Genomic DNA, 60,948 nt, shown 5'->3' on the forward strand with positions numbered 1-60,948 from the left:
GGGGGGCTTCAAAGGCTGATGATGGAGGAAGTACATTAGCATCCCCGCTCCCTACTAGAAAAGGTCCATGCAATGCCACAACAACATATATATTATTGCATTTTTAACACAATGTACCCAAAAGGTACTAACCTAAATTTAATGGAATTAACCCTAATTCAACAAGGTCTGTTCCAGATATTATCCATCTCTGACAAATGTATCCATATTTGATTATTTTTTTCAATATGTTCTTTTGATATTTTTCTTCTTTTTTTGTTTTTCCTCTTTTTTTCCCCGTCTTTTTTCTTTGCCCACTTGTTGTTGAAAATTCCTTCCCCAGCCATTGCTTTAAAAAAAATCCAAATCAGGCAAAGAAAGAAAGCAATTTTTTTTTAAAAACAAGAATCACTTTAAAATAATTTTATCAATTTATTTCTCCATTTTCTGACCAGCCTTCTGCTGCCCACAAAATCATAGAAAAATAGGGCTAGAAGAGCTCTCCAGAGGTCATCTAGGCCATCGGGCTGGACCAAGCATACCTAGACCATTCCTGCCAGATGTTTGTCTAACTTGTTCTTAAAAGCCTCCAATGATGCAGATTCCACAACCTCTGTAGGCAACCTGTTCCAATACTTAATTACTCATAGAGTTAGGTTACATATTAGAAAAAAACGTTCTAAATCTCCCCAACCGAATGTCAGAATGACAAACAGAGACATTTGTCACTCGCCCTCAGGCACACACACACTTTTCCTTGGTTGGTGCTATTGCCATCCTCCGGGCCATGGAGGCCCATGCTGGATCTGTGCTGTAGGAAGAGTTAGTCTCCCTGGAATGACACACAGTGACCTTTTGCCTCCACGCCTCGTGTCCTGAGATGGATTAAAAGGTATCCTTTAATGAACTAAAACCCAAAGCACGGATTTTAATCTACACCATCACTTGATCCCAGAAATCAATTTGCCCAAAGGAAGGAAGGTGTAAATGCACTTAGTGACAACTGTCTCCAATTCAAAATTGGTTGTTGAGTTCTTATTGTGTATATGTAAAGTGGAAGACAAGCAGGGACACCTGTCCCCTCCCCACACACACATCTTACCACCTGTGCTGGTGCCACCCACCAGGTTCTGGAGGTGGTGGTGAGGTGGCACTGAAGCTAGCATCCTCCACCTGAAAGTGCTACTGCTGCTGCTTTCTCTGGGGCCTGGGGCGAATGGCTTTCTAAGCCTGCAGCAGAGCCCCCTGCTGGAAAGGAGGAATGAGGGGTTGCTACTGAGCACAGAAGGACACCAAAGTATCCTATTTTAAGTCTCCAAATTTCCAGGAAAGACTGTTGGAAAAATAGGACCTAATAAAATATTACAAACAAATATCCAGCAACCAGGTGAATGCTGCCCAGCAATCCGAGCAGAGTGGACAAGGACTGAAAGGGCACAGGGGCTAAACCTCTCCTACAGCCCTGCTGATCAGAAGTGAGGCAGGTTGGCAAGGGACAGTGTGGGGAAGCTTGCATTACCCCTGTCCAGGCTGTACCTTGCCTGTAGATTAACATGGGACCTGAATCTCCAGGTCTGTTAAGCAAGCAGCACTGAATTAAAACAACTTTTATTTTAAAACCATTACATTAGCCTGTGTGTCTCGCCATTTTTTGCTACCCTCCAGCCGCGTTCTTCTGTCCATTTAAGAAATAGTAATCTAACCCCACCGCAGATGGTACTAGAAACTGCTTCACCGAAGAAGCACAGACGCATATGTTACATTGGTGCTCTAATAAAGCACTTTATTGTCTAATACCATTGTACTGCACAGACCAAGGCCCATGGAGGCAGCTCATGCATACGTATTAGGCACAGTCTTTGGCTGACTAGCATCCTAAATATATTCACTGTAGAATTAGACTCCATGCCACTATTTGTAGCCTTAGAAATGTGAATATTTCTTTAAACACAGTGAGGATGTGAGGGGGAGAAAAGTTAAAAAAACGTTTCCCAACAACATTTGTAATCGTACCACTCCTCCCATCAGTCATCAGGCTAATATTAAACTGGCAGCACGCTTCCTGTTTCAGTGTAGTGACTTTTCAGAGGCAAAGTGCACTATTGTTTTCCTGGCATTGATAAACAGGCTGTGGGTTTTCTCAGTCTTACTGCTGATTACTTACTCTCACAATTTTAGACATGAGGAAAAACGAATACTACCTTCTAGTTCATCACTTTTTAACTAGAGCTTATATAGTACGTATAGGAAAGCCCTAAAAACAAAAAGCTCATAGTAAAGGAAACTGATCTGTTCCAAGATACATTACATTTTCTTCTATTGACAGTACTAGTCACAACGGAATCAAAGCTGGGAAGCAGAGGTGTTTTACACTCTTTTAAAACTTTTTGGGGTTGTAGTTGAAAAATATTAAAGGTCATAAATAAAATGATAACCACTTAGGGGAAAAGATCAAGATGTCATTGTAGGCAGCTCGGAAAATATCTCCTCAATATGCAACCAAAAAAGCAAATAAAATTTATGTTTGTTTATTTACACACACACTCTCTCTCTCTCTCTCTCTCTTTTGGACTGTTGCTGGGGATTGAATTGAATGAACTATAGAATAATTCTGAATATTGTAATGTCAGTTGTACACCCTCATCACATGGAATACCATATTAAGTTCTGGTCACTACCTTGTAAAATAATTTGGGGGAAGTCAGAGTCCAAAGACAGGCAATGAAAATTATTCTTGACATGGAGAGACTTTGTGTGAGGAGAGACCGAAATGATCAGGACTGCTTAATTTAGAAGAGAGACATGACAGACGTATATAAAATACTGACTGGTCTAGAGACGGTCAAATGGAAGGTCCTTATTTACTCTCAAACTCAATGAAATTGAAAAGCATGCATATAAAATTGGTACAAAGAAATGCGTGTGTGGGTTGGGTTTTTTTTAACACAACACGTAATTAGCCTGTAAAACTCATTGCCACTAGGCCTGATTGAATTTAGTTGGATTCAGAAAAGGACTAGACTCTTGAATACATAATGAGAGCATACACAGTTAGGCTAAAATATATAAAGGATATAAACATTTATGCTTCGGGGCATAAGCCACTAACCACTTGGGGTTAGGAAGAAATATTCTCTATGATCACCTACTGTGCAATTGCCCATTATGGGGGCTTACACCTTTCTCTGAAGCATCTGGTATTGATAATTCTGAGACTGGATACTGGAGTGGATGGACAACTGCTCTGATTGAGTATTTCAGTGTAAATAATGTACGTAGTTAACTACACAGCAGTAGATTTTAGAGTGTTATATTGGTGGCGGTTTGTGTTCAGAACAGTCTGTGGCTATGAAATTTAAGCCCTCACAATCAGAGTGAGAAAGAAGTGCCTGAGAAGCAACCAGTCCAGACTTTCCAATCCCCTCTCCCAAATTCATATTTATTCTGGGAAGTCTATACCTGCTTATACTTTTCATAACTATCTTAAACTTGTGTGTTTCTGGCAGATGCTGAGCTTGTTTCTAAATACTGCAGGAAAAGCGTTTATTTAAAACATATCACTATGAGTCTGATACTGCATTTCTCAGGTGCAAAATGTGTGATTTTTTTACCTTTGTGTCTGCACGGAGAGAGGAGAAGATGCTACACATCAAAGTAAGAAATTGTTCGCCACTGCTTTGTATCTTTCTCGTTCTGGCTTATTTGACAAATGGTGCTAGTGCAAATTTGACAGTGATTTTTTCTGATCAGATGCAATACAGAGAATGAGTGACACAAGATATTTTACACTACATTTTTTTTTAACCAAGAAGTAACTCTTTCAGGCCAAGTCTACACAAGGCAATTTTAGCAAAAGTGCTGTCATCAGGTTAGCCATATTGATGGGATCCTTAGTGTAGCGAAGGCTCTGGCAGCAACCAGTGTTTAAAATATCATAAGCAGATTTAATTCACCCAGTGGTGAAAACACAGGAAGCCACTGGGGTCTTGTCTATATAAGCATAGGTGCAGACTCAATGGGTGCTCCAGGGCTGGCTCCTCCGCGCCCCTCCAGGACCTCCCATCTGCCAGTGGCCCCATTGATCCTCCCCCTCCCTCCCAATGCCCCCCGCCCACAGTGATTAGGGTGACCAGACATCCCAATTTTATAGAGTTGTCTCTATATGTACCTATTACCCCCCATCCCATCCCAATTTTTCACACATGCTGTCTGATCACCCTAGCCATGATGATCTGGTGTTTCGCAGCTTGCAGGAGATGCTGAGAGGGGCAGAGAGAGGAATAGGGATGGGGTGCACTTGGAGGAGGGGACGGAACTGGGCGGGAAGAGAGGAGGCAGAGGTGGAGCAGGGGTTGAACACCCCCAGGGCCTGGAGGAAGCTGGCACCTGTGAACATTAGGGCTCCCACCAATAGCAGCAAAGCTGGGAATATTTTGCTAAAATTCCCCTGTTGTAGCTAAGACCACAGTGACCTGGAGGGTGTAAACAGGGAGCTTGATCCGTCAATGGAAGTTTTGCTATCATTTTCAGTGGGAGCAGAGTCAGGCCCATGACTTGTCTGCCCACACAATGTGGCTAATGCTTAATTGGTAACAATGCTTACCAATCAGCCTTGTTGGTGGCCTGGACTGGCCCTCTTGTTTTTGTTTGTTTGGGTTTTTGTTTTGTTTTGATTTTTTGTATTTTAGAGAGTAGCCCGTAAACAAACATAGCTGAGTAACCATTCTGGCTGCTGCTCCTTCCTTCTAGCTCTGGGCAGGAGGAGAGCCCTGGGTGCATTGCCTGACTTGCAGCTGGTCCTATTCTGTGTGCATGACCCCTGGACACTCTAGCTCCTGCTGAAGCACTATGGGGCCACTGCCCAGATTTCCCCAGCCTGCACTGATACAAACATGCTTAGCCACAGTGGTAGATGCAGACACACACACACGATTGTGTTGTGGAGCAAAAAATGCTGATGTGTGAACATGACTCAGCCACATTTGTTCTAACCAGGTCAGATAGTAAACAAGTTATAAAACCACTGCTGGCCCACAGGGCCTTAAGATTCAAGTGTGGTGGACTTTAAAAGTGCTGATTGTTACTTTACAGCTTGGAGTTGAAAGAGAAAATGATGGTCTGGAGTTCACCTTATCAGAGACTATCATGCACACTCAGGAATGCTGTAGCTCAATTGCCTTGCTTAGCCAAAAGCTAAATAGTTTCAAAAGTTTATTTCCTGGCTTTATGGCAACTCTGTCTTTTTATTTATTTTCACTATATGTGTGGTGCGCTAAAAATAGTTTTGGAAGCAGTTACTGTTGCATAGTGTGTAACAATTACAAGCTTCAATCCTATCAGTTTGGAATTGAATGGTGCCTCTCTGGCCAGATCACTTTTTATGCTCTTCCAATTTTTTTTTTCTTTTTCTCTTTTTGTGCTGAAGTGTTTCTAACAGTTCAGGAGAGTTGACAGTTCACGTTGTTACCTTGAAAGGGCAGCTATCACAGTTAATCCACCCTCCAAGGTTTTTCCTCAGGATAATTATTGTTTCGGTGATTCATCTTGCAGTCCCTGCCCTTCCTTATTCGCACAAAATATCCTCCTCCCTGCAATATTTCTGGGTCAGGCTTGTGCCATGCATGTGATTTCCTCTTGGGCATGCAAACAAAAAAAGAGTGAGTGGGTTAAAGGTCAGACTTGGCCTACCTAACTGCAGCACATAGGTCATTCCAAGTGTTGCTAGTGGGATATTCTCAGATCGGTGAATATTTGCAGGTTTGCAGTAGAGTATCTTGCTTTGAGCAGGCGGTTGGACTAGATGACCTTCTGAGGTCTATTCCAACCCTAATTTCTGTGATTCTATGATTTGTGTGAGGTGGAGTTCATTTTTTGTCTTGCTGGGAGGTAGGGGAAATAGTGCTTCTGTTGTTGTGCTGGAAAATTTCACTGCTTCTGTCCTCAGTGGAAAACAGTTATCACCAGCACATCCTGACATGTAATTTGCCTCATTAATTACTGTCTAACATTGGCTTAGTGCTTATGGTGCATTTCTAAGGTACTTTAACAGGGATGTGGTTCTTTAAGGAAACATAATTCACAGATGGAAAACAAAACCCAAAACCTGGAAGTTTCTGGCACAAATTGAGTCAAGTTTTACAGTATATGAAAAAATACAATCTGAATGGGGTGTAAAACCAGTTTGAAAGTGCCCATTGGTGAGGCAGTGCTTCCAGCAGGTAGAACAGAGGATTGCAAGTCAGGAGCTCTGGGGTTTGTTGCGGTCTCTGATTCACTTTGTGCCATCTCTCTTCTGCAGTGTAATGTGCATTATCTTTGGATGGCAAGTTCTGCATGTTGGCAAATACAACATACTGCAATATAGTTTTGTAGAGTGTACAATGGATATTTCTTCATAGGATAAAGTGTCAGCAGAAACTTGGTGACTCAGTCAAGGAAGCAATTCTGCTCACTTAGGAAACTGACAAAGCCTTGGGGCTTGCCTAGATGTCACGTTACTGTGTTCCAAGCTAGGGTGTGACTCTACAGTACACCCCCTTGCCTTGCAGTCACATCCCGTATGGACCCTGCTACAACGCAGTAAGGTTGCTGCGCTGGAGATTCACACCCTGGCTTGTAGCACAGTAACTTGCCATATAGACAAGCTGTAGACTTTAAGAAACCCAGCCTTTTGAAAGTCTATCTGATAACCCAAGACAGAGAACTCTGAACTCCACCCATATAGTAAATTAGAAGAATTCAATGAGCTTGTTACCCTTTTCATACATGACATCACAAAATCCACCAGACTATATTATGTATGGAAAACAATATATTTTTGTTCAAAGAACAGGAAGCACAGAGTTAACAAAACTAACCAGCAAAGGTTTTGTATTAGTCAGGTATCATGAAAATCTAATTTATTTAAATATTTATTGCAGCAATCAACCCTTCTGCTGAAAAGAGAGAACTTGTGTGGTTTATTTTCTCTCCTGCAAACTGCAGAGGTTAAAAGAACAAGTTTAGAGCCTGTGTTTTAGCAAAGATGTCTCAACTGGACATTAAATTTAGAAGTTTTATTCCAGCTAAGTCCTTATATGTGAATCTCTTTTGTGCTGGTTAAACTTACTCTTTGCAGGTGTGCATAACTAGCACAAGATGTATGGCAGGTGGGTGGAGACACAGGGCTACCTGCTTCTTTTTTCCTTCTCGGTGTATGTTCAGTCTCTCTTCATGGTTTGTTCTGGTCCTCATGTATTTTCAGACAATTCCACATTTGGATTTGGTCACTGGAACCAGCAGGAATCCATGGACAACAGTCAGGTGTCCAAATAATCCTCTTGGGGTGCAGAGATGCCTTCTTCTCCACCAAAAGGGTAATTCTACCTCTCTAATGGACTGATTTACCAGCTCTCAGCTCTTGCTAACTAGACTTTAGGAGGAATTTGTGTTTCCTAGACTAGGTTTTTTCACTTTGCATTTACCTGTTTAGTTAAGTACAATCTAATTTTGCTGGGCCATTGGGCTGCAGCTTTCCCTTCACCTCCCATCTTCACTTTCACAGTTTCTCTTCTTCTTTTCTCCCTCTGCCAGAGTCCTGTTTCTGCTGCTTTCTGATCTGCTTTATCTTAATTCTTTACCCTTTCTTGAACCTGAGACCTCCTTTAAGCTGCTTTCTTCTTAAAAAACAAAGAAAAACCCAAGTCCCCCAAAATCCTGTAGCTAATGAATGCATAAATGATAAGGTCTCTTTTTCTTTCTCTTCTATGGGAAGTTTCAGTAAATAGCCTTGTTATTTCATATAGAGGATTCTTCTAGTCACATCTAAGAGTCCTCATTTAATATACTCCTTATTCTGTCAAAAACAGACTGCCCTTTACTCCCTACTTTGTCCAGGTATGAATTAATTTCAGCTAAAATCACATTAAAACTGATTTCACCAGTTTTAAAGACATGATCCTACAGCAAAAAGTATTTCCCTCCCCCATCAAACCAATACTCCCATCGCTACCTTGTGTGTGTGTGTGTGTGTGTGTGTATCAAGCAATGGGCTCTTACACTTACTTACCTAACTTTTTCTCTAGGTTTCCACCATGCTCGCTTTCTTCTTTCACACAGTCTAGCTGTAGATCACAGTAAAACTTGTAGAAAAGCATTAAGGCAAAACTGCAGCCTAAACCCATAGAAACTTTGCCCCCAGACTTTTAACCTTCCCTCACCATAAAGACCCTTCCTCTAGCTATCCTAACTCTTCTTGCTAGGCTCCTATCATATGTCATGGTCCCGTCTCTAGAAGAAACAATCCTTCTCTGGTGCTTTTAGATGAGACAGCACCAAGGTCATGACCAAGGATGGTCATTAATTGTTCCATGGCACTTTCAGTAAGAGGGCAAGGATGTCTTTAATCTCTTTGTCCTATTTCAACTTACATAACTGCATTCTGGCTATAAATAGTCCCCCTGCCATTTCAGCCATATCAAGCGTTCATAGGGTGACCAGACAGCAAGTGTGAAAAATCAGGACGGGGGTATGTATGTGTAATAGGAGCCTATATAAGAAAAAGCCCCAAATATCGGGACTTCACTATAAAATCAGGACATCTGGTCACCCTAAGCCTTCACTTTCACTGCTTACCCTAAGTAGAAATGTGAGGTTATTGTATGGTAGTCAAGCTGCCATGTGCCACTGTAGAAGTAGCTGCATCTCAACACTGGGTGATCCAATCTGCTCTTACACCTAAGGGTAAGAGGATGGGGCCTTGACACAGGGAGGGGGGCTGGGGGCTTAGAAAGAGGATTACAAATGGGCACAGAAGACAAGCTTCAAACAAAGTATTTAGTCCTGTCCTGAGCAGATTGTCCCCGCCACCGGAGCGCTCTATTACACGTTAGCAGCCCTTGTGCAAGGAGCTGGCCGTGCCAATGAAGTACCCTGGCCGGCAGGGGCCAGGCGCGCCGAGCCTAGGGGAAGGGGCTGCGGCGGTGTGATCAGCACGGCCAACTGACTGCCACCCGCGCTAGCTCCGCCTCTGAGCAGCCGCTGTAGCTGAAGCAGGAAACCGGGTCCGGAAGCAGAAAGACGCGAGGCGCAGGCGTGGAAGCGGCCGGGCTCTTCCCGGCGAGGTGAGGGCTGGAGATGAGCTGCGAGCTGCTCACGCTAGACTGCCTCGTCCACGTCTTCTCTTACCTGGAGGCACCGGATCTGCTCCGCGCCGCGCGGGTGAACCAGGTACCCAGCCGGGGCTGGCCACCCCTGGGGCACGGGGGGCGCCTCGCCTCGGCTCCGCTCCAGCGCCCGCAGCCGCGTGTGTAGCGCAGGGGGATGAGGGCTCGCGTCGGTCGCACCCCGTTGGTAGGACACGGATGGCGTCTGCCCAGCTCTGCGGGCCGCCTTGGGGACCGCTGCACAGCCCGGGCCCCTGGGGTGGGGGCTTCTCCCTTTCCCCAGACACACTGCACCAGGCTGGGCGTGCCCTGGCGCTGGAGGAATGAACGGGCTTTTGCAACCCTATTTCCTAGAGCTGCTTTAGCGCTTCTCGCCACTCCCTGCCGGGGGTGCCTTTCCCCACTGAAATAACACAGGTTCGTGCCCCACCCAAGGGAATTCCCTGCCACTGCCCCTGAGCACACCCCGCTGTGCTGTAGGGAGAGCCTGCTTCACAAATTAACTCCCCGCCTGGCCCTGAGCCTGTGTGTTTTGCCTTGACGTTTAGAAACTCCCGCAGAGCGGTCCTGGCACGAGCTGTCTGAGCTGTGAAATTGACAGCAGGCTGGAGCAGGGGTGCTGTAACCCTGTATCTAATGGAAACCACTTCAAGCCAGGGGGTGCAGCAGCACCCCCTGCACCCCCATTCTAGCACCTGCGGGCTGGAGGAGCGCACACAGGTCTGGAGACAACCATCAGGCCTGCAATAAGCGTTCCCTTACACCCTTTAAGACCACTAGTAATGAGCCTCTCCCTTGAGCCTTTCTTTCATCTCCATTATCACCCCTACTCTGATCCATGTTCGGTGCTGCAGCCTCAGCCCCTCTAAGAGCTCACACACCCACCAACCTGCAGGTATTCTCTTCTCTAGTCTCTGCCATGGCAGAAGAATTGTGTATAGCACGCTATTGCATCCAAACTCCCCATATTCCCTGTGCTTGCATCCAAGCCATCATGGGGGAGGCAACTGTGGCCAGAGGGGTGGGAGGGTGAGGATAGAGAATGAGGCAGGGGAGGATAAAAAATGGAGGGCAGTGACAGAGTCTGCTGCAGGATCTAACCTCTCCTAGCAAACACCATCCTGTTTCTGCAATGTGGAAGCACATAGTGTCTGTTCTAGCCCCATACCTGCTCCTACTGTGTGGGGATGAGCAGACCTTGAAGTGGGAAATAGGAACTTGTTCTTAGGATATGTCTACACTATGAAATTAGGTCGAATTTATAGAAGTCGTTTTTTTAGAAATCATTTTTATGCAGTTGTGTGTGTCCCCACACAAAATGTTCTAAGTGCATTAGGTTGGCGGATTGCGTCCACAGTACCGAGGCTACCGTCGACTTCCGGAGCGTGGCACTGTGGGTAGCTGTGAGTAACTATCCCACAGTTGCCACAGTCTCCGCCGCCCCTTGAGATTCTGGGTTGTGATCCCAATACCTGATGGGACAAAAACAGTGTCATGGGTAGTTCTGGGTACATGTCATCAGGCTCCCATCTCCCTCCCTCCAAGCAATGACAGACAATCGTTTCGTGCCTTTTTTCCTGGGTTACCTGTGCAGACGTCATACCATGGCAAGCATGGAGCCTGCTCAGCTCACCATCACCGTATTTCTCCTGGGTGCTGGCAGATGTGGGACTGCATTGCTACATAGCAGCAGCTCATTGCCTTTTGGCAGCAGACGGTGCATTACGATTGGTAGCCATCGTTGTCGTATTCCTGAGTGCTCTTTTAGCCGACCGCAGTGAGATTGGTCAGGGGCACCTGGGCAGACATGGGGGTGACTCAACCAGGTCATACTGCACTGTCTGCTACCAGCCTAAGATGTTAAAGATAGATGGATACCTCATATATCAAACTTATATATTTGAGGCCTCCGAGAGGAACCTGACACACATCTCTTGAGAATCCAGTTGCCATGTTTTAGGTTTGACTTGAGATCAAAACTTTGCTTTGGTTGGCCCCAGTGTGGAATACTCATTACACAATACATAAGGGTAGGTGAGTTGGTTTGGTTTTTCCCCAGAGGCATGTGTTTATTATGGCCACGACTGGCCCCATAGTTTATAATCTTTGTTCCTCTATTTTTGCCCTTGTGTTATAGCTCCTCATTCTGTTCTTTTCATCTGCAGGTGGCAATAACCCATTTTAACATTACAATATTAACCTGCTTTTCTGTTTTAGATTGCTTTTATTGTGCTACTGGACTCAGCACCTTAAGTAAATAGATGGTGCAGGGTGGCTGTCTTTAAATAGTTAGCTTTTAGTATGGAGAAGTAAACACACATACAGATAAAGCGTGTGTACACAAACACTGACGGAAATGTCAACAAAATACAATCTTGAACAGTTATCTAGCACATTTCTGAATCAGTAGTAATACTCTATATTACTGTTTTGTATGACTTTAATATCCTACACTGAATGTGCAGTGGGTGGTATAAACTGATTGAATTGTTAACAATCCTTTAAGATCTATAAATTATATATATCTGATCACATACATTCAGCTTAATGGAACTTGTAAAAATGAGGTTTTACTCTCCATCTGATGTTATTTCCGCTAGTAGCAAGTTAGTTGGGCGTTCTAAGCGTAGATGTTTATTGATCTTTCCTGTCACAATGATTATTTTCAAATTTTGTGATTGAGCCTGAACTACTTAACTAAAAAGCTTGCTAGGCCAGTCCTTGTATGTATGTCCAAATTTACAAAACTTTGTTCATGATTTTAACCACATAATTCCTATAAAAATCAATGTAAAACTATAACCAATTGATTTTTCAAAATTCCCCCTTAGTGTGTTGTGCTAAACATTCATACAAAATGTAAACTTAAAAAGAGTGATGATTCAAAGAAATTGGGGTGCAGCACAGACCTAGAAAGATTTTCTGGTCCCCTTCCCTCTTCATTGACTGGTGTTATCTTCTCTTTTCTGTTGCTCACAGTAACTCTGATAAGTTTGAAACCCAGCTTTCTTCATTCTAAAATGTCTCATCTTTCTCCCTCCCCTTGGTAATAGGCATGGAACGAAGCCGCAGGCACAACTTCCCTATGGCGGTGAGTGCTTCTTTCAGTGTTTCAGGGAGTCCAGGCTAGGTATTGTTGACAAGCTGCAAGGTGATCTTTTTGGGGTAGAGTGGGCACTCTCTGGGTTTCCCTGCTCAGTGTCCCTCACTGGCATTCTTTTATAGACACTTCCATGGTACTTTTCTTTACCTTTTTTAGTAGCCCTTGGTTCCCATTTTGGCACCTCCTTTCTTCAGAGGGTAGTCATTGGTGTTCCTGTGGGTGGGCTCTTTCAGGGGCTTCACGGCTACCAAGTACCAGTCCTGCAAGGTGCTGAACATCAACCTGGGTGCCCTCACCCCCACTGACTCTGATGGAGACTGAGACAACCCTGTCTCTCTTGGGGCATCCACAGAATGAGAACCTGGAAATACTTGTGAACCAGGAATTTTAACTACATAAAGTCAAAGAGCATACAAGATGGTGGACAAAGGGCTCACAGGGTTGATTGTAAGGCATGTATATGTGTGTGCACACACTGTTCTTCACCTCACCTTAGTGTTTGGAATCCATTCCCTTTGGCTGATATGAAACAATAGCCGCATCATACAAATACCACCTTATTTAAGTAACTTAGATTGTTACTGCTCTGCATTAAGGGCACCCCTCCAGTGCTCTGGGCACCCTGGATAATCTTTTAAAAATACAGTAATGAATAAGGCAGATCCATCTGTTACCCCAGGAGCAACACAGTTAACTTATAACTGAACTGGCATCCTTGTTAGCACAGCCTCAGTGTAGCCTATGGCCTCACTGCTATCTTCTAACTCTTATAGAGGTTTTCTTTCTATGTGAAGTACATGGGCATGGTGGGGAAAAGGGTGACCAGATAGCAGGTGTGACAAATCGAGACAGGGATGTGGAGTAATCAGCACCTATATAAGAAAAAGCCCCAAATATCAGAACCGTCTCCTACAATGTCAGGACATCTGGTCACCCTAGTGGGGAAGCTTCTGCTGCCACCAAGTGGGCTATATCTATTCAGCAGACAAGTACAGGCCTTTGGTCTGCAGGCTGGCACCATTTATTAGCACATTTATTTTTAAATAAATTAAAAGAAAATGAATAAATTCCAGGACTAGGAAAGAACAGATCAGTTCAGGTTCCAGGAGAGTTTACCACTACTGGTTGGGAGCACTGCTGGGTGTGTGTTTACTATCACAGGGACATTTTAATTTTAGGTGGGCCATATTTTGAACTTACAAACCTTGTTTTTGTACAGTCAGATTCTTCAAAGGCCAGGCACTCCCTTGTAGAGGTGGGTGATATCTTAGAGGAAAAACTGATTCTGAGTCACATCTTTCCATAAGTGCCTTTATGGGGAGTAGAAATTGTGCTTTCTGGGCCTGATCTTCTGCCTAATAAAGTCAGTAGAAAAACACACATTGACTCAAGTGCTGCTGAATCACACTCACTCTGGGGATTGCTGTAAGTCTCTCACGGATTGTCTGTACTTCAGGAAGTTACACTTTCACTCAAACAGTTCTAGAATGCTTTCTTTAATGCATTATATGCAATCAGGCTTCAGAAAAAAAAACCAAAACATTTTCAGCATGTTGCAGTGAGCAGAATAGTGGAGGCAGACAAATTGATGTTTGTACTCTCATTCCATGATGGCGGTTCCTTATTTCCATCTCTTCGTATTTCATGATGGTGACTGCAGTGTCTTATTTTGTGACTGGGGAGGAATTCCCTTTCTTTCTCTACTGACGCATCTTAAATTCCTCAATTAAAAATAACAAAATCATGCTTTTATCCATGACAAATCTTTGGATGTACATGACATCCACCAAATGTGAATATTTAAGAAAAGTGTTGCAGAATGACCATCCTCTACTTTTAACTGAATAGTGTCACCTTTATGCTTCATAGAAGGCTGTGCCTAGATCGATGGACCTTTTGCAATATTTCCAACCTGACTCCAGGTATGCAGACATGGAAACAGTACTATCTCCACCGCTCCAAACTTGAGCATGAAATGGCATCAGGTCGGCCATCAGCTGATTATAAATGTTGCCCCATGAGAGGACATAAAGGTATGTGAGAAAACGATAAAAAGAATGGTTACTTCTGTTGTAAGGTGTTTTGTACAAATGGATCCAATCCCTCATGGGATCTAGGCAGACAAATGCTTTATACGTTAGCAATAAACACTTCAGCAGCCTGCAAAATTGTTGTTCCTAATTTGAACATGCATTTTTTTTACATGCAAATTCCACAAATCCAAAAGCTGGAAAGCTTTACTGGTACAAAACCATGAGGAAAATCTTCAGATTCAGTTGAAGAACCTTGGAAAATTGGCCTTATGGTATGATGGAGTGTGTACATTCTCAGAACAGGGCCCTGAACGTTTTTAAATTACCAGCTTCATCCCATAACATTTTGCAGAAAATGTCTTCTTCAAAGATGGTGACATAAAACTAAATAAGAATCTCATCTGTTATTCCAGGCTGGTTAAATAAATTCTCTCTCTCACTGATAACTATGGCCAGATATTTAAAGGGACTTAGGTGCCTATCTTTAACTTTAGATACATATATACCTGTAATAATCTGGCCCTATATTTTCTGAGTTGCATGTCATCTTCAGTAAAGTCCAAATTAAATAGCACCCACACAGAAAAATTTAAGACTGGACTCTGAATTCCACACATAAATAAAAGTAGACTCTAATTTACTATATTCTCTTCAGATAGCAAGAAATTAAAGGGTAAATTGCACTAACTCAAGCCATGAAGGCTATGTTCATGCATCATATAGTAAAACCAACTAGAATGCAAGTTTTGGAATATATCATATTTTCATTCAAACAGTAAGACTGTCAACAGTTAACAGCTTTAACTAAGGCAATTTTTATTGCTACCCAGGTATTATGCGGAAGAGTTATTTTCTGAAATAAAGGTTGTTTAATCACCTTGTCAGTATAGGGGATAATTTGTGATTTATTTTCCCTCCTGCAGACACTTTTTTCTGTTTTTGCATGAAAAGTTTTTTGTTTTTGTTTTTTTTGGCTGAACATGTTTTGGATAAAGCAGCAAAGAATCCTGTGGCACCTTATAGACTAACAGACGTTTTGAAGCATAAGCTTTCGTGGGTGAATACCCACTTCTTCAGATGCATGTTTTGGATAATAGCTTGGGCTACACTAATAAGTGAGTCATCACACTCATGAAAAATGGAACACTGTATCTACCATTACTCTATCAGGAATAAACGACTAGGCTGTGTTTAAACGTGCAGAATGATAATGTGCCAGGAAGCAATCCAGACCTCCCCAGATTTGTATCCCCATTCTGCTTAATGCCATTAGTCTTCTATTTAATGCTTTGCTGATAGGGGCCTTACTGTTCCTGGTGAGCATGAAATCAGTTGATGGTCATAGTGATATTTTTGTTGTATTTTATTATTGTAGGTAAAATAGTTGGTATGGCTTATCTCTCAGACAACGAGCACGTGTTTGGTGGTGGAAAGCTGAGATCTGTGGTTTGCACTGCATCTACTGATGGCACTATCCGAGCATGGCAGGTCCAAGAGGTGGGATGCATGCTCTTTACAAGTCCAGTGTCACCATCAAGAATATTTATACCATCATTTAAAAAACAATGATGTGTCCTACTCCTCTTACATGATTTGTTGTTCTAGAATAGCTCTAAATCATCAGAAGGCAGTAGTTAAAATACAGGCCAAACATTGCCCATGCTTTTTAATTCAAACTGAGTGAACTGTTCCAAAAGTACAGATGCCATAAGATGGCTAGTATGTAAATAAGGACGGGGGACTACAGATAACTCAGTTTTTGTTCCTAGTGTCATCTCTCTAAAGTTATGCAGGGGGAAATTGTGGCATTTTTTAAAGTATAGAAGAGAACACCCACTAGTTTGTTTTTTGGGCCATACCTAGATCTTGAATCTTTTTCCCATCCACACTCCATAATGGCCCAACCTCATCCATCCTTTTTATTTATATAAAAAAATACCCCTCCTATTATTTAATTTCATTTCCTTGGCAAGAGCTAGTTCAGCTTGACTTTTAGCAATTCTCACTTTATTCCTCCATTTTTCTATCTCCTACAATATAGCTTTGTTTGCTGACCAGCCCCTTCTTCCATTTCCTATAAGCTCTCTGTTTCCTCCTATTAACCTTTTTTGAGGTGGCTATTCATCTGGAGCCTTTCCCTTCAAGTTCCGCAAACTTCAGATTGTTTTTGTATAGTTGATTTGAAGACGTTCCAAGCCTCTTTTGTATTTAAGTCCTTGAGCTCTTCTCTTCAACTGACTTTAACTAAATACCTTACTTTCCCAAAGTCATAGAATCATAGAATGTCAGGGTTGGAAGGGACCTCAGGAGGTCATCTAGTCCAACCCCCTGCTCACAGCAGGACCAGTCGCCAACTAAATTCCCAAATCACCCCTCAAAAATTGAACTCACAACCCTGGGTTTAGCAGGCCAATGCTCAAACCACAATTATGAGAGCCGGAGCATTGTAAACATGGTTGGGGAAATTAGTGCAGTAATATGGCAAACTTTTAAGTTAGCTGTTGCCAGTATTGGTAGCATTCCCCCCCTACAAACCTTTGGCATGCAGTATTACACACCTACATTTTGCATGCCTATTAAATTGTAAATCAATGGACAGGGATCCTTAACATCAATCATCTGACATGCACACCCATTTTTTGATTGATTTACAACACTGTTTGTCACTGTTGAGTTCAGCCCAGGACTTGAGAGCAAGCAGGTGCAACTCTGCTTGCGTCAGCTGACCTGAACAGAATCATGCCAAGGATGAACTGGGCCACGAGAATCAAATCTTGCAATAGATGACTTGTGGAAATGTGCTTGGTCTCAATTTAATTCTTGTGATCATTAGACCACTTCAGAAACCACCATCCATTTTGGCAGACTGAAATGCTATTGGCAGTTCCTGCTCAGGAGAGACCCAGCACTTGAGTAGTAAAGGGTATTGTGTTGTAGGTCCAAACTGAGATGAATTTGCATAGCAAGGCAGCAGATGTTTCTGTGTAGTCTGCCTGCATGTACATGTGGTTCTAAAATGTGCTTTTAATTCTCATTGCAGCCCAGTTTGTGATGGTACCCTAAAGATGGTAGGGACAATAAAAGAGAATAGGGGAGAAGGAAGATTTAAAAACTATTGCAGGTTCTTGCTATCAAACGGTGGTGAAGGAGTTGAATTTTCCAGTCCTGTGGTCTGCAGTGTCACTGGGTGTGGGGAGAAGTGAGATTTGTGGTGCAAAGGAAACATCCAATTATTTAAAATGTCATCTTTGGAAAGAGCTGCTTGGCTGCAATTTAGGATTTTTGAAATACAATCGAGTAAGCTGAGTCACTACTAGAATCCAGTGTGGGAGGAGACTTCCAACAAGGAGGAAAATAATGGCTATCTTGTTAAAGGAAAACTATTTCAACCCAAACACTGGAAAATACCAAGCAAAATGTTATTCAAATAGGTATTATCTTCAATGGTATATACATACAAAAACAAGCAATGGGGAAAAAGGGGATGCATTATTGATAGCAATTTAAATCTATTTAAAATGCACATAAGCTGGCCCCTAACTGCATATTTTTGTTCAGGGTACACAGATATGGTCAAGTCCATCCCAGGAAGTGCCGTTTATAAAGGTTATTACTGTCCCAGAGTACAAACTAGCAATCAGCACAGACGCCCGTGGAACCATCAAAGTCTGGCATGGAGAAAGTGGGGAAGAGCTTGCTGCATTCTCCACATCATCATCCTCGTCCACTTTGGTTACCTACTCAGTGAACAACAAGCCCTTCCTCACTGTAAGTAAACAAAGGCAACTGTAAATTAATGACCACTCATCTAACAAGATCACTTACACCTAGATATATGCTCACTTACAATAATGAGGAATATGCTTCTGATATGGTGCATTTTAAGCACTGGGAGATAGGAATTAAAGGTGCATAAAATTTATTTAGAGAGACATCAGGTGAAATCTCGGACCCATTGGAATCAATGGCAGAACTTCAAGTAACTTCACTGAGGCCAGGATTTCATCCTTGAACAGTCTGTGAAGAATGGATTATTCTGCACTGGATAATCTATGTTCTAGTGCTTCATCCAATCTCATTTCAAAAGTCTTCAGGAATGGAACTTTAACCACTACACTGTGTGGATGTGTCTCTTCCAAGGGCTTTAGTTCTCACAGCCTGGAGTTCTGATTTTTAGCTTAAAATTGATTATTTTACTAACTTCATTCTTTTTCTGTTGATTATAGCACAGTCATGCTCCCTTGTGTTTATACCCTTTTGGAGACTAAGAGATCCCCTTTGAGTTGCTCCTTATCACATTCTATTTAGTTCTTCTGATCTTCCCTCCAGGCCCTTTAATCATTTTTGGTTTCTCCTTGGACTCCTTTGAGTTTGTCTACATGTTTTTGTAACAAAGTATCTAGAACATAGGAAAATGCCACATGCTAAGTGTTTATACAAATGGTTGTAATGTACATCTTCTGCCTTGCTATTACAATGGAGCAAGTACAGGCATGTGTTGTGGAAGTATGTCAGAGCAGGACAATAGAATTTGTGCTTATTTTGGCTAGAAATAGAAAAAGGCTTTAACTGTAGTTGTCTTTGTGGGGTTTGTTTGGGAAGTGACTGTTTCAGCCCTCTGTGGAGTTATCCCCTCGCTAGCAGCACTGAGTACTGCACAGTCTTGTATTCGTCATAACTGCGGGCAGTAGGGTTAATAAGACTGAATGTGTATTATAGTAGTTCAAAGCTACAGCATAGTGGCATTGTGCTACTGCAGCAGCACTTGATGGGAGACTGGAATCAAAGACGCTGAATCATTAGGAAATATCTCTCCACTGCCTTTTGCTTCTGCTGCTCCTGATACACAATACATGGAAGGTGTCTGATTCACCAAACTACATATAATGAGGTGGTTTACCTCCACAGGGTTGTGTTTATCCTGTATGCCAACTGCTGTAAGAGTGTCAGGAGAGCAGCTGTGATGACCCCTAAAAATGGACTCAGTTTTTTTGTTTTTTTTTTTTTTTTTAAAGCTCAGTCAACAGTAGGAAGTTTCCTTTTCTTTTGAATGGACCATGTAGGAGACTCTGTGCTATGCGAACCTTGATGTGAGATACACTTTAGCCTTCAGGCAGGTGCTGATAGTATCACTCAAAGTTTAAATTCAAATGAGACAAAAATGCTTGATGCCATGAGCACTAAACCTTCGGATTCATATAATTTTAACAGAAGCTGGGATGTTGTAACCATGTTTCTTTCTTACTCATCTTTTCTTTATTGTAGGCAGCCACTGCAGGAGGTGTTATCTATACGCTAGAAGTTCCTAATCTAAATCAGGTTTCATGTATTACAGCATTTCAAAACTCTAGCATTGATTTATTACTTTGTTCACCAGACGAGCAATGGCTAGTTGCTGGTTCTACTGAGAATGCAGATACATCTTCAAAGGTACAGTATGCTGTTAAACCCTCATATAAAACTGGAAGCTGCATTTAAATATAGGGTCTCTACGTTTTAATATAGTCTCTCGCCTTCCTCTTGATCTATTGGCACATCTTACTGAGTGACTAATGGACTCAGCTGCATTTATGTAGAACAATCTCTACCTCAAAGTAGGTAAACATTTATTCTTCCTTTGTTACAACATTTTCCTAATTAACAAAGAATTTGCCCTTCCTCAACGAAGTGCCCAATTTATTTTATCCCATAAATCTTAATAACATTACACATAATTTATAATACAGCTTGCTGTTATGAAACACTCTGCTTGTAATGCAACAGCCTGAATTTGAATATCTAAAATGTTGCATTTTATATTTTTTGTGGTGCAAGTAGAGCAGTGGTCCCTAACCTTTTCGTCTGGTGGGCGCCAGATGAAGGACCACTGCAGCGGTGGAGCACCTGCAAAAATGCTGCCGAAATTCAGCGGCATTTCGGCGGCGAAGCCTCTTGATGATGCCACTTGCCATCGACAAACAATGTCATCGAGAGGCGTCTCCCCTGAAATTCGGGAGTGACACCTCTCGATGTCATTTGTTGGTGACAGGCGTCATCGAGAGGGGTCCCCGCCGAAATACCGCTGAAATTCGGTGACATTTCAGCAGGTGCTCTCCTGGGGCCCAGGACGCAGGTGCATTAAGATGCACCCACGGGCGCCGCGTTGGGGACCACTGAAGTAGAGCCATCAATGTAGCAATTTTCCATATCTGCTAATAACTAATGTGAAAATTAGAAAAATTTAAATACCATAGAAACTTTGCTGGAAGAGTAAACAAATAACTTGTTCTCAGTGCTGGGCATCTGATGCACCTAGTGGTTATCATCAAGCTCCTCACCTTTACAGAATGAGAAACCTTACAACTGAATTTCCTTGCTAATGGCTAGGTTCAACTAAATTCCAGGAAGACACTTTTTCATCCAAATTTCTTGATTGGTCAAAACCTAAATGGTTTTTTTTGGAAAGGGGTAGACTTTGACAAACTTACATTGGACTCCTGCCTGGTTTTCTGCCAGCTTGCCTATGTCAACTTCCCTGGATTCAGGACCCCATATCTTCCAGGCCAGTTACTTCCCTCCGTTGCCCAACTTCTGAGAGTCCTGGCTGCGACAGGAGCTTGAGAGTCAGTGCTCCCAGTCAGTTTGCCAGGTAGGCTACAGAGGACCCAGGGTGCATCTGGCAGATGCAGATTTACTGACCATTCTTTTTCAGTTTCACTGCTGCCCATCACTAACTAGCAGCAGTGAAACTGACAAGGTGCTTAACTTGACCAGTCTGGTCAATTTCACAACTGCTATTCAGTGATGGGCAGCAGTGAGACAATCATTACTTTTATTAGCAGCTGTCAGGGTTTCCAGTGTCCTCATCTCCACTGCAGCCTACCAGACGGGCAGCCAGGGATCACATTTCATTTTGGAAACACGATGTTTCAGTGTTTCTGAAACAAAATAATGTGGGATTTCAGTTCTGTGAAAACTTGAGGTTTTGGCATTTCTGTCCTAAGTCGAGATACATTTTTTTTCCCCAGAAATACATTTTGACAGAAAATGTTTCCCAATCAGCTTTGAACTCATCCTAGATTCATATTTGCTTAAGCGATATTCTACCATAAATTAGATAACTTGAGCAACAAATTTTCCACCATCCTTGACAGGTTAGATTGTTTTAGAATGGACACTGAAAAGTTTACTAGAAACACCTCACAAAATAATAAACCAAGCCACAAGTCATTTGTGATCCTTCTTTGTGCAAAAAGTGCCACTTTCAGCAGTACTCTGCTAGTGTCCTTCTAGTCAACACCCCATACACACTTTCTACATGCACATTTTAGCACAGCTGCCTGCTGGACAAAAGGAAAGTGGACTGGAATAGCAGAGAATGCTGTCATTAAACATTCAGATACACTGGCAGAGCTGTGTAAGGAATGGGCAGGTCTACACTGCCGGGCTAAATGGACCTAAGTTATGCAACTCTGACTATGTGACTCAGTCTTAGGTCAACTTAATGCGGTGCCTATACTGGGCTGGGTCGATGGGAGAGACTCATCGACTTACCTTACACTTCTTGTTCCAGTGGGGTACCAGACTCGAGAGGAGAGCAAGCAGGGGTCAATTTAGCAGCTCTTCACTAGACCCACTAAATCGACCCCCCCCCCCTCCAAGTGGAGACAAGCTCTATGGCTCAGCTATGCCAGGTCCTATGCCATACTTTCAAACTCTCACTTTTCATTAAGACAGTGTCAACTTTCATTGAAAGATAAACTTCAATAAATCTGATTCAGCAAAAAGCTTTTCTTAATGGAAAAAATCCTTAGCAAGAATTATGAAGTCTAAGGTTTTCCATAGGTGGCACTGGAATCTGAATAGTATATTTGTCTTTATTTTTCCCTACACCAGATATTTTATACAGATTGCTTGATTAACCCAGCAGATGAATCACCTGCATCTGGTTCGCTGCCTGTCAACAATTGTGATGTAGGCTGCTGGTTACCAAAAGCACCAGCAAGAATAGCAGTAATGCACCAAGATCACATGTCAGTTCAAAGGAACATCACAGTGTTTGATCTAGCGGTCAAAAAGTCTAAATATAAAATGGAAGTTCTAGGTATGTTTTTTGCCTATTAACACTTCATAGCAGAGAAATAATTTTATTCTATTTGTGGGTTTTTGGTAGTAATCACAGGTGTCTACTATTATAGTTCAGGATACAAAATATTTTATTTTAGGGATTAAATTTTCTATAGTTGGTCTCACCCAAAGGTGATTTTTTTTTAAAATGTAGGTAAAATCCAGTTACTTGTTTATAGGAGACTGGAAAAAGCAGTTGCATGTGTTGCAGCTGTTCTTCAGGAACTATGCTAGCTTCCTATTGGCTTCTGGTTGCAGTTTGAGGTGTTTGAAATTGATCTGTAAAGCTGTACAACATAGCTTGTGTCCTTACTGAAGCCAACAATTTCCCCATCTACTGTCCCAGCATTCAAGCTCAGCTAGGGCACACGGACATGTATTTGTTTCCAGAGTTGAGTACCTCTGGACAATCACTACCCCTGCACCAACAGAACCCGTTGACCATTAGGGTATAGTAGCAGCCCCCCTCCCTTTGTTCTCAAGAAGTTACTTAAGGGATAGGGAGAGTTCCCCCCCCCCTTGTAGTCATTATGCAGAATGCAAAAGGATAAGAGGCTACATTAAAATATACACATGGTCCCTGGTGGGCAGAAAGTGATTTCAAAAGTAAAGGGACCCTCATGCAGAACACAGCCTGCAGCCCCTTCTGTAAAAACAGGGCTCCTGTCAACTGCTTTTCCTGACTAACAATGTAGCACTATCACAAAGGGGGAGAGAGAGACTCATCATGGGATGTTGTAGGTCTATCTCACCATCTTTGATATCTCTTCCCCGCTTCCGCCTGCCCCCCGCCCCCAAAAAAAAAGTACCAGAGAAGAAGTTTCTTTATACTCTTTATTGCAGATTTTGGTAGAAGTGATTTTAGAGTTGAAATATAATCTTTGAAGTATTTTCTTTATAAAAGCTCAACAGGTTGCAAGTTTCACACTACCAGGAAGAACTTGGACCACACCAATTCTCATGAAAGGACATGGAACAGAAACAATTCTTCTAGGCTGTGGATCAAATCTGGAACTATATTCAATTTTTGGGACTCAGTTGGAAGCTTTCCAGCATCACAACAATACAATCACTTCAATCTGGGTGGTATGTCTCTCAACTGTTTAGTGTTGTTGTTTTTTTTGCATTGTTTACTTACTCTAACTACAGTATTTTATTTTAAATTGGAAGGATGCTTTTCGTGTTATCACATCATCTTTGGATCTCTCACTCCGTGTGTACACATGGAAAAAAGTCAACAAAATCTCTTCACTGACAAGTCGCTATTACTTACTAGGGGGAACCCACAGATGGTCAAGGTAAGACAGCTCAGGTGGTAACTAGATAAAGCTAGCAAGCTGTGATAAATCAAACCTTTATGATGATTAACTTGCTTCCATTTACAAAAAGATGAGGATAACTCAGTACATTGAAAGTTTAAGTGACACTGTCACTACTGCTTTCTATTGCCAATCTGCCCTGTCTCCAATGGGAGGGTCAAATGTAAGTGAACTTTTTTGGATACTTTTTCTGTGCATCCAAAGAACTGAGCTGTAACCCAGGAAAGCTTATGCTGAAATAAATTTGTTAGTTTCTAAGGTGCCACAAGTACTCCTGTTTTTTTGGGAACAGATTACCCTACTGTTCAAACAACTGTAGAAGATAAATGGCTGAAGGGCATGTCAGCCTTCCTTTTATATGTAAAATATTTCTAGCGAACTGAGCATGTGGTTCTTGTATTTTAATAGTATTTTTGTATAAAGTCAATTTCTGCTGTAAGCCATCCTTCAAAAAAAAGTCATACCTTTAGTCTTGATGCTGTGTTTAACTATGTGTGAGAAGCTGCAGCGTAGTGTAGTTTAAACTCCAGAAGGACCTTATGCAACATGCAGCAAAGGCAATGTTCAGGCTCTCCTCCCCCCAGACTCAAAGTTTAGGGTGCCTGTCTGGACTTTTTGACAGATTAGGCCACGGGAGGGGGGTTCTGCTTAGGTGCATCTGGCTGCTAGATTACAATATGGATCTAATATATGTGTTTAAACTTTTAAATTGTAAAAGATCCTAACTAAAAGGAGACATGACTACAACTAGCTGCCAGTTAACAGGTTTTCAGTTTAACATTTTGTTCACAATTTTTTCACAACAGGGGCTTTATGGATGTGGCGTGTGACAACATCAGCATTGTAGGTGTGGTGGCTGAAAGTGATGGAACAAGTATTTTAAGAGCATATTCCTTTAACCTGTAAACAGTTTTGGGTGTTTGCTTAGCAAAGCTTTCTTCTTTTAAGTACAGGGCACTATGTAGGGAAAACATAACATACTGCTAGTTCACCATAAAGCCTTTAAGGATGAACAAAGCTGTTCCCTTGGAGCACCCCCATTTTAATAGAAGAGATGCTGAGGAGCACCATGAAGCTAGGTCCCCTCAGTTGTGGTGGTGAAGTAAAAGTCTGTAGTGGCCATAAAAAAATGCTACCACCTCTCTGGCATATAAACTTCAGTATATCAACCACAATGTTTACTAGAGGTCATACCTACGCTGTATTTTATCTAGTCTAATTATGGAATTAAAATATTCCTTTAAAAAACACTTTAATTTCAGTAATGCCATCACTATTTATATTGTAGCCTTTAGAATGCAGTACCTCAATAAGTAAGCCTCGCTTTCCATTATGAAAACTGAGGTGCTCTTATCCTAAATAAAGAGTCATACAACAGTTTAAAATTTATTGGATCTGCAACAAGTACATGGAAAATACTCAAAAAAAAATGAGGAAACAATTCTTGAACCTGGTTCTGTCAACATAGTGTGGTTCAGTGCAACATCTCCTGACATGGTGTTTTATCCAGAAGATGTATGATATGCTGCAAAGTACAGAATTAAGTACTGACTACCCCTAAGTAACATAGCAAGGGACATTGTTTCCACACCTGCAAGATTTAGACCCGTGTGAAGTCTTGCAAAATGTAACTCAGCTATAAATTTAGATTGCAATGGTGTAATCATGGAAGTATTTGTACTTTCACACATCTACAGGAAAGGACCACTATTTCCTTCCACTGCTTGTGATTCATTCAACATTATTTGTTTAAGCTGGTTGCAAGTCTTCCCTTAAAAATATCCCACATATCCATGATCAATAAAATCAAGCTTTAAAACTCAACCATTTTAGAGGTTTACTCCTCTAGAAAAATAGGAAATTTGAGTTGTCATTAGGAACCTAAGCTCTGAGTACTTTGAGAGAAGAGGTACATCTCTCACTTCTAATAAGATCATTAAAAATCACCTGAACTAACAATATAGGGTATGTCTACATCTACAATTTTGCAGCGCTGGTTGTTACAGCTGTACTAATACAGCTGTATAGGGCCAGCGCTGCAGAGTGGCCACACTTACAGCAACCAGCGCTGCAAGTGGTGTTAGATGTGGCCACACTGCAGCGCTGTTGGGCGGCTTCAAGGGGGGTTCAGGGAACGCGAGAGCAAACCGGGGAAGGAGACCAGCTTCGCCGCGGTTTGCTCTCGCGTTCCCCGAACCCCCCTGCAAACCGCAGGGAAGGAGACCTGCTTGCACGGGGGTTCGGGGAACGCGAGAGCAAACCAGGGAAGGAGACCTGCTTGATTACCAGAGGCTTCCTCAGGTATGCTGGGATACCTGCTTATTCCACGGAGGTCAAGAAAAGCGCTGGTAAGTGTCTACACTTTATCACCAGCGCTGGATCCTCTACACCCGAGACAAAACGGGAGTACGGCCAGCGCTGCAAACAGGGAGTTGCAGCGCTGGTGATGCCCTGCAGATGTGTACACCTCCTAAGTTGCAGCGCTGTAACCCCTCACCAGCGCTGCAACTTTGTGATGTAGACAAGCCCATACTTTCTCTCTTATTCAGTGCTGGAAAATCTTAGCCTAATCTTGAAAGGAAGGTGAGACTATTACACCCCTCACTTTTACTGAAGGAGCAAATAGTGTGTTCTGTTTGTCCTCAAAAGCAGCACTATACTGCTGCAACCTTGAGGTTAGTACTGTACATGAGTTGTCAGAAGGAGTCTGTTGCTGCCATGCTTAGTATCATTAAATACTGGTTTGGCTTATACCAGTTTTTTCTTCGCATATCAAAGCTGCAGAAGTTTAGACTGAGCCAAAATGGTCCTGTTGCAATAATAAAGCCCTAAGAAAGGCAGCAGGTTGTATAGTTAACTCCTTGTGAGCAAAATCCCTGCCCTAAAACTATGCAACCTACTACCTCTTCCTAGAAGCCCACTGTTTCTTCTGCAGTTCTTCTATTTAGCAGCTGCACTGCGAAATCAGCTGTTAACTTTTATTGCAGTTTCTTTTGACTTTTTCAGATATGCATATACTGTGACATTTTACATCCATTTATATTTCCAGGTAACTTCAGCTTTATTTGGTAATATTGTTTAAGTGAGGAATGGTAGATCAGTTACAAAAAGTTGTGTCTAGACTAAAAAGCTTCATGACTGATATACTGCTTCAGTTTCACCTTAATTAAGCCCACTAGGGGCTGTTCTTACTGAACAAGTGGTAAAATTATCACTTATCAGGTAGCTCCTTCTTCAACACATTAAACTAGTCAGGGTTTAACCATTGTAGGCAGTGAGAAAACAAGTTTGAGCCTATGCCATTTAAAAAAATAAATAAGATGTACCCAGCTGAGATTTACTGGGCAAAGAAAACCTTCTAGGGCTCATAACCCCCGGGGAAGGTTAAAACAGGCATCAGGGGATCATACATCCTACACTCTGTTTGGGATTACCCTCCTGTTTAGTAAGGTGCAAAGAAAAAGTGGAGAACCACTAACAATCTCACATCCTAGCATTAGGGGGAGGACAAGTGGAGGGAGACAGAAGTGTTTACACAAGGTAGTACTACTGAAGTCATTTTCTCCCCAATCCGTTTACTGGCTACATGCTGTCAGAGCAGCCATGAATTTCAAAACTTGTGTAGTTATCTGACCAATTTAAATTAAGATTAGTAATGCAACAGAACACATTTGAAAGACCATTTATATATAAAATCAGCAACACAACTCACCTTTGAAAAAAATTCAGCACAGAAGCCAAATGCAATGTTAGTGTGTGCCATATATTAGCATTTAGTGCTGTAAATCCAGCCACTCAATCACCTGATATTTTACAGGCTTGAGTGAAAGTCCACTCTCCAACTGCAAATTCAGGATGCTCAACTAGCATGCAAAGGGACTGCAGATTTTTTTTTACTCCTCGGGGAAGGCAATAGATTGTATAGTTATCTCCTGAACAGGGTAAAATAACTACCCTACAACTATACAATCTACTACCTCACTCCGCTAGAGAAATTTGTACTTAACAGTCCTAGTTTCAGGAAATATAGCTTAGCTGCACAGCTATCCAACTTCAAATGAGTTATCTTATGGCACCAATTACCACCACTAGCATTTTGCTTAATTAGAAATTCAACAGCTTTAGTTTTTAATTACCCCATACAATATACAGTTAGGATGAAATCTATTCTTCCATACCTGTGCTGCTCCCCTAAAGAGAATTTTAAAAAAATCTAACGTGAAAATCAGAATGGTAAAGAAACTGACCTTCCAGGGATAAACAAATCCAGACATTATGTATCAACTCTGCTATGCTACAGAAATGTATTTTCTCTGCCCACAAGCCCTTTGAACTAGAGAAGTTCTGAATAACTGGACAATAAGTTTTTAAAGTGAAAGATCTGACATTGCTGATTTTCTGCTGCTTTAGGAAAGACAGTAGATTGTATAGTTATCTCCCAGTTGTGGGTATGACCCTAAAACTATACAACCTACTACCTCATCCCACAGTGCAGGCATCTTCTTAGTTCAGATGTAGAGGAAATGTTGTTTTACCAGAGACAAGTTAGCTGCAAGACAGCATCTATATTACACAGAACAGTTTATCACAGAGAAAGCTTCCCCTTGCCTCATGCAACAAGTCACTTAGAAAGATTTTGACCTCAGACTTGAAAATTATACCAACCGTTAGGGGCTCTCAAGATGTCACCTCTGGACAGACAGCAAGATGCAGGGCAAGAAAGGTATCTAAAACTCAAATCTCTTTTAAAAATGTGAGTTAAATTACAATCTTCTTCCAGAGATGTAATCTCAAATCTGAAAGTAGAAGAAAGACAGTCTATCAGAAATGTTACATACAGACCTACACATCACTTATTTCTCAAGAATTATTAGTAACAGTGGAACCTAAAAACCCTGGGCTTTCTTCAGCCATTCTTCCTAGTTGTACCAGTGTAAGGGCCTAATGCCTATAATCTAGACCAAATACAAAATGTAATACCATGAATTACCAATGTTTTAAACTGATTTAGCGTATGGCAGTTAAATGCTAACTTTAAATCCAACAGCACAAAAGTACAACTTTGCAGTATCTCAGTGAGCAAACTGTTAAATTAAGTTCTTGGGGGCCAGAAACTATCTTAATGTACAGCATGCAGCACAATATAGCTTTGATTCTGACTGGACCCCTCTAGGCACTACAATATTAGTTCAACTTGTTTCTCCAAAAGCAACTTAAATGTATTTAACTTTTAAAAAAGGCAGACGATGTACTAATTCATTCATGGTAAACTTAAAGCCAGTTTCCACACTAGCACTTCAGTTGACCATGATCGTGAACAAGTTTGAGGGGTGGAAAAAAACCCAGTCAAAGTGTGTGCCAGGCAGATGTGTCTGGTTTAGAATCCACTGCTTCGCAAAGGTACCTTGAAAACAAGGAATTGGGAGGAAAGCTAATTTATAGTTGGAAAAACATACAACAGCCTGAACAAGTATTTAGCAGTGCAACTTTCCAAACAGTTCAAATACTATGCATTTACTAGATTTTCTTCACAATTCTAATTTAAGGTTCTCAGACAAGTCTTCAAACAAAGCCTTAATAGAAGAGCTCTCCACATGTTAGTGTCCTTGCCAAAAAAATACAGCCCATGATCCAGTGCATTTATATACAAATGGATGACATCATTCCTCCATGAACAGCAAACATAAAAGCAAACAATGTTTCCAAAATTCTTCAATGCTGTACAAATACTGACACTGAATTTTAGTGGATTGCTTTTAAGATTCGACCATAGATTAACAAAACCCCCAGACCTGCTTTCATGAACCTTATTCCCATCATAATTTCAGTATTTCATTGCACAGATGAGCATACCCTGTTGGTCCTAATTCCCAAAATGGAAATAAATTTGAACAGTAGCACTGGGAGAAGATCAGAAGCTTTTATGCAGCTCTGGCACAACCTTATTTAGATTAGCTCAGGGTTGGCAAAGATCCTGCAGTCAGATGTGAAATAAAATATGGGCAGAAAGACTAACAAAATCATGAGATTTTGTCTTTCCATACGAGTTTACCAGCAAAACAGAGAGCTGCACAAAGGTAACTCGTATCCAAGACACAAAGTCTGCTGATGCCTTCTCAGTGCAGTGAGGTGAACCACATCAAGCGGAGCCAAACAGGTGTAGCCTGAAGCTGTCCCTCTATCACAGGGATCAGCAACCTTTGGCATATGGCCCACCAAGGTCAGCCTCCTGGAAAGCCGGGCCAGTTTGTTTACCTGCCGCGTCCACAGGTTTGGCCGATCGCAGCTCCCACTGGCCGCGGTTCACCACTCCAGGCCAACAGGGGCTGCGGGAAGCAATGGCCAGCACATTCCTGCAGCCCCCATTGGCCTGGGACAGCGAACTGCAACCAGCCAGAGCCACGATCAGCCAAACCTGCGGACGCAGCAGGTAAACAAACCAGTCCAGCCGCCACATGCCAAAGGTTGCCAATCCCTGCTCTATCACTCACTGAGACAGCAACTCCAGTGGGTTTAATGAAATCCAAGATGCATAACAAATCTGCAAAAGCACGTCTAAATTTCTACACCACACCCTTAAAATCCAAAGCTGTATAGAGAGTTTTAAATGCTTCTAAAATTGTTCGCAACAAGTGTTTACATGGCAACATAGCCACCAAAAACATGAACTATAAAGAGTAAAACTGCATTACTGGAAGCCCATTGCTTAAACTCTTATACACGAAGTAGACACTTATTGGAAATTTACATTGTAAATGTTGTTGAAACCAGTGTGGCATTTTGATAATTTTGAATTACAGTAGTTAAGACAACATACTGGCAACCACAAAAAGCATGCAAGGCTCTGCCTTAGTTTTATTTCTGTAGCTACAAAATTCCCATATTAACTTGTAACAAGAAATTGGGAGGCTGCAAATCATTTCCCCTCTCCATCATCTTTTCCATCACTAGACTAGCTTGCTGTTCCTCAATATACAAGTGTCTGTAGTTGCTTTCAACTCAGTATAAGAAAAAACAACATTTTCCCCATACAGGCACTTTTGGTACAGTAACTCCTCACTTAAAGTCAGCCCAGTTAATGTTGTTTCATTGCTGATCAAAATTAGGGAACGTGCTCGTTTAAAGTTGCGCAATACTCCCTTCTAGCATCGTTTGGCAGCCGCCTGCTTTGTCTACTGCTTGCAGGAAGAACAGCCCATTGCAGCTAGCTGGTGAAGGCTTGGAACCAGGGTGGACCAGCAGCCCACTATCAGCTCCCCGCGGCAGCCCCTTCCCGCAGTGCCATGTGCTGCTCCTGCCCTGTCTTGGAGCAGCTCCCCAAGGCTCCTGCTTGCTGTGGGGGGGGGAGGGAGGGAAGAGGGGGGCTAATGTCAGGGTGTCTCCCTCCCCCCTGCTCCTGCACCCCACTTACCCCATCTTCCATAGAGCAGGGGGGGACACACCAAGGCTCAGGACAGAGGGAGCTTGCAGCAGCTGGGGTCTGAGCAAGCTGATCTAATTAACAAGGCAGTGTCCTTAAAGGGGAAATGCACATATCTCCCTCCATTCCTGCTGCCTTGTAGAGTGAGAGAGAGTTAACTCGAGGGCTCAGCTAATTGCTAGTTCATCATTTAACAGTAAGGGAAATATCCCACCCTCTGATTCCTCCCCCTCAGCCAAGCTTCACAATTATCACTATGTACTAGTATTAAAGTGTTTGTTTAAAACGTGTGTGTGTGTGTGTGTGTGTGTGGACACTCTTGTCTGGTGAAATAAATGTCCCTGGAACCTAACCCCCTCATTTACATTCATTCTTATGGGGAAATTGGATTTGCTTAAAGTTGCATTTTTCAGGAACTTAACTACAACGTTAAGTGAGGAGTTACTGTATTAAGTTTAAGATCAGACAAACTATACCTGAACAAGGATGTAATGAAATTTAACTCTTTCTAATATACTACTTTAATAGTGCATTCTGTCCTAGGGTCTTAAAGCACTTTAAAGAAATCTCAAATACCAGCATGAGTACGTTCATTCCTCATTTTACCAATAAGGAAGATGCCATTGGTCATCATACAGCAAGCCAGAGTGGGAAGTAGACTCAGTGTGACTCCAAGTCTTACAGTCTATCCATCAGATTATACTTCAAGATAATAGCTATTGATTACCTGCTAAAATAACTGGCCAGACGATGGTAGAGCAACCACCACTCATTTCCTTCGCTCTTTTGAGCTATACATTCAATCCAACATATCACTGCTAACTTCCATTTGAATGGCAAAAACATCCTGTTTGTTATATTATCCAGTTGTGAAAATAAATATGCATCACTCAAGATACTGAAGTCAAGTCCATTTTTTAAAAATGATTGTAAATGGGTTTCAATGGGTCTTTAAATCTTAATGAATTTTATTCTTAATGAATAATACTCTTTTGGACTACAATTTAAACACCGGTATTGAAATTATTTAAAAGTTTTCTCCGCTTTCTAGAAGTCCAGCGCCTTTTAATCCTCTGATGGGTGAAGTTGTGGATTAATTCTCATTGTTTTTATTCCAGAAAAGTTCCTGTAAATTCCAATGTCTTTTTCCTAGGGAGAGACTTAGAATTTATTGTTCCTGACTGGAACTATTGTGGCATTTTTAAAGAGCAGTGCAATATAGAATTGATGACTTCCTCTTCCCCAAACCATATGAAAGAATTAAAGAGAGAATTTTTGTATTTTGGAAGTTTAGCAAATATAACTTCCAGAAAATGACAACTACATTTTAAAATATCTCACAAGGTATTATAGCAAATGTCTTTATGTATGTTTATGAAATGCAGGCAGACTAAGAACAAAATTCAAGTTCTAAAAGAACAACAAAGTGTTTGGACTTTCAATTTGTATTTGTACAGTTATTTACCTGAACTTGAGATGCACAAGTAGTAAATACCTACAGTATAAGCAGTCACACCTGTAAGTTTTGCATTCTATAGTCAACTTGTGATTGTCACAATTATAGTATATTTTAAATTCACTAAAATAAGTGAAATGCAAGTTCCACAGGTCTTAATCTTCACAACTATAGAAGTGAACAAGCATAGTATTGTACTGAATAAGCAAGATAAAATGGATTAATTTATATTTTTATGTAGGACCAACAGGATGCAATGGGCAACTTTTCTGCTCATTACTCTGCTCCAATGAGAGTTGCCTGTGGTCATCAGGTGCTGCTATTACCCTGCATATAACTTCACCAGGTGATGATCCAGGACAATACACCAAAATCCCAGACCTCCCCATTCCAGCTGCAATAGTCAGCAGAAGTGAATTCAGGGCATCCTAGTCTCCACCAGACCAGCAGGATTCCCTCTAGAACAGAGTTCTAAGCTTCCAATCTGGGCTTTAATTTCAGTCCCAGATCTCCTCTAGAGCAGCAGCTCTACAATACATTAAAACCTCAGAGTTAAACACCAGAGTTAAACTAACCAGTCACCCACACCCCTCATTTGCAGTGTTCTGGTTCCAATCAGGCAGCAGCAGAGGGGGGGAAAGCAAATACAGTGCAGTACTGTGTTAAACGTAAACTACTAACAAAAATAAAGAGAAAACAGCATTTTTCTTCTGCATAGTACAATTTCAAAGCTGTATAGTCAATGTTCAGTTGCAAACTTTTGAAGGAACAACCCTAACATTTTGTTCCATTACGAACATTTCAGAGTTATGAACAACCTCCATTCAGGAGGTGTTCATAGCTACAGTAGAACCTGAGTTAAGCTACCCACAAATCCAGCCATTCTTCACAGAGCCACTGGGACTCATTCGCACATCAGGTCCCACCTGACTACCTTCAGATTGCTTCTGCTATTATTGGGACTTTTTTTTTTTAAAAACTTGAAAGATGGATAAGGAACTGGTTAAAGGGGAGACAACAGGCCATACTGAAAGGTGAACTGTCAGCCTGGAGAGAGGTTAGTAGTGAAGTTCCTCAGGGATCGGTTTTGGGACCAATCTTATTTAACCTTTTTATTACTGACCTTGGCACAAAAAGTGGGAATGTGCTAATAAAGCTTGCGGATGACACAAAACTGGGAGGTATTGCCAATACAGAGAAGGACCGGGATGTCATACAGGAAGATCTGGATGATCTTGTAAACTGGAGTAATAGTAATAGGATGAAATTTAATAGTGAAAAGTGCAAGGTCATGCATTTAGGTCATGCATTAATAACAAGAATTTTTGTTATGAGCTGGGGACACACCAGTTGGAAGTAACAGAGGAGAAGGACCTTGGAGTATTGGTTGATCACAGGATGACTATGAGCCACCAATGTGATATGGCCATGAAAAAAGCTAATGCAGTCCTGGAATGCATCAGGCAAGGTATTTCTAATAGAGATAAAGAGGCATTAGTACTATTTTACAAGGCATTGGTGAGACCTCATTGGAATATTGTGTGCAGTTCTGGTCTCCCATGTTTAAGAAGGATGTATTCAAACTGGAACAGGTACGTCCGAGGAATGGAAAATGAAAGGAGACTCAAAGAGCTTGGTTTGTTTAGTCTAACCAAAAGAAGGCTGAGGGGAGATATGATTGCTCTCTATAAATATATCAGAGGGATAAATACCAGGGAGGGAGAGGATTTATTTAAGCTCAGTACCAATGTGGATACAAGAACAAATGGATATAAACTGGCCATCAGGAAGTTTAGACTTGAAATTAGACGAAGGTTTGTAACCATCAGAGGAGTGAAGTTCTGGAACAGCCTTCCAAGGGGAGCAGTGCAGGACAAAAGACATATCTAGCTTCAAGACTAAGCTTGATAAGTTTATGGAGGGGATGGTATGATGGGATAGCCTAATTTTGGCAATTAATTGATCTTCGACTATTAGCAGTAAATATGCCCAATGGCCTGTGATGGAACACTAGATAGGGTGGCATCTGAGTTACTACAGAGAATTCTTTCCTGGGTGTCTGGCTGGTGAGTCTTGCCCACATGCTCAGGGTTTAGCTGATTGCCATATTTGGGGTTGGGAAGGAATTTTCCTCTAGGGCAGATTGGCAGAGGCCCTGGGGGGGGTTTCAGCTTCCTCTGCAGCGTGGGGCACAGGTCACTTGCCAGAGAATTCTCTGCATCTTGAAGTCTTTAATCCACAATTTGAGGACTTCAGTAGCTCAGACATAGGTTAGGGGTTTGATACAGGAGTGGGTGGGTGAGATTCTGTGGCCTGCATTGTGTGGGAGGTCAGACTAGACGATCATAAGGGTCCCTTCTGACCTTAATGTGTATGATTCTACAACTAATTTTTCACTGAGCTTTCAGAATACATTTAAAATTCTAATATACTGACTGTAACCTTATGTGGGGAATTGTTCCGTTTCATGATGAGACTTGCTAAAATGTGTAGGCTTAAGTTTTAAAAAGCTAAATTATTTGCTTGTTATTTATCTTTTGTTTAATCTGTGTCTTCCTACATTACAACCTAAGACACTAATAGCTCATGCCCATCAATATAGTCTCCCAATTGTGAAAGAGAGGAAACTGGACCCAGGAAATGGTTGCTAGTATATTTTCATCTATTACAACTCTGGAGATGACAAGGTATAGAAATTTAAGAAAAGTTCCAGTGAGGTTCCATTTCTTCTTATCTAGGTCCTTGGAATGGTGACACTTCTGTTTCCATATCCAATTTTCAACTCAGGAGTAGCAGTTACTAAAGATGATGGAGCACTCCTTGTAGGAGCTTACCAGCAAACTATAAAAACTGGTTAGCTGTGACAGTGATAATTTGAGTACACTACAAAATGACAGACAATTCTGATCCGGAGTCACAGGTTGGCCACCTCTGCCATAAACGATTGAAGGTAGGTTATGTATATAGCAAAAAGAACCAATTAGATACCAGGCTGAACATGCAGTGCTGATGCTGGAACAAACATGTTAATTTGCAAACAAACGTTTTATTTCAGTTATGTCAAAGTATAGAACAATGCACTGTTTTTTCTAACTACAACCATTCCAAATTATTGCCCAATTTTTACATAAACCACGGACATTGCTTTTAGAATCAACTGCTATAATAATTGTGTTCCACTGGAAAGAAGTTTGCCATTTCCCTTTTTAGCTAGCCAAAGAACTACAGCATTCTGAACCACTGTCTTTCACAGAACAATTAGAGTGCCAGTTATTTATTCCCCCTGAAATGTCTGTTTCATTATGCAAGTGTTTCCATTTTATGATATTATGTACTCCCTTGACAGGGAATGTTTACTTCATCATATCAAATATCAATTGTTTATTTCTGATATTTAATCCCCCACCTAATATGCTTTCCAGAGGGTGGCTTAAGAGAGAAATTTAATAAAGGGATAAGCATGAGTTGGACTTATGCCTGAATCAAAATTATGGTGTTATTCTTTTAAAAGACATTGTAACAAGATGTCCACATGCATCCTTATTTTTTCCTACTTCCTTCCCTTGTGTTCTTCTGTGAGGATTAACACCTGAGAAAAATAGTTGATTTGTTCCCATTAACAGAGCAATTGTCTCACATGTATTCCTAGGTCAGTGGCAATAATTATTCAGTCCTCTAATCAGTTTTAAAAGGTTTAACAGACAAACAGACCCACAACTATTTTACATTTGGGGACAATATATACCTTCAAGTCAGCGGCTCTGCTATGGGTACCCGATATGGCCCCACAGTATGCCAAAAGTTTTATGGCTGACTTAGAACACCCCATCTCTACTTGCACTACATTGATGACATCATCATCTGGACCCATGGAAAAAAAAAGCCCTTGAGGAATTCTACCATGATTTCATCAATTTCCATCCCAACATCAACCACAGCCTACACCAATCCACACAAGCGGTCCATTTCCTGGACACTACTGGGCTAATAAGTGATGGTCACATAATTACCACCCTATACCGGAAACCTACTGACTGCTGTACTTACCTACATGCCTCCAGCTTCCACCCACGACACACCACATGATCCATTATATACAGTCAAGCTCTATGATACAACCACATTTGCCTGAATCCCTCAGACAGAGACAAACACCTACAAGATCTCTATCAAGCATTCTTAAAACTACAATACCCACCCACTGAAGTGAAAAAAACAGATTGACAGAGCCACAAGAGTACCCAGAAGTCACCTACTACAGGACAGGCCCGGCCCAACAAAGAAAACAACAGAACGCCACTAGCCATCACTTTCAGCACCCAACTAAAACCTCTCCAGCGCATCATCAAAGATCTACAACCTATCATGAAAGATGATCCCTCACTCTCACAGATCTTGCGAGACAGACTAGTCCTCACTTACAGACAGCCCCCCCAACCTGAAGAAAACACTCACCAGCAACCACACACCACAGAACAAAAACACTAACCAAGGAGCCTATCCTTGCAACAAAGCCCAGTGCCAACTCTGTCCACATATTTATTCAAATGACACCATCATAGGACCTAATCACATTAGCCACGCCATCAGGGGCTTGTTCACCTGCACATCTACCAATGTGATATATGCCATTATGTGCCAGCAATGCCCCTCTGCCATGTACATTGGCCAAACTGGACAGTCTCTACACAAAAGAATAAATGGACACAAATCTGACATCAGGGATCATAATATTCAAAAACCAGTAGGAGAACACTTCAACCTCCCTGGTCACTCAGTAACAGACTTAAAGGTGGCAATTTTGCAATAGAAAAGCTTCAAAAACAAACAGACTCCAATGAGAAACTGCTGAGCTTGAATTAATATGCAAACTATCAGAGGGGTAGCCGTGTTAGTCTGGATCTGTACAAGCAGCAAAGAATCCTCTGGCACCTTATAGACTAAGGGTATGTCTACATCTAAAATTTTGCAGCGCTGGTTGTTACAGCTGTATTAGTACAGCTGTATAGGGCCAGCGCTGCAGAGTGGCCACACTTACAGCAACCAGCGCTGCAAGTGGTGTTAGATGTGGCCATACTGCAGCGCTGTTGGGCGGCTTCAAGGGGGGTTCGGGGAACGCGAGAGCAAACCAGGGAAGGAGACCAGCTTCGCCGCGGTTTGCTCTCGCGTTCCCCGAACCACCCTGCAAACCGCAGGGAAGGAGACCTGCTTGCACGGGGTTCGGGGAACGCGAGAGCAAACCGGGGAAGGAGACCAGCTTCGCCGCGGTTTGCTCTCGCGTTCCCCGAACAAGCAGGTCTCCTTCCCTGCGGTTTGCAGGGTGGTTCGGGGAACGCGAGAGCAAACCGCGGCGAAGCTGGTCTCCTTCCCCGGTTTGCTCTCGCGTTCCCCGAACCACTGTGCAAGCATGTCTCCTTCCCTGCGGTTTGCAGGGGGGTTCGGGGAACGCGAGAGCAAACCGGGGAAGGAGACCAGCTTCGCCGCGGTTTGCTCTCGCGTTCCCCGAACCACCCTGCAAACCGCAGGGAAGGAGACCTGCTTGCTCGGGGTTCGGGGAACGCGAGAGCAAACCGGGGAAGGAGACCAGCTTGATTACCAGAGGCTTCCTCAGGTATGCTGAGATACCTGCTTATTCCACGGAGGTCAAGGAAAGCGCTGGTAAGTGTCTACACTTGATTACCAGCGCTGGATCACCAGCGCTGGATCCTCTACACCCGAGACAAAACGGGAGTATGGCCAGCGCTGCAAACAGGGAGTTGCAGCGCTGGTGATGCCCTGCAGATGTGTACACCTCCTAAGTTGCAGCGCTGTAACCCCCTCACCAGCGCTGCAACTTTGTGATGTAGACAAGCCCTAACAGACCTATAAGGTGCCACAGGATTCTTTGCTGCTTATGCAAACTAGATACCATTAACTTGAGTTTGAATAGAGACTGGGAGTGGCTGGGTCATTACACATATTGAATCTATTTCCCTGTGTTAAGTATCCTCACATCTTCTTGTCAATTGTCTAAAATGGGCCATCTTGATTATCACTACAGAAGTCCCCCCCACCCCAACAGCTCATCTTAATTAAGGCCATGTCTACATCTAAAATTTTGCAGCGCTGGTTGTTACAGCTGTATTAGTACAGCTGTATAGGGCCAGCGCTGCAGAGTGGCCACACTTACAGCAACCAGCGCTGCAAGTGGTGTTAGATGTGGCCACACTGCAGCGCTGTTGGGCGGCTTCAAGGGGGGTTCCGGGACGAGAGAGCAAACCGGGAAAGGAAACCAGCTTCGCCGCGGTTTGCTCTCTCGGTCCCGGAGCCAGCCAGCAAACCGCAGGGAAGGAGACCTGCTTGCTCGGGGTTCCGGGACCGAGAGAGCAAACCGGGAACGCCGCGGTTTGCTCTCTCGGTCCCGGAGCCACCCAGCAAACCGCAGGGAAGGAGACCTGCTTGCTCGGGGTTCCGGGACCGAGAGAGCAAACCGCGGCGTTCCCGGTTTGCTCTCTCGGTCCCGGAACCCCGAGCAAGCAGGTCTCCTTCCCTGCGGTTTGCTGGGTGGCTCCGGGAATGCGAGAGCAAACCGCGGCGAAGCTGGTCTCCTTTCCCGGTTTGCTCTCTCGGTCCCGGAACCCCGAGCAAGCAGGTCTCCTTCCCTGCGGTTTGCTGGGTGGCTCCGGGACCGAGAGAGCAAACCGGGAAAGGAAACCAGCTTGATTACCAGAGGCTTCCTCCTTCCACGGAGGTCAAGAAAAGCGCTGGTAACTGTCTACATTGGATTACCAGCGCTGGATCACCAGCGCTGGATCCTCTACACCCGAGACAAAACGGGAGTACGGCCAGCGCTGCAAACAGGGAGTTGCAGCGCTGGTGGTGCCCTGCAGATGTGTACACCTTCAAAGTTGCAGCGCTGTAACTCCCTCACCAGCGCTGCAACTTTCTGATGTAGACAAGCCCTAATTAGCCGCTTTCAGTTGGTATGGCTACTTCCACTTTTTCATGTTCTCTGTATACATCTTCTTACTATATGTTCCATTCTATGCAGCTGATGAAGTGAGCTTTAGCCCAAGAAAGCTTATGCTCAAATAAATTTGTTGGTCTCTATGGTGCCTCAAGTACTCCTGTTCTTTTTGCAGACATTTAAGTGGGATTTGCAAAGGGACTCAGGTGCTTAACTCTCACTGATTTCAGTTTTCAGATAAAGGTGCAGCAATCCATAACACAATTTAACTTTTCTATTGATCTTTACAGCTCCTGGAATGTCTCTTTTAAATTTTCTAAGGTATTTCAAATCCAAAGGGATCTTCCAACTACTAGATAAAATTTAAGGGGAAATTAAAAAGCATTTGTCAAATGGAAACTAATACAAGAATGATTTCTACTGCTCTGAAAAGTCGTGTAAGTACTCAATTATTGTACCAACCCTCTCCAATCTTCCTATGCAAGATAATTACATTTTAGTCTTTTAAAGTAACCTATGCAACCTCTTAGTTTGTATGCTCTTCATATAGATAGCAAGCTAACACCCAATACAAAAAATGTGCTGATTAGCCCATTATAAATCAAAATACTATAAAATGAAGTCCTAAAGAATTTAGAAGTTCCCTTTAATTCTAACCAGTGTTTCAAGATAAGGGCTAGAATAGAATGAGAAAACAGTTGAAGTATAATCTTTAGCAATCTTGATAAATTTTCAGTAATAAATTACAAGACCTTCACTATGACAACTTTAAATGGTTGTTCAGTAACCGCCCTTCCAGTAATCCTTATTGTAAACAGATTTGAATAATTGAGAACTTGAGATGATAATTTGTGAATGTCATTCTCTGGAGACTATACCTAAACAAGCCTATACCAAAATTAAATGTAACCATTAATATATAAAATATTATGACAAACAGATCAAGCCAAATTTGACTATAGGAACCATTAGAGATCCAATAAAGTGAAGTCCCAATTACTGGATTTTTTCCTAGATCTTGGGATTTTAAGATACAGTCACCTCTACTGTAAAGAATTAAAAGTTCAATAAAAATAAAATTAAATGCTTTTTGAAGTACAAAAAGATCATAATTCTGCTCAACAAATGCTATCTCAACCCCCCAGCAGAATTTGATCCAATTTTTCATGATCAATTTCATTCTGTAGGCACTAAATATACATTTATACCCTGTTGGATTCTTTTAAAAAAAGATCAAGCTAGCATATTTTTAGCATTTTATTTATTTCTCATGACACTTCTGAGGTAGGAGCAAATCTTTTTAATAGATCTGCTTTCCCAAGAATATAATTTTTATAGAGAAATTAGTTATAAATGGGGGCAAGGGGCTATGATGACCTTGAGTCAGAGGGAATTAGTTTACATTTACAATAGATTAAAAAACCTTAAAGAGGTTTGAAGATTAAGCAGTGCAAGAAAATCATTAGTAGTATGTTAATAGCTTACACCAAATTTAAGGATTTTATGCTAAGCTAATACAAGGTATTGGCAAGACCTACTTGGTACAATGTTGTTTTGCGCTCCAGCCTTTAACAGACTAAAAATGTAACTGACAATTATTAGCTAGGAAGAAAGTTATCCTGCACCACTGCAACTCCTGCAACAGCTACATACTATTTATGAAGAACCAAGCTCCCACTAACTGGTCCTTAAATTCCCACCAGTGTGCTTCCTCAGTACCCTGCTCCTGGGCTCAATCATTTGTAGCCTCTTGGCAATAGGTGTCTGATAAATTTGAAACGCTGCCTTCCCCCAGCTGCAGGAAAGGAAAAAGGAGCATTAGTTCATTTCATCAGTCTTAAAATTGCAGCATCACACCTGTCACTGTTATCAGTTAACACTTGTTCTTGAATAAATCAGAATTACATTGGCAGCTCTTCTCTCTACAGCTGAGCATAATCCAAATGTTTCTTTTATGAAAGTTACAGCAGCCAGTATAAATAGTAGACTGTATGATAAACACTGGTAACTACATTGCAGCAGTACATAATGCAACAGAGAACTTCCCAATCTAGAATTTATCATTCAAATCAGTATGAGATACAAGTAACTATACATAATAGCTGCATCGAGACATACTTCAAAATGCTAGTGCTTAAATATGCAGCACAATAAAGCCAACCCAAGGTGCTTAAGCATGGAATTCACGGTGCAAGAATAAACACCTTTTTTATTTCAAGGAGCCTTTACTTACTCCCCCAGGTCTGTTTTAAATCCGAGGCACAGCTGTCAATACCTGCACGTCGCAGGAGCAGTGTCAAAGCCTCAAACTTTTTGGTCAAATCTGCTGAAGCCTGACCAAGAGATAAAGCGCATGAACAGTTCGTTACCTGCTCAATGGGCGCTGCAGTGTAACGCACCTCACCGAAGGTTTTCACCAGCACTTCCCCAGCCACTCCACCCCATCGGGCCTTGTCAGCTGCTAACTGCCCTTCGCAGCAACAGCATCCGCCTGCCCACCACGGCCGCCTGACGCTGGCGACTTCGGCCAAGGGCACTGGGGATGCTGGGTTTCCCGGCGGTCCCCGCAGATAGGCGGGAGCCGGGGCTCACCTGCCTTCCCGCGCCAGGAAGGAGGCAGAGCTGAGTCCCCCCGAGCAGGGCCAAGGGCAAAGCGGGGGTGGGCGGCTCAAGCGACCGATCGCTCCCGCCCGGCCGCCGCGGAATCGGCGTCTGTTGTTGTCCGGAGGGTTTCGGGGGAAGAGATCACCCCCTCCACGCCAAGGTCTCCCCTGCCCACAAACTTGATAGCGGAAGTGACGTTCAAGCAGCTAGCAGCCCTCACAGCCTATCGGTCATGGGAACGGACACCACATAGCCAATCACCAGCGCCCGGGGGCGGCACTTCCGAGGCTTCAGTTAGTCTGAGAAGGGGGGGTTAAAAAACCTTAAATGCATAAACACGTGAACGGAGGAAGATGGTTGAGAGCCCCCACCCGCGCCGGCGGCACCATGGCAGAGCGCGGCCCCGCCGCCCCCGGGAAGAAGCGATGGTTCAGCGCGGCCCACGCACGCGGTCGCTGCTGCTTCCTGCCGGGCAGGCAGCTGCTAGGGCGAGCCCGGCGTGTAGCCAGCAGGGACCCGCACGGTGTCCCCCTCAGGCCTGCTGCCGCGCGGCGCCCCGCTCCCTGCGGCCGGGCCTCTGGCCGCCGGGAAGCCCGCAGTCTCCCTAGGCCCGCCCTACCCGGAAGCCTTGGCAATGGCGGCGCCGCAGCCCCATTACCTGCTGCACGCTGACCCGGAGCGGCGCCCAGGACCCGGATGGAGTCGCTCATCGCGGCGGCGGCCACAGGGCAGCCGCGATGCATCACGGGAAGGGGGCAATCTCGCGTCGCCCCGCTTACTGGGGAAGGGGTAGGCAGGCTCCGCCCCGTCACGTTTCCGGGGGAGGTAGAGCGAGCCGTCCCTGACCGGAGATTCTCCACTCTCATTGGAGGAGAGCCCCCCGCACACTTGCCCACCACCTAACTGGAGGAGAAGCTAGGGTGGTGCCAGCCCCCGCACCCATCGCCATAACTTGGGGGAGGAGCTGAGATACCGAACCGCGACACGTGGCCTCCCCTCTGACCCAACCCCGGAGCGAAAGGGACTGGAGCTCAGACTCTTCCTTCCGGGGAGCGGCGGGGGAGGGGCTCACACACACACCACCTGCTGGAGGCGGAGCAAATCCAGAGTGGGCAGCTGCCCTTTTCAGGGATGGGGGCGCAGTGTGTATAGTGGGGGTGCTGGTGATCGCCCTTGAACCAATTAAACCCTGTCTATAATGGAAACCACTTCAAGCAATGCAGCCGTAGGTTCTATGTATCCATCCCAGTTTTCCCAAGACAGTCGGTTTGCTGTCCCTCATCACGATAAGAGCCCAGTAACTGGGAGTGTCAGGAAAGCTGTCAGTGTCCGAGAACACCTTGTATTCACTTGGAGAAGCACTAAGCCGGGCGTTAGCAATCACAATTCTAAGAATAATAGGACGGTATTTTCATTGTCTAGCATGAATGTCCTGGGATCTACTGTTCTGTAAATTCTGTGATCCTGAATTCCTGCACCTCTGTATGTTCAGAACATGTATTCATAACCAGAATGGCAGGATTTGTCCCTGGGAGTCTTGGTCCAGCCGACAGAGCTGCCTCCCAATAATCCAAGCCTTTAATCCAAAAACCAGTTTGAGAAACTGGAATGATTGTATTTTAAATTGGTTTGTGCAAAGAGTAACCTGTATGGGCTGATGGGCAGCACTACCATAAAAGAAGTTCACATAGGAAGAGGAGCTGACATCACAGGTCTATAAGTACTTACATGAGGAGCAAATATTTAAGTACCGCTCCTTTAATCTAACAGAGAAAGGTATAGCATGATCCAATGGCTGGAAGTTGAAGCTAGACACATTCAGACTAGAAATAAGGTGTAATTTTTTAACTGTGAGAGTAATTAAGCCTCGGAACAATTACCAAGAGCTGTGGTGGATTCTCCATCACTAACAATTTTTAAATCAAGATGGGATGTTTTTCTAAAGATCTGCTCTAGAAATTATTTTGGGTGAGTTCTATGACCTGTATAATATAGGAAGTCAGTCTAGATTATCACATGGGTCCCTTCTGGCCTTGGAATCTATGATGTCTGAGGTAGTCACCAGAAAGTGTTGGGAGTATGTTAAGGATAGAGCTCTGTGAAAGCAGATCTTCTCAGACTGGGAACTTTTCTGGTCTTCCCACCCATATTATTATTTATTTATTTAAGTGTATCTGAAAACAAGGGTCTCTTCTGGACCAGCCATGAAGGTAAATGCTATAATTATGTATAACACATATATTAAGCAGTGTCATGGTGTCTATGTTCTGTGCCCCTCAATTTTCTGTAAGATCATTAGGCCCAACAAAGGCAGTCCCTGGAAAAACATGCAGATGCAGCTGGCGTCTTGTGAATCTTTGTAAGTGTTTTTCCTGCTTTTAGAACATTAGGAAAGAAATCAATGATCAATTTTTGGGAGATCAATTTAATCAGACTTGTTCCTAGGAATATTATAATATTCCACACTCTGTATGTTGTATCCCTTTTATTTAGCTAAGGAATCTCACCCTGTTTTGACTGTTTGCTGAGTGAAAGAGGAGAGGAATGCTTATATTCAATTTAACTGGTAGAGGGCAAATGTTTCCCTTTCTTTCTGTTTTTAGAGTACTTTTTATCATTTGATCTTGTCCTTTGACCTTTCTAACTCATTTAATAAAATTTCCCTCGGAAAAGGTGGCCTGGGTCTCATTGTCTGAGCTTTCTGATTCACCTTCTTTTCTGAGGAAAATGAGTCAGAAAGTGTGGAGGAGAAAGAGCAGTGATAGCAGATCTTGAGTTGTCAGTTTTATCATTCTCTTTTATTGGGCTCTGTGCATGAGAGAAGAGAGGCACTAGAACTGAGGTACCACTGGGATTTTTTTGTGTCTGTCTCTTTGTTTGGGTACAAGTAGAGAAGCTGACAATATATTTGTCAGCCAGAGAAAGGGAAAAGCAGGTCTTTGCCTGGGTTTTAATGAGCAAAGTAATAATTTGCCTAGGAAATTATTTGTACGATAAGTGGTCTGTGGGAGAGGACACAGGCCTGTGGGGTTGCTGTCCTCTCCATGGGGATGGGAGGCATTGCTCTGCATGCAGCTGGAAGGCTGCTCCCAGTCCTGCCTCTCACTGAGCTTCAGCCCCAATGTCATTGGAACTGGTATCCCCAACTCCACTCCTACCCCCAAGCTCTCAGCCTGATGGGTTGCCTTGGGCCCAGTACAATAATGCCAGAGGCAGTGACAATGGGATCTGGACCCAGCCGAGAAGAGTGAGTTGCTCCCTGCAGTGTGGATGGTGGGCACCAAGCCTGAGTGGTGCTGTGACCCTGTGTGCCAGGTTGCAATGCCACCCACTCAAATTTGGTCCAGCCACCCCTTCATCATTTTGGGTGCCCTCACAAACAGGAGGCCTGGGGCAAACTGCCCCTGCCCCAGGCAGCCCTGTGTTCAGTATGAGAAATAATAAGAACATAAGAATAGCCATACGGGGTCAGACCAATGGTCCATCTAGCTCAGAATTTTGTCCTCTGACAGTGGTCAGTTGGTCAGTGCCTGATTCTTCAGCAGGAATGAACAGAACAGGACAATTTGAGCGACAAAGAGTCCTGTGGCACCTTATAGATTAACAGACATATTGGAGCATAAGCTTTCGTGGATGAATACCCACTTCGTCAGACGCATGTATTCACCCACGAACGCTTATGCTCCAATACGTCTGTTAGTCTATAAGGTGCCACAGGACTTTTAGTCGCTTTTTACAGATCCAGACTAACAAGGCTACCCCTCTGATACAGGACAGTTTGAGTGATCCATCCCCAGTCATCCAGTCCCAGGTTCTGGCAGTCAGAGGTTTAGGTACACCAGGAGCATGGAAGAGGAATTTTTAAGGTTGTCCCCCCGACCCTCCAGATGAAGGAAGTGGTTGAAAAATGATTCATCCATGAAGCTGAGTGTCTGTCAGGGCTGTCTTGGTGAGCACTTGCAGATGACTGTCCATCATGCCCTCTGATATCATTTTCACCAGTCCCTGCTGCTTAGGGATAAGATAGCTTTCATTCTGGTGTCTGTCCTGCTGCCTGAGTGAGCCATTTGGTTTAGCCTTAAATTAGGGATGTGTTCATTGTGTTTCTTTGACTTGACATCTCCCTGGGTGAGGCTGCCATCTTGAAAGTAGAACAAATTAAGATCTGATGCCTCGGCTGAGTGCCAAAAGCCAAGCCAAGCGAAAATTTAGTCTCTCTCTCATGGCAGGCAAAGCTGTGTTCCAAACAGATTGCCTGTTGCCAAGATACCTTTTGTCTTTACACTTGTTGTAAATTGATACATTTTGCCCTGCATACAGAGCAGTGGTTCTGCTGCAGTGCCAGAAACTTTGGTTTGGGTTGGATTAAGGCTCTGCTCTATGACTGACATATCCTGCAGTTCTGCCTTTGATCAAAAGATGGAGTGTGAGTACACAGTAGAGAGATTTGCCAACAGTAGCATTCAGTGGTGAAATACAGCCCATCAGAACTAGTATCCTTGCTTCTTGACCCATGTGCCTTTCCCCAGCCTACAATAACTTATTACTGACTTGGAAACAAGAACTGACTCACTGAAGAAAAATAGTTGTTACATTTTATATTATTTTGCATGAGTCACAGTGAGCAAGAATTCAGTTAAAAGTGATGTATCTCCCTCAAGGGATTCCTAACCAAATTTTTGACAGCTAATGTGTCACGCAGTCCAATGCCATATATTAGATATTTCTGATGGGCCCTGTGGGATGTTTAATGTGCCAGGCTGATGTCAATGGAACAGAATGCTCCAAAGGAAACAGGTCTCCTTCTGCTAGATGAACGATGGAGGGGACCTACAGTATTTCTCAAAAATGAAGAGTTCCATAGCTGAAGCATTTCTTTCTAAAGCAGGAAATATTTATTCAATGACTGTATTCTACTGAGGCTGTCACTTTGACTGATGGCCATGGCTTCATCACCGACAATTGCTCACTATGTCATAATTAGAAAGTTTCATTTCTATTGTCTTAGGGAACAGAACTGGTCTGCACTTCATTCAGTCTTAAACTGTCCTGCTGCTGAAGTGTTTGTTTTTCCCTTAGAGAGTGAATCATTTTTTATCAATTTCTGGTTGGTTGAAGTTCTTGTTTGTTTGTCTGTTTTTAAATAAGGGACAGCTGTTCATCAATCCTGTTGATCAGCCTGAATTTAATTTTGAAGAGAAATTTAATGTATAGCACCAATATTTTTAAGATGCTAGTGATGGAGAGACCAAGAAATTACAGTTTAAGTGTAAAATACTAGGAAAGACTCCCTATCATGGTTTCTGAACTTGGGGATCACAATCCAAGGGGAGGTTACCAACAATTCCCTTTCTTTATGGTGTGGGTGCCTAAAACTTTTTCCTTTTGTTAAATAGGGAGGTTGGAAAGGGTCGACTACACTAAAATTAAGCTGGGTACTGAGAAAATCAGTGGATTCATAGGGATGATGAAGAAAACATAGAGTCTGATGCTCCTCTGGTGTAAATTGGCACATTGCCATTAACTGCTGTGGATTCATCAATTTATACCATCAATTTATACCATCTGAGGATCTGGCTGACAATCTACTTACACTGCAGTATTAAAGAGTATGCAAGATTAGAAATTATGATTAAATTATTATTAAAAATTGGCCTAATAACCATTGTGAGAGAGCAGTAGTAAGTGGACACAGACAGCGCTCTCAGTGTTCTGAAATTCCGATCACCTATTGAACACAATTTCCATTAGGAATAAAAGCAGCAAAGAGTCCTGTGGCACCTTATAGACTAACAGACATATTGGAGCATGAGCTTTCGTGGATGAATACTCACTTCGTTGGATGCATGTAGTGGAAATTTCCAGAGGCAAGTATAAATATGCAAGCAAGAATCATGCTAGAGAGATAACAAGATCAGTTCAATCAGGGAGGATGAGGCCCTCCCTACACTAACACCAGAACAAATCAGCATGCCCTTAGAGCCCCGACCGGGGTTATTCTATCTACTACCCAAGATCCACAACCCCGGAAATCCTGGATGCCCCATCATCTCAGGCACTGGCACTCTCATTGAAGGACAGTCTGGATATGTGGACTCTCTATTCAGAACCTATGCCACCAGCACTCCCAGCTATCTCCGTGACACCACTGATTTCCTGAGAAAACTACAATGCATTGGTGATCTTCCAGAAAACACCATCCTAGCCACCATGGATGTAGAGGTTCTCTACACAAACATTCCACACACAGATGGACAACAAGCTGTCAGGAACAGTATCCATGATGATGCCATAGCACAGCTGGTTGCTGAGCTCTGTGACTTTATCCTCACACACAATTACTTCAAATTTGATGACAATATATACCTTCAGAACAATGGCACCGCTGTGGGCACCCGCATGGCCCCACAATATGCCAACATTTTTATGGCTGACCTGGAACAACTCCCTCAGCTCTTGCTCGCTCATGCCGCTTCTCTACCTATGCTACATTGATGACATCTTCATCATCTGGACCTGTGGGAAGGAGACTCTGGAAAAATTCCACCACGATTTCAACAGCTTCCACCCCACTATCAGCCTCAGCCTGGACCAATCTACACGGGAGGTCCACTTCCTAGACACCATAGTGCAAATAAGTGATGGTCACATTAACACCACCCCTATACCGAAACCCACTGACCACTATGCCTACCTTCATGCCTCCAGCTTCCATCCCAGACACACCACACAATCCATTGTCTACAGCCAAGCACTGAGGTACAACCGCATCTGCTCCAGCCCTGCAGACAGAGACCAACACTTACAAAATCTTCACCAAGCATTCTCAAAACTATGATACCCACACGAGGAAATAAGGAAACAGATCAACGGAGCCAGATGTGTATCCAGAAGCCTCCTACTGCAAGACAAGCCCAAGAAAGAAACCAACAGAACTCCACTGGCCATCACATACAGTCCCCAGCTAAAACCTCTCCAACGCATCATCAGGGATCTACAACCCATCCTGGACAATGATCCCTCACTTTCACAGGCCTTGGGTGGCAGGCCAGTCCTCGCCCACAGACAACCCGCCAACCTGAAGCATATTCTCACCAGTAACTACACACCGCACCATAGTAACTCTAGCTCAGGAACCAATCTGTGCAACAAACCTTGATGCCAACTCTACCCACATATCTACACCAGCGACTCCATCACAGGCCATAACCAGGTCAGCCACACCATCAACGGTTCATTCACCTGCACGTCCATCAATGTAATATTTGCCATCATATGCCAGCAATGCCCCTCTGCTATGTACATCGGCCAAACTGGACAGTTCCTACGTAAAAGGATAAATGGACACAAATCAGGAATTAGGAATGGCAATATACAAAAACCTGTAGGAGAATACTTCAATCTCCCTGAACACACAATAGCAGATTTAAAGGTAGCCATCCTGCAGCAAAAAAACTTCAGGACCAGACTTCAAAGAGAAACTGCTGAGCTTCAGTTCATCTGCAAATTGACACCATCAGCTCAGGATTAAACAAAGACTGTGAATGGCTAGCCAGCTACAACAGTTTGGCTAGCCAACAGTTTCTCCTCCCTTGGTGTTCACACCTCATCTTCTAGAAGAGGACCTCATCCTCCCTGATTGAACTAACCTCCTTATCTCTAGCCTGATCCTTGCTTGCATATTTATACCTGCCTCTGGAAATTTCCACTACATGCATCCAACGAAGTGGGTATTCACCCCTGGAAGCTCATGCTCCAATATGTCCGTTAGTCTATAAGATGCCACAGGACTCTTTGCTGCTTTTACAGAGCCAGACTAACACGGCTACCTCTCTGATATTAGGAATAAAGAGTGCTCAGTCCTTTAACAGCTCCTGTGTAAGAAAAAAGTGACTGATGAAAAGACCACCAGAATTGGTGTTAGTCCTAATCTTGTTCACGCTACATGATAATGACCTGCAGGAGGAAGGTGTACAACTTGTAGATGATACAAAACTCAGAGCTTTGGTCAAAATACCAAAGAGGAGGAAGAGTGGTACGAAGGAGACCTAGACAGGGTAGACATGGGAGGCAAAGCAGCTCAAACTAATGAATTTGGAGAAGATGTAAATTGGTGACTTGGAAAATGGCTCTGTTGTCATTGGTGACACTCAAGATAGTGATTGAAGAAGAAAAGGTGGTAGTGTGTATGAACTTGAAATAATCTGTGGCAGCAGTAAGGAAACCAAGTGCAATAACTTTGAGATAATTGTATACAAAATAGGTCCATGTTCATAAATCCCTCTCCTTAGAATCCATTCCACCCTTTTCTGCCACTCCCTACGTATGCCCATTCACTCATTTCACATAGAATTATAAAAGGGTAACAACTTTTGGACCCAGATCTTGCAAGCTGCTCTACATAGGTGGCACACCTAAGCCCACAGGAAGATCCATGGATTGCTTGTGGACACAGAGGTCTGACCATACAGAACAGCATGCAGGAGCGAGGCCTTGGTCATTGCCAGTTCTGGGCCTGATTTGAAATGGCATGTTACAGGGGAAGCCTTTATATACTACTATCAACTCTCTGACTCCTCCAGGCCTCTGCCCACACCAAATAGTGTTGTTTGAGCTTATTCTTTACTTGTTATAATTCTTTCGTGAATATCAACTGGTATTCATGGGATGGTTGTCTACAACTCTTGAAACCAAAGTGTGGGGAGGAGAAGGATTTTTACAAATTACTCATATGAAGTTCTGAGACTTGTAGCCATATTTCAAAAGCATGTTTAGTGCAACAAGTGTCTGGGGACAAAATTCATGAGCCAATGGAAACCCAAGCTGATAAGTTCAATAATGTTTTGCTCACAGAAGACCCACGTAGACAGCAAGCAGGCATTACCTTGTCTATGAGAAATGCATATAGTCTGATTTATTAATTAATGTAAGGAAAAAAGGGGGGGAGGGATATGGCTAACAAGACTCCATAATGCTACAAATACACAAGCTAAACCAAACTCCCATGAGTTCACTGTGTCTGCTTCATTTATTTGTGGGTCAAGTAGCAGAGATTCTCCCTCCCACTGTTTGAGTGTAAATGTAAAAGCACACATGTTCAGAATGATATATGTGTAGCTCTTGTATGCTCCAGCAGTGGAAAAGGATGATCAGAGAGAAATACACACTGCAGACTGCCATATATACAGTGGGCTAGTCTCTTTCTTTCTTTCCTGAGGCATACATTTTAAATAATGTGGACACTTCCTTCATGGAACACATTCATTTGCATGATTAGGTAAATTTATGAGGAATTCATTGTGCTTGGCCAAATATGGCTAGTCAGAATAAGTTTCCTAGGACTCAAACACAAGCATTAAACTTCTGTTTTTTTCTGATCATCTGCAGTTCCCATTGTTTGCAGCTTGAGTTGTGATTGCTCAGCACTTACAAAAATCAGGCCACAGTGCGAAGTGTTATACACACTACAGTTTGCTGCACAGAATCTGTTTCTTCTGCTTAATTTTTCTAAATTACTCTTGTAACTTATTCCACCTTCTTTTGGGTTGCTTTCTTACCACTGCCTTCCAAACAACGTTGTTCTGTGAAATAATGATGAAGCAGTAAGGCACGCAAGAGGGTATGTGTCAATTCAACCTGTTTACATTTACAACTATTTTATTTTTTGGTTTGTAGGAAACAGAGCATATATGATCGGCAAATTCCACCAAGTAAATTGCAGGAGATCAATTTTTTAAATATTTTACATTTTTGACTAATCTTTCAAGAATGAAGAATCAGTGCTAGTACCTCGTGTACTGCTACAGTCAGGGCAAGATGCTTTTGTGAAAAGATCTTGCTCCCTGCTACCTGATTTCTCAAATAAGCCTAATACTCTTTTGCAGAAGGACCGATCAGGACTTTCACCTGAAAAAGCAAAAGCAGGGCATTCTGGCCTGCGTGCTTCATTCAGGTCACTAGTACTTGCAAGCATGTCATCTGATGTAGTAGAGATATAATCCTTGATGTTGATTCCTCTGATCAATTCTTCAAAATATTGTCGCACAGAAATTTTATACTTTGTTGGATCCTGATACAATGACCTTCCTTCTATAAGTGTTTCCATCTTGCTCCTGAGTTTTTTATCCTCTTGAAGAAATTGTACTGAATTTGAATGTTGTTCCAAAAGAGTTTTCATTTGCTGATAAAGCTGCCTGGGGGCTTCAGTTTCACTCTCTACTAGGTGCAGTTTTTCTAATTTTGTTGAATAGTCCTTGTGTAATTTTGTCTTCAGTTCTGCAATTCTGCACCTTATCCCTTTAAGTAAACTGATCCCAACTGTGTCAATCATCACCTTGGTGTCTGTAGTGCTGGATAGGAGTTCAGTGATCAGCTTCTCTGTTTCCTGTTTAAAAAAAAGTTTATGCAGGGCTTCTTAGTAATGTCCACAGGTAGTTTTCAAAATAGTTAAAAGTGTGAGAAGTTATTTTAACTTTCAAAAATAATTTTGGATCTAGATATATGTTTTAGGCCTTATATTTTAAAGTGGCTTCAACTTTGCCTCCCATTTATGCTCAAAAGCTATTGCAGTTGTAAATAACTGCAATTACATTTTATAGCACTTTGCGTTCGGAGTTCTGCTAAGGTCGGGCAGGCCCTTAGGCCTTTAGTAGGGCAGGAAGAGTTTGCGGGCTAATAGTTTCCTGATTGTATTGTGTACAACTCATACTGTTTAAGGCCAGAAGGGGACCATCATGATCACCTACTCTAACCTCCTGTACATTGCAGGCCACAGTACCTCACCCATCCACTCCTGCAGCAGGTCCATAGCCTGGCTGAGTTACTGAAGTCTCAAATCTTGATTTAAAGACTGCAAGTTTCAGAGCATCTAGTTCAAACCAGCAAGTGATATGTGCCCCATGCTGCAGAGGAAGGCAAAAGAAAAAATCCCAGAGTCTCTGACAATCTGACCTGGGGGAAAATTCTTCCTGACACCATATATGGCAAACCATAGACTCTGAACATGGGGGTAAGACCCGCCAGCCAGACACCAGGAAAAGAATTATTTACAGTAACTCAGAGCCCTCCCCATCTAGAGTCCCATCTGTGGCCATCGGAGATATTTGCTAAAAGCAGTCACCAATGGTTCGTATGCCATCGTAGGTGACCTCATAAACCTCCCCCCCATAAGCCTTATCAAGCTCAGTCTTGAAATAAGCTAGGTTTTTTGCCTGTAGTACTCCTTTTGGGAGCCTGTTCCAGAACTTTACTTCTCTGAGAGTTAGAAATCTTTGTCGAATTTCAAGCCTAAACTTGTTGATACCCAGTTTATATCCATTCTTGTGCCAGCATTGGCCATTAACTTAAATCCCTGTGCTTCATCTTCATCCCTTGTGCTCATCCCTGTGATGTATTTATAGAGAGTAATCATATCATATCTCCCCTCAGCCTTCGTTTTGTTAGGCTAAACAAGTCAAGCACCATACATTTCCCCTCTTAAGGCAGTTCTCCATTGCTCTGATCATCCTAGTAGCCCTCTTTTACACATATTACAGTTTGAATTCCTCTTTCTTAAACATGAGAGACCAGAATTGCACACGGTATTCCAGATGAGGGCTCACCAGTGCCTTGTACAAAGGTAATAATGCTTCCCTCGCTCTACTGGAAATCTCTTGCCTAATGCATCCTAGGATTGCATAAAACTTTTTCACTGCTGCATTGCATTGGTGGCTCATAGTCATCCTGTGGTCAATCAATACACCCAGTCTTTCTTTTCCTCTGTCACTTCCAATTGGTAAGTCTCCATCTTCTAGCAAAAAACTCTTCTTGTTAGTCCCTAAGTGGATGACCTTGCACTTTGTACTATTTAATTTCATCCCATTTCTATTACTCAAGTTTTCAAGGTCATCCAAATGTTCTTGTGTGACTCTCTATAACCCAGCCAAGTGGAGGTCAGGCATCCACAGAAGATTGAGAGCCTGGGAAGGAATAGGGTTAGCAAGCTCACATGACCCCAAATAACAAGGGACAATGTAAAGTCATCAGGGAAGCCTCCCATGCTATTAACTCCTGGAAAATTGTCATCAAACTTTGCCATGTCACATACAATCTACATGCCTACCCTTCTCATGTTGACAATGAAAAAGCTAAAGATATTTTAGTCATTCTTTCACTGGCCCTTCAAGAAGGTTGGGGATCAGCTACACCAGTGCCAGATTTAGCTTATGAGTGAAGTCACATGACAAATGGTCAGGTGACTAAGGGAATTTTTAGGAAAATAAGAGCAGCCTGCAGTTCAGTAAGAGGGAGCCAACTGTGAGGGACTCCAGGGAATAAAGCCTTTGGAGTTTGTGATTTATAAAAGACCAGGAGGGCAAAGGAATACAGGAAGTGTCCCTGGGAAGAAGCTGGGTAGGTTGAAGCTACTTGGGGACAGACAGACTAATTGTTTAGCGCTCCCAGGGCCAGGAACCCAAAAGCTTGTGTCCAGTCAAGCAAGGAAGTATAAATGTAAAAGGCTGGCTTGGTTTCAGTTGAATGCAGTGTTACCTTTGTTCAGCCAAAGGAGAGGCTGGCCAGGCAAACAAGAAGAGTTCCAGACTACCAGATCCTGGAGCCAGTGATTCTATGCATCCTGCAAATAACTAGGCTCAGAAAATGAAAGCACACTCTTCTGTGTGCACCAGCCAGGACTGCATATCCTCTTGGACCTGTAAATAAATCCCTTGCTTCAAGGTGCCACAGGTATCAGGTAGTATTTCCTGCCCCGTACAGCATTATACAGTTGGACTGGTGCCTTATGGCTCTTTTGCCTTTCTCTGAAATGTCAGATATTCATCATTGCTGAAGTTAGGATACTGGGCTCAATAGTAATGGTGTACAAACTGCAGGGTTAACTGTGGGCCACACAAACTGAACCCTGCAGGGTCCATTCAGAGAATTTCCAACCCCTCCCTCAGAGTGTGCCCTGCCAACTCTCCAGAGCCACTCACTCTTTCCAGACATGTGATCTATTGAATCTTGGGTGATTTTGGGTGGGAGGATGGCTCCTATTTTCGCCTCCCAAGGGCCTTCAGGTGGACCGCATTGCCTCTCCCAAATCTGCCCCACCAGGAAAAGACCATGGCCTCTGCTACCCCACTGAGATTATTCTGGAGGACAGGGTTGCATGTTCTCCCTTTGCAAGTAGCATCAGCCAAGCTGTGTGACTGTTCATGTGTCTGAGTTCTATGATAATACTTAAAACTTTTCATCATCAAAGTGTTTGATAAGCATTGACTAATTAATCCTCCTCACACTCCTGTGAGGTAAGCTTTATTAACCCCATTTTACCTATGGGGGAACTAAAGGCAAAGAGATTATGTGATTTGGCAACATCACAGAAGAAGTCAAGAGTCAGAAATACAACTTAGTCTCACAGTCACACCACTAAACCACATCATTTTATATAACTTAATCCTTTCCTAAGGGCTATCTGCCTAAACTTGTATCAAACATCAGGTCATGCATGTCATTCTGTTAATAAAACTGAGGTACGTCTTCACTACCCGCCGTATTGGCGGGTAGCAATCGATTGCTCGGGGATCGATATATTGCATCTCATCTAGACGCGATATATCGATCACCGAACACGCTTATATCGATTCCGTAACTCCACCAACCCGAACGGAGTTGCAGAATTGACAGGGGGAGCCGCGGACATCGATCCCGCACCATGAGGACGGTGAGTAATTCGATCTTAGATACTTCGACTTCAGCTACATTATTCACGTAGCTGAAGTTGCGTATCTAAGATCGATTTTCCCCCATAGTGTAGACCAGCCATGAAAGAAAGCGAGTCACTTGTACTATACCTTCCTAGCTTGTACTGTGCCTTCAGATTTCTGAAGCAACGAGTCTATATCTTTAATAAAAGTCATTTTTCTTGCTGTGTAAGCTTCAGACATTTTTGCAACACTGTGATGCTCGTGGTTTCCAAAGATCTTGCATATTGCACAAATTGGTTCATCATCAGTCAGACACATCTGAGAAAAGAACACAGTCATTTTCTAGTATAGCCATGTATGCTTACACGTTGTCAGCTACGTGGCACACTGACCCAGAACATTAGGCTTAGTCTGCTAAGTAAATACTGGTGCAATTGTTGAAAACATGTTAAGAGTGAAGTTGAGACTGTTGTCTTCAAAAGGGCGAAATTCATGCTACAGCAACCTTCAGTTCCAATGGCATTCTCCACTGGAACCTTAGTAATCCAAACTCTTCCATGCAACACACATTAGATTTTCTACCCCAAAGGAAATACTCTCTCCTCACTTCTTAAGAGTTCTTAAGAACAGATGCTGAAGGGAGGTTAATTGTTACTCAAGCTGCCTTGCACTTTACATTCAACAGGCATTTAGCAAGTACTATGTGTATATATATATTATTATTTAACATTTATATCACAGGAGTATCCACCCATAATTAGGGATTGTAGTAAGTGTTGCACAAGCATATATGAAATCACAATCACTGCCCTGAAGACCTTATTGTCTAAGAAGACAAGTAATGTATAAAGTTTGGAGGGGGGAGATGCATACCATTTTGTACACATTAGGTTTATAATTGTCAGGAAACAAAATTACAGTAGGAGATAAAGTTGAACTGTTCTCATTTTTCCATTGAGTCTTTATTAATTGGTTGATTTCTTATATGCATCATGGTAGAAATAGGTCTTACAGTTGGAAGAAAACAGTGATTTACAGATTTGTTCATGAAGAGTATTCCATGCCTGGAGGAAGGCACAGAACTGGCTGTGTGAGAAGTGGCTGAGCGGGTGGATGAGAGTGGCTTCACTGGTGCAGTAACTTAGACTCATAGACTCATAGACTTAAGGTCAGAAGGGACCATTATGATCATCTAGTCTGACCTCCTGCACAATGCAGGCCACAGAATCTCACCCACCCACTCCTGTAACAAACCCCTAACCTATGTCTGAGTTATTGAAGTCCTCAAATCATGGTTTAAAGACCTCAAGGTGCAAGGAATCCTCCAGCAAGTGACCCATGCCCCATGCTGCAGAGGAAGGCGAAAAACCAGCAGATAAGCAGGGAGAGGCAGATTTATAAAGGGCTTAGAGTATGAGGATAAGAAACTTGAACTAGATGCTGTGAAATAGGAAGCCGGTGCAAGGTTTCAAAGTGGTGGTGTGGCTCTTTAAAATTAAATGGACAATGTACCTCTGCTGAAGAGTTTCTCTTTGTTTTTCAGGTTCATTCAGTTACTCATTCTCAAACTACAGTAATTTTTAGTGGGTCTCCCAGATGTTGGAGTGAGTGAGGTTTTAGTGTCTCTTGAACTAAATGATTTAGTAATGTCTTGATGCCTTTTTCTCTAATGTTGTTGCAGGAGTGACAGTTGTTATTTGTTGTTGGGCCATTGAGAAGGGGTGAGAGGTCTAGTGGCCTGACCACCAGAATGAGAGCTAGGAAACCTTGAGACATTGACTTCAGTGTGACTACTCATGTGCTTCTAGCTAGGCACATTTATGTAACCAGGGGCGGCTCCAGGCACCAGCATGCCACGCACGTGCCTGGGGTGGCAAGCCACAGGGGGCGCTCTGCTGGTCGCTGCAAGGGCGGCAGGCAGGTTGCCTTCGGTGGCATGCCTGTGGAGAGTCCACTGGTCCCGCGGCTTCGGCAGACCTCCTGCAGGCGTGCCGTTGAATCCATGGGACCAGGGACCTCCCGCTGGCAAGCCGCCGAAGGCAGCCTGTCTTCCGTGCTTGGGGTGGCAAAATACCTAGAGCCGCCCCTGTATGTAATGTTCTGAGTTGTGGCCTCTGTGAGTAGCAATCATGTGGAATAAAGCACTACTCAATGTGACTACAGGTAGCAAAACTCTGGCCCTAATTAGTGAATCACTTAATCTTTGTGCAGTGCTTTGAAAATGTAAAGCACTAATTAATAATGACCTTTTCTATAATTATGTTTTTTTTTTTGCAGGGTGAATCTGATTTTATGAATTTAATTAGGAGGCTGGTAGTTCTTCCAACTGCAAACCACCAACTAGACTCCTCATCTAGATGGAAGTAATCCATTTGGGAAAGAAGCAATTCAAATGGTAGGATTTGCCCTTTACTTATGTTTTTATAGTCTAAAATTCAAATGATGTGGTGTATCTGTCGCTGAACATGATATAAAGGACCAGCTTGTCTAGAATATGACCATTCCACTACAATACCCAACCAATAGAATTCATTTTGAGTAAGTCAATACTGAACACTTACAGGACAGATTTGGTGTGCAAATAACTAAATAAAGGAAAAAATAAGAAATACATAAATGTATACCAAATTCATATTTTCCCCATGTTCTTCACATATTTGGGACAGCTGGTTTTGCTCCTGGGCACGAATGTTTTCAAGTTCATCCTTAAATTTTTCCAATATACTTTCAACCAGAATATTTCTCGGTAATCCAATTATTCCTCTGCCCCTCAAATATATGACCTAAAAGTGAGAAAAACTGTTACATACTATTTGAGAGACGCAGGAGATACTTTGTTTCTTTGATGGTTTCATAGCTGTGTAATGTAGAAACAGTGCATCGACATTCTTCACTTGTGGTTTATATTAATTTGATCTTGTACTGAAATACAGTACTGCAGCTAAGTGATCTAGACAGCAATTTCCTCCTAATGTATAACTTACAAATCTAAGGCTCATCAGTATCAGTGGTCCAAATTCTGCCTTTGAATAAGTGTGTGCAAAACCCACATTTGGAACCAAAAGGAACTGAATGTGATCTCACATACAGAATTTAGCCCCTTGTATTTAAGCAGAGACCCTCACATGGCTTCTGTTAATAGTTGAAGAAAAAAACCCTCATTCAGAGCTAAATCCTGAGGTTCCAGTCCAGGAGCTCTTACTCATTTAAATCAATTAGATTCAATCATATGAATAAGAGCTGCAGGACAGACTCCTCCATTCATACACATTGAAATCAATGGGAGTTTTGCTCCAGTAAAAACTATGTAAAAACCTAGGACCAGATTTTGTCACCATTTCTCACGTCGAGTAGCACCACTTGAGAAGTAAAGTATTGCTCCATGTGAATAATGGTAGCAGATCCTGACTCTAAAAGAAGGACTTCAATTAACTTGCTAAAGTCTATAAAACCACAGGAGTATTATGCTAGTTACATTCTAAATTAATGCAAGAGAAGGAATTAATTTACATGTGATATAAGCACAAGTCCTGTAGATTTTGAAAAAACAATCAAGGAAACATGCTGTTTGATTAAAATCCATGGAGATGTTTAGTTTAAGACTGATATTTTATAGCAAGTGTTCCAGCGTATTACATGCTTGGACCTATAGTCTCCATGGGCTGCACCATTTTTAATAGATGTCAGGGGAGTCACAACCATCTGTTCTATTTTATTAAATTAAATTAGGTATGGCCTCAGGCTCCTTGCAAGCTGGCAATGTGCCCCTTTAGTTGGGAAAAGTTTGGGCAGACCCTTGTCTTGCAAATAAAGAGAAGAGCTCTGACTACAGAGAAGATTAAATGTGCGTCTCTACTTACTTTCCTGCACATAGGACAGCAGAACTGTCCATTAACATGACTGCAGTTTTGGCGGATGAGGATCTTTTCCAGGCATTGCTTGCAGAAGTTATGAGCACAAGTTAGGACCAGCACTGGTGGAGTGAACAGCTCCAAGCACACTGGGCAGGAAAGCGCCTCTCCCAAAGCCTCCATGGTGCTGCTGCACCTCATGAGGAAAGCCTTCTGAGATACCAGCTTCAGCTACCTCTTTCTTTGAGTAGCTGGTCACCATCCAGGTTCTAGAACAACTCTGAAACCTCTGTGACAGCAGCTCCATGGTGACAAGCATCAACAATCTGTGCAACCATTGCAGGATCATGCTCCTCCAGGCTTGTGGAACAGTTGAGGGGGCAGACAACCAGTCCCAGATGTCTCCTTTGGGACAGTGATGTTTAGCTGAGACTCTTAGATCTTTGATTACCCCAAGCACACATATTGTCACTGAAGCACCCCTCATGTTCTCATTTCTCTTGGAATGCTCAAGTCTGTCATGATTTAAGTCTACAGGTGGTGAAACAGGGTAGGGGAGGAGAGCACACAATACTCCAAATTTAACAGATTTGCATCCAGATGTTTCTATTAAAACAAGTTCCTTCTGATTTTTAATTCAGTTTTCTCTCCCCTTTCCTTTCTTTGATCCATCTCTGTTAAATTTTCCTTTAGCTAACATTAGAAGTTGTCATAGTATAATTCCCAAATTTGAACCTTAGCGTCCAAACTATGGGTACCAGCATGAAATCCTCTAAGCTTAATTACCAGCTTAGATCTGATAGGCTGCTACCAATGAGGATTCTGAGTACCGAATAAACTCTGGTCTCCCCAAACCTTCCCTGGGGATCCCAAGACCCAAATTCCTTGAGTCTCACAACAAGGGGAAATAAACCATTCCCCCCCCCCCCACATCTTTACCTCCTCCCAGATCTTTCCTGCCTGGGTACACCAGGAGATTTAACTCCTTGAAACACAACACAGAGAGATCAGGTTTCTCTCCCCCTTCTCCCCCTCACCCAGAGGCAATACAGATTCAAGCTCTGTGAATCTAACACAAAGAGGAAATTTACCTTTCCCTCCCACCAAGTCCTTGGGGAATACAGACTCAGTACCTTAGCATTAACAAGGAGTAAAAAATCAACTAGGTCTTTAAAAGAAGAAAGTTTTAATAAAAGGCAAAAAGAGTAAAAATAATCTCTGTAAATTTAAGATGAAATATTACAGGGTCATTCTGCTTATAGAAAATGGATAAACAGCCTTATCCAGAAAAAATACAATTTAA

The 60,948-nt window shown here is 42.7% G+C and overlaps 2 protein-coding genes and 1 long non-coding RNA gene across 6 annotated transcripts; 1 reads left to right on the plus strand and 2 right to left on the minus strand.

Annotated features, from left to right (window-relative positions):
* The first annotated feature begins 8,946 nt into the window (after positions 1-8,946).
* On the plus strand, positions 8,947-25,107 carry FBXW12 (F-box and WD repeat domain containing 12). Of its 2 annotated transcripts, none has more exons than XM_030568535.1 (10): positions 8,947-9,186; positions 12,176-12,213; positions 14,095-14,147; positions 15,634-15,755; positions 17,817-18,026; positions 19,524-19,688; positions 22,134-22,341; positions 23,269-23,450; positions 23,535-23,662; positions 24,490-25,107. In XM_030568535.1, exons 1-10 carry the CDS (start codon positions 9,094-9,096, stop codon positions 24,587-24,589), a joined length of 1,299 nt encoding a protein of 432 aa, XP_030424395.1. In that variant the 5' UTR covers positions 8,947-9,093; the 3' UTR covers positions 24,590-25,107. The 2 variants fall into 2 exon arrangements, with proteins under 2 accessions (XP_030424395.1, XP_030424394.1); XM_030568534.1 differs by having other exon boundaries at positions 8,948-9,186; positions 14,095-14,258.
* Positions 19,750-42,826, minus strand: LOC115654373. Of its 3 annotated transcripts, none has more exons than XR_004001183.1 (4): positions 42,768-42,826; positions 41,739-41,838; positions 28,349-28,472; positions 19,750-21,175 (listed from the first exon to the last, which is right to left on the minus strand). It is a non-coding gene; the product is annotated as an uncharacterized LOC115654373 (long non-coding RNA). The 3 variants fall into 3 exon arrangements; XR_004001184.1 differs by lacking the exon at positions 19,750-21,175 and adding an exon at positions 25,127-25,208; XR_004001182.1 differs by lacking the exon at positions 19,750-21,175 and having other exon boundaries at positions 26,216-28,472.
* Positions 42,827-51,863: 9,037 nt separating this feature from the next.
* On the minus strand, positions 51,864-59,828 carry LOC115655227 (tripartite motif-containing protein 54). Its single transcript, XM_030570474.1, has 4 exons — positions 59,655-59,828; positions 58,419-58,577; positions 55,942-56,112; positions 51,864-52,493 (listed from the first exon to the last, which is right to left on the minus strand). The coding sequence occupies exons 1-4, from the start codon at positions 59,826-59,828 to the stop codon at positions 51,864-51,866; spliced, it is 1,134 nt and encodes a 377-aa protein (XP_030426334.1).
* Between the last annotated feature and the right edge of the window lie 1,120 nt (positions 59,829-60,948).

Source organism: Gopherus evgoodei, chromosome 7 (assembly GCF_007399415.2).
Source record: "Gopherus evgoodei ecotype Sinaloan lineage chromosome 7, rGopEvg1_v1.p, whole genome shotgun sequence".
In the NCBI taxonomy this organism is placed as follows: domain Eukaryota; kingdom Metazoa; phylum Chordata; order Testudines; family Testudinidae; genus Gopherus; species Gopherus evgoodei.

What these genes read in the sequence shown, in the direction of transcription:
- FBXW12 (XM_030568534.1), top strand. Translation starts at nt 9,094, where the DNA reads ATGAGCTGCGAGCTGCTCACGCTAGACTGCCTCGTCCACGTCTTCTCT. An exon ending in GGCACAACTTCCCTATGGCG is followed by an intron (nt 12,214 to 14,094) that starts GTGAGTGCTTCT and finishes TATGCTTCATAG; the next exon opens with AAGGCTGTGCCTAGATCGAT. An exon ending in ATGCAGATACATCTTCAAAG is followed by an intron (nt 19,689 to 22,133) that starts GTACAGTATGCT and finishes TCCCTACACCAG; the next exon opens with ATATTTTATACAGATTGCTT.
- LOC115655227 (XM_030570474.1), bottom strand. Translation starts at nt 59,828, where the DNA reads ATGGAGGCTTTGGGAGAGGCGCTTTCCTGCCCAGTGTGCTTGGAGCTG. An exon ending in GCTGTCCTATGTGCAGGAAA is followed by an intron (nt 58,578 to 59,654) that starts GTAAGTAGAGAC and finishes TCTCACTTTTAG; the next exon opens with GTCATATATTTGAGGGGCAG. An exon ending in ATGGGGAAAATATGAATTTG is followed by an intron (nt 56,113 to 58,418) that starts GTATACATTTAT and finishes TTCTTTTCTCAG; the next exon opens with ATGTGTCTGACTGATGATGA.